The sequence below is a fragment of the Taudactylus pleione genome, unplaced genomic scaffold (assembly GCF_031769625.1).
Source record: "Taudactylus pleione unplaced genomic scaffold, aTauple2 ptg000451l, whole genome shotgun sequence".
NCBI lineage: Eukaryota > Metazoa > Chordata > Amphibia > Anura > Myobatrachidae > Taudactylus > Taudactylus pleione.
The window spans coordinates 7,834,220-7,906,308 of record NW_028284853.1 but is presented as its reverse complement, the minus strand read 5'-3'; the positions used below and the strand labels follow the sequence as shown (position 1 = coordinate 7,906,308).

General features: G+C 45.5%; 2 protein-coding genes across 4 annotated transcripts; one reads left to right on the top strand and one right to left on the bottom strand.

The window, feature by feature from the left end:
* The first annotated feature begins 3,074 nt into the window (after positions 1 to 3,074).
* PLK1 (polo like kinase 1) lies at positions 3,075 to 14,258 on the top strand. Its single transcript, XM_088448203.1, has 10 exons — positions 3,075 to 3,632; positions 4,843 to 5,011; positions 7,452 to 7,596; positions 7,714 to 7,807; positions 8,950 to 9,169; positions 9,256 to 9,420; positions 10,232 to 10,309; positions 10,387 to 10,541; positions 11,970 to 12,152; positions 13,683 to 14,258. Exons 1-10 carry the CDS (start codon positions 3,255 to 3,257, stop codon positions 13,887 to 13,889), a joined length of 1,794 nt encoding a protein of 597 aa, XP_088304329.1. The 5' UTR covers positions 3,075 to 3,254; the 3' UTR covers positions 13,890 to 14,258.
* Positions 14,259 to 21,777: 7,519 nt separating this feature from the next.
* Positions 21,778 to 61,978, bottom strand: ERN2 (endoplasmic reticulum to nucleus signaling 2). Of its 3 annotated transcripts, none has more exons than XM_088448202.1 (22): positions 61,555 to 61,978; positions 52,681 to 52,798; positions 48,324 to 48,357; positions 43,133 to 43,205; positions 42,397 to 42,469; positions 41,120 to 41,242; positions 40,898 to 40,999; positions 36,210 to 36,471; positions 32,792 to 32,870; positions 32,156 to 32,303; positions 31,629 to 31,747; positions 30,600 to 30,770; positions 30,129 to 30,363; positions 28,940 to 29,030; positions 26,990 to 27,179; positions 26,127 to 26,226; positions 25,093 to 25,292; positions 24,820 to 24,967; positions 24,599 to 24,726; positions 24,289 to 24,415; positions 23,967 to 24,034; positions 21,778 to 22,516 (listed from the first exon to the last, which is right to left on the bottom strand). In XM_088448202.1, exons 1-22 carry the CDS (start codon positions 61,606 to 61,608, stop codon positions 22,334 to 22,336), a joined length of 2,826 nt encoding a protein of 941 aa, XP_088304328.1. In that variant the 5' UTR covers positions 61,609 to 61,978; the 3' UTR covers positions 21,778 to 22,333. The 3 variants fall into 3 exon arrangements, with proteins under 3 accessions (XP_088304328.1, XP_088304326.1, XP_088304327.1); XM_088448200.1 differs by having other exon boundaries at positions 30,600 to 30,785; positions 61,555 to 61,977; XM_088448201.1 differs by having other exon boundaries at positions 24,292 to 24,415; positions 30,600 to 30,785; positions 61,555 to 61,977.
* Between the last annotated feature and the right edge of the window lie 10,111 nt (positions 61,979 to 72,089).

The following is a 72,089-nucleotide window of genomic DNA, read 5'->3' as shown; positions in this document are numbered from 1 at the left end:
ACTCTATTACGATAGATCGATAGATAGATAATGTGTGTATGTATGTACTGATTCACAGATAAAGACATGAAATAGACTGGTAGATAGATAGGAAGGCATGAGGCAGGCAGACGGTATGCAGTCGGGAAGCCGGTGGACCTAATCCCGACATCTGGCTTCCCGACTGCTTAATCCCGGCGAGGGTTAAATGACAGGCGTCTAAATCTAGACGCCTGTCATTTTACCGACGCCGGGAGACCGGCACCTGGCATCCCGATCGAAGGGATGCCAGGCGCCGATAGCCACGGGGGAGAGGGGAGTTTTCTTGGGAGGGTTAGGGGTTCCCGGGGGAGACTTAGGGTTAGACACCCCTCCAGGAGGTTAGGTTTAGGCAAGGGGATGGGTGGGTTATTCACTCCCGGGGGGAGGCTAGGGTTAGGCACCCCCCGGGGGACTTAGGTTTAGGCGGCGGGGAAGGGGGGGGTAGGTTTAGGCACTTAAAGGGTGGATTAGGGTTAGGCACTGGGGGGAAAGTTAGGGTTAGGCACCCCTAAGGGAGGGTTAGGGGGTAGAATTAGGTTAGACAATACTTACCTTGGATGATCGGGATTTCCTCCTCTGCCAGGATGCTGCTGTCGGGATTCCAACCGCCGGGCATGGGTCCAGCGGTAAATCATACCAATTCCAGGCAGACATGATAAGAAATGGTATCTTTCCATCACTGTTCAAGCATGCAGTGATCACTCCCATTTTGAAAAAACAAAATTCTGACCCGAACACTCTCTCAAATTACTGTCCTATCTCCCAGCTTCCGTGCCCCTCCAAGCTACTGGAGAGAATTGCCTACACTCGCCTCACACACTTTCTTAACACCCACAACTTATTGGATCCACTTGAGTCAGGCTTTTGTTCTCAACACTCCACTGAGACAGCACTGACTAAGGTAGTAAATGATCTGGTCACTGCCAAGGCTAAAGGCCATTATTCACTTCTCATTTTTCTAGATCTCTCAGCTGCCTTTGACACTGCTGACCACTCTCTTCTCATACAAACACTACAATCCATAGGTCTTCAAGACACAGCCCTTTCTTGGTTCTCATCCTACCTATCTAATAGCTCTTTCACTGTTCGCTTTTTTGATTCTACCTCCACTTCCCTACCTCTATCAGTTGGAGTACCGCAAGGATCTGTCTTAGGTCCTCGGCTATTCTCAATCTATACCACCTCTCTTGGCAAACTACCCAGCTCTTTTGGTTTTCAGTATCATCTGTACGTGGACGATACTCAAATTTACCTATCCTTCCCAGATTTGTCACCATGTGTGCTGGTCCGTGTCACTGAATGTCTCTCTGCCATTTCATCTTGGATGTCATCTCGCCACCTCAAACTTAATATATCCAAAACAGAATTAATTATATTTCCACCGGCCAATAACAGTTACCAACCTGATATCTCTATTACTGTCGACAACTCGACAATCAACCCCACCCCACAAGCTCACTGCCTAGGTGTCATCCTTGACTCTGAACTGTCTTTTGTTCCCCACATTCAATCTGTCTCTAAATCCTGTTACATACATCTAAAAAACATAGCCAAAATTCGACCATATCTTACGGAAGACACTGCAAAAACTCTAATACACGCACTCATAATTTCATGCATTGACTATTGCAATAGTCTCCTTATTGGTCTTCCCAAAAACAGGCTCTCCCCACTACATTCCATTTTGAATGCAGCTGCGAGGTTGATCTTTCTCACCAAAATGTTCAGTGTCTGCTGATCCATTCGGTCAGACCCTCAATTGGCTGCCGGTCTTCTACCGTATTCAATTTAAAATACTTACACTCACACATAAAGCTATTAACCAAACCACACCAACATACATCTCTTCACTTATCTCAAAATATCTTCCAACCCGACATCTCCGCTCTGCACAAGAGCTGTGTCTCTCATCCCCGCGCATTACTTGTTTCCATGCACGGTTACAGGACTTTTTTCGGGCTGCACCCACCCTGTGGAATGCCCTCCCACGCACAATAAGACTTTCCACTAGTTTCCAAACATTCAAGCGTTCTCTGAAAACTCACCTCTGCAGACAAGCTTATCAGATTCCAGGACCTCCCACCTAACCTTTTATAGTTCCCTATCTCTCTTCTTATAGTAAACACCTATCACATCTTCTCTTTCTTCAATTTAATATCCTCCTAACCCTAGGCCAACTTTTCAGTGTGATTGGATTATACAGCCCACCAAGAACATCTGCAATCGGGCTGGACCAATTTGCAATATGTAGCACCTATCCTTGTGTATCAACACCTATTTCCCTATAGATTGTAAGCTTGCTAGCAGGGCCCTCTTACCCTTATGTATGTCATGTATGTATGTATGTCTTTTACAACCCAGTATAATGTTAATGTTGATTCAAATTGTAAAGCGCAACGGAATTAGCTGCGCTATCTATGAAACTGTTAATAAATATATATATTTATATATATTTAGACCATATCCAGTAGCGGCTCCAGGCACGGGCAAGCCGGTCCGTCGCCCAGAGCGCTACTGTTTCCGGAGGGTGCAGGAAACGCCCACCTCCCTCTCAGTGCTATAGGATATATTTAAGCACAGGGGGAGGGAGCGGAGGAGGGAAGGGGTGGCAACACAGGACGGCGCTGGGCGCAGCGCTGCCTAGCGCCGGCCCTGACCATATCAACCCTTTAAACCGGGACACTCATCCTCCGCATGTAGCCATCAATGGTCCCACATAAACTTCCTCTGGCAGCGGCACTCCCAATAAAATATAACAGTAGGCAGGAGATTATGCATAATCTCCTGCCTACTGTTATATTTTATTGGGGGTGCCGCTGCCAGAGGAAGTTTATATATATATATATATATATATATATATATGTACACACAAGAGTATATAGCCTCGTTATCTGTGATAAAACGGATAACACACATTGTGCTCGCCAGCCTGGCTTTGTACGCTTCTTGTTCACTCCTGTTGCCAATAAAGCTTGTTGATCCTCCTCCAGTCCTTTAAATCGCCCGTCTCCCATGGTGCCCCGCGGCCGGCGGCTTTGGAATTTAAATCATAGCGACCAATGAGGAGCGCGCATTCTGCTTCAAAACCAACGGCGGCTGCGGGGCCGGGAGTATCAGTAGCAGAGTGAGAGCAGCAGGCGCCGGGGCAGCAGCACCACTACTAAGCAGCACCGAGCCACTGCCGCCGGGGTACCTGTTTCGTCCCGCTCCTCCAGCCTCTCACCTCATCAGCCATGGCCCAGGTAGACGCCAAGACGGCCGCCCTGCCCGCTAAGCCGCCCGGGGTCCACGGCACCACCACCACCACGGCGGCGAAGGAGATCCCGGAGATCTTGGTGGATACCCGCACCCGCCGCCGCTACCTCCGCGGCCGCTTCCTCGGCAAGGGCGGTTTCGCCAAGTGCTACGAGATCACAGACCTGGGCAGCCGGGTGGTCTTCGCCGGGAAGATCGTGCCCAAGACCATGCTGCTGAAGCCGCACCAGAAGGACAAGATGACCATGGAGATCGCCATCCAGCGCAGCCTGGCGCACCGGCATGTGGTCGGCTTCCACGGCTTTTTCGAGGACAACGACTTCGTGTACGTGGTGCTGGAGCTCTGCCGGCGGAGGGTACGTAGGCACACGGGTCCGCCACCTGGGGGAACCTTGTGCCGTTGAACTACAAGTCCCAGCGTGCCTTCCGCTCCGGGCCAGTCTCGCTGACAGTTGTGGTTCCTTAGCAGCTCAGGGGGCCGTGGGTCGATTGCTGCGGTGTAGTGTACTGGAGATGGAGTGTCAGCGCTTGGGACCAGACAGCAGCTAATGGGGGTGGAGTGTTAGCTCTTGGGGCACATACACAACAGCTATAGGAAGCCGCAGGTCCCTTATGGGGGACGTTATCTTATGTAATGGGGATGGAGTGTTAGGTCTTGGATCCATACTCCGGTGTCAGGTCGCTTACTGCGGAAGCTATGTTCATTGTATAATAGGATGGACCCAAGAGCTTGCATTCAGTCCCCTCTGATCTGCCTGGGGCAATGATTGACAGCCTTGCCCCTGGGGAAGGTGCTGCAGCAGCCGTTATCTAGTAACCTGGCAGCCAGTTATACAGAGAGTACTTGGGTGGTCATACAGTCATGTGCCTCTAGGAGGCGGTGTGCTATGTGGTGGTCAAGGAGTGTGCAGGGAGACCCCGGCATAATGTAGGATGGGTGCTCAGTTGCCGCATTGAAGGGCCCCCAGCCGCTGAGTGGGGGGATTATACTGTGGGGTGTGATAGCCCCCCCTTCCCCCTATCTCATGCTGTGGTGTATGCTTTGTACTGGGGTTATATACTGGGTAAGTGTGATAGCCCCCCTATCTCATGCTGTGGTGTATGCTTTGTGCTGAGGGTTTATATAAGTAATGTCAGTTCTAGAACTCTGTGCACTCTCCCTAAGTAGCGAGTGCAGGGTGCTGGAATGTCAGTTACCGGCTGTGTGGCCTCAGGAACGGTTCCCATAACTGCAGCCGGTTCTCTGCCCCCTGCTGGCAGCTCTCTGCCTTGCACCATTGCACCGTTTCAGTTGCTCTTTCCTGGCAGGAATTTTCTTCTGTAACCCCGGCAGCTCCTTCCCTTATGTTTTCATCCCTATAGTTCTGATAGAATGGCCTCACTGTCGACTGACTTGATTTGTCTTCACTGTACCCCGTGCTTTGTGTAGTTTGCTGTTGGTGGTAGTAGTAAATGCACATGTAACAAGAAGTTCTTGCTGTCCCTTTTATATTGTATGGCGACTACTTTGTGTGAATCTGGCTTATGATGGTATTAAACCTATAGCTTATTGCCTTTTCTCACTAGTCCTTATTGGAGCTACACAAGAGGAGGAAAGCGGTGACTGAGCCAGAAGCTCGCTATTACCTGCGACAGACTATCATGGGCTGCCAGTATCTTCACAGCAACAAGGTCATCCATAGAGACCTGAAACTTGGGAATCTGTTCCTCAATGATGACATGGAGGTCAAAATAGGTAACTTCTATTAAGTTATATTAGACGTCTACTTATTCTGCAGGATTTGCTCTGTATGATCATTACATGATGTCCTGTAGTTGTCACCATACTGTACACCAGTTTCTACATGTGCAGTTCAGAAGAACTAGATTGTGGAGGGCAGTAGTCTGCAGGCTTGAGAGCAGCGGCTTCCCATTTCATTCAGAAATGGTTATGTAATGATGTGTACCTGTTAATCTTAGCTAGGCATGGCCATTTAATAGTGGTGACTGCTGTCTAGGAATGGCCATTGGTGGGTTAACCATCAATTGTGTGTAACAATCGGGTGTAAACCATTTATTTCACCCCCAATGGTTATCCCTGCACTATTATGCAGCAGGCTTTGTGGGTCACATCAGGGGTGGTGCTAAGCACCATGGGAAAGGTAAAAGGAACACTAGTGCCATAGATGGCAGCAAACAATCTGATCTACATCATCACTAGCAAAACCATTGACCGTTGTTGCCAATTCCTACTGCGGTCACTGCAACATTTTTGTGGCATGTAGTTGGCATTCCGGCGTGTGGGATGCCGAAATGTCTGCATACCGGCAACAGAATCCCGACTGGTCGGGATCCTGACACCAGTATCCCGACCTCTGGCATCCTGAAGGTATCGCAGTGCTAGGGGGAGGTTAGGTAGTGGGGAGGGGGTCTTAGGTTTAGGGTACAGGAAGATGGAGCTTGGGCACTAGGGGAAGGGAGATTAGGCTTAGGCACTAGGCGGGTTAGGGGAATCGGTATGATTTACTGCCGGACACCTGCCTGGCGGTTGGAAGCCTGACAGCAGCATCCCGGCAGAGGAGGAACTCCCAATTGTCCTAAGGTAAGTATTGACTAACCTATTTCTACCCCCTAACCTTCCCTTAGGGGTGCCTAACCTTAACCCCCCCTTCCCTGCCACCTAAACCCAAGTACCTCCCAGGGGTGTCCAACCCCCCCACCTGCGGCTATCCGTACTCTGCATCCCTTCGATCGGGATGCCGGGTGCCCGTCTCCCGGTGTCTGTAAAATGACAGCCGCCTGTCATCTAACACTCGCCAGGATAAAGCAGTTGGGAAGCCGGCTGTTGGCATTAGGTCCGCCGGCTTCCTAACTGCATACCAGGGTAGGGTGTGGGAAAATGCTTACATACTTTTCTATGGGTGTCTGTATTCTGTCTGTTGGGATGCTGATGTTGGTATTTTGACCAGCAGCATCCCGACAGCCAGAATTTCATACCCAACCCCATTCTTGCAATGGTATGTAGCTGTGAGAAAGTAAAAATCGATGGTTGTCTGCAGTTGATTAAGTTTGCGCAAAGGTTTAGCTGACACTGATTCTGGCTGTCTGCAGCTGAATTTGAGTAATACAAGTAATTGACAAGTATCTCTGAGAAAACATTCATATCGAGCCAGAAATCATCAGTGGGTACTAACCAGTAGCCTGTGATGTGCTTCTCTAATCTTGGCAGATCCAGGTTCCAGCAGTTAACATATTGGGAGACAAAGTTTGGGAAATAATCCCTCCCCCTCCCAAACTAGATAATGTAGTGCAGTCACATATTGCTTGCCCCCCCCTACTGCAGTGGGAGCCACTAGACACATGCACTCTTCTAAATGTTGGCAGCAGTTGGTGCGGAATCGGTAAGCAATACCGCCGGCTGCATGGCCGGTAGTTCGAATCCCGGCAGAGTCAGGCCGACAGAGGAAGAGATCCCGACAGTGCTGGCATTCCTGATCATCCCCAGGTAAGTACCAACTAACCTACCCCACCAACCCTCCCTTAGGGGTGCCTAACCCAAACGTCCCCCCCTACCTAAACCTTAGTCTCCCAGAGGGTGCCTAACCCTCCCGGGGGGGGGGTGACTAACCCTAAGTCGTCCCCCCCCCCCCCCCCCCCTTTCCCCTGCGGCTGTCCACTTGCTGCACCAGGCATCCCTATGATCGGGGTGCTGGTCTCCCGGCGTTGGGGTAATGACAGGCGTCTAAAATCTAGATGCTTGTCATTTAACCCTAGCCAGGATTGAGGAGTCGGGAGCCGGCGGTCGGTATTGCAGCTGCCGGCATCCTAAACGTATACCGTTGGTGCAGCCCCTAAGACAATTCATACCCCTTCCTGTGGATATATGTAGCCATATGTGTGCCAAGATCTATAGATTGCCTCTAAGTTTGATCAACTAGACTGATCTGTGTCCAGATACAATGTCAATTCTGCGTGATGGCCACGGGGTCTGTTAGGTGAAGGTGCTTTTAGGCCAGTGCATTCCCTTATTTTTCTGCACATCACTACAGAGTGAGGCAGAATGAGTGTCTACTGAAATAGATGGTGATGTGTGCAGCTTGTCTCATGCTCCTTGGTGTCACTAGTTGCCTTACTCAAACACTGGACCTAATCTAGGAACAATGAAACATTAGCCACTTATATTTTTTTTTTTTTAGGTGATTTTGGGCTAGCGACCAAAGTGGAATTTGATGGGGAGCGGAAGAAAACCCTCTGTGGGACCCCCAACTACATTGCACCTGAGGTTTTGGGCAAGAAAGGCCACAGTTTTGAAGTAGACATCTGGTCATTAGGATGCATCATGTGAGTAGAAATGGCAGCACAAAAGTGGGGGGCTGTGAATGGCTGAGGCCTGCTGTAGTACATCTGGAAAGCTAGAGAATGGCTTGGTGGCAAATGGTATGGTCTCTTCCTCCTTAGGTACACACTACTGGTTGGTAAGCCTCCCTTTGAAACGTCATGTCTAAAGGAAACCTACATAAGGATTAAAAAGAATGAATATGCAATTCCCAAGGTAATCTAGAACAATTGGTTGGTATACTGGCTTTGTAGTAGTAGTCTTGTGTCAGAGCTGCCGAACACACTGTATCTGCCCCCAAGCTTTTCCAGTGATGTCCCAGCAGTAGAAAAACCTGATCTGCTATACCTGGCAGGCTGTAGTGGTGCAAGAATGAACAACCCCGTATTAGTTTCCCACTTTAGCAGAGTGCTGAGCTTTGCCGATGCATGGATGGTGGAACATGGCGAAGGTTTGGATCTCTTCCACTACCATATAAAAATATATGTATTAATAAAAACCTTATGCAAAGAAAGCGTTTAATGGTCTTATCTAGAGAGCAATAACCGGTATTGGAACGGTTATGTTAAATGGGCTTTAGTGTTACTGCTAAGCGGTTTCAGGAGGGGGCCCTGCCTTTAATTAAAAAGACAAAATGTGCCCTGCCATCATGGCGATGTCCCACTGAAACAGCCTGCCTTCAGCCGTCCCCACCTACAGACTGCAGTGCCCTGTGGGTGGGTTAGTTGCAGTTTAGTGATCACTGCCAGCGAATAGATGCCATGCACATGACCTCTATTCAGTGAGGGGAGAGCTTGGGGTCAGCCCACTATCAGTAAGTACTGGGCATACCACCCTAGAGTAACAAGCAAGGGGTGACATGAAGCCACACCCTCTTCCATGGTGGCCACACCTCTTTTCAGGATAGCCAGCACAGAAGTGCTCCTTCCCCGGACGGCAGCCTCCTTGCTGTTCACTCTAGAGTGAACACTAGGCTTCGTCATGCAGAGACAGAGTAGCATTTGATCAGCCTTTGAACTTGGTAGTGCCCTCTCAGAGTGTTGCCAGTACATAACATGGCAGTCACTTGCTGTCCAGTTACAGCTCTTCCCATTACACATAAACCTAAGGACCTCTCATAGGAAATGACCAGCAATTACAGGGATAGCACTGATTGACACTTGCTGTGTGGTGTTGCAAAGCTCTCCTGTGAAAACTGTAGAGATCTGCATAGTTTGAAGTCACTAAATTAAATTCTCTTTGACTGACCTTCACAGCTGCACTTAAAGTTTATGCTTTTAATGGGTTTTTTTTACTCTTGACTCAGAAGTCTGATTTTATGGTAGAAAGTTGTTTGAATGTGGCAATTTGTCTTGCAGCACATTAACCCTGTAGCTGCAGCCCTGATACAGAAAATGCTCCGTTCAGACCCTACAACTAGGCCCACTATAGATGAACTGCTCAACGATGACTTCTTCACCAATGGTTACATTCCTTCTCGACTCCCCACTACCTGCCTGACTGTGCCCCCTCGCTTCTCCATTGCACCCAGTAGTATTGAGCAGAGTTTCCGGAAACCACTTACCGCAATAAACAATGGTAAGTGCCCGATTCCTCAGCTCCTCATAAGAGGTCTTCTGAATCTATGGTATTGTCCCTTCACTCCCTCATGCTGTCGTGTACAGGCCAGGACTCTCCACAAGTAGAGAAACCAGTGGTGCCTACTAAGGATGAGGAGATGGTCCCTACGGAGATGACGGAACCTGCAGATTGTTACCTGTCTGACATGATGGAGCAGCTCACCAGTGTCAATGCTGCTAAACCGTCAGAGAAAGCTGTGATCAATCAAGGTCAGTCTGTGCCCATTTATAGATTAGATGGCCCCGGGATCTAGATACAAGTGAGCTGCCACTAGCTTCTATTAAACATAGTGCCTATCCAGTTACCTGCAAGCATTCTAGCAGCTTTGTGTGTGATGTCTAGTGGGCTTCTGCATGCAGCCTATGGGGACTACTGCAACTGTCCTTATGTGCAAATCTGTAACTGAATGTGCCAATAGACATTTGCTATTGTGTGAATCCAAAGCAAACTTGTTCAGTCAACTATTATGGAAAAACTCAAACCTACACAGGCCCAGTACCTCATAGTAACATGTTCATGTTGACATTTGGCATTAGAATTTAATTAGTGAAGTGTTCTGTGAATGTGACTGCTCAGTCTGACTTAATCACTCTGTAATAGGCCGTGCTTTAGAGACAAGGGGTCTATTTAAGCCTTGTACAGAGATAGTACCAGCCAATCTGCTCCTTTCACTTTGTCTCCGAGCTGTCATATTTCAAACACTGCCTGTGACATGTCAGTTAGGAGCTGGTTGGCTGGTACTTTATCGCCATCCAAGGCTTAGTAAATGGACCCGTAACACTGCAGTGTAACAGGTTTGTTACATGCTCTGCTTTTTGTTAAAGCACATTGAGCAAGTAGCATAGCAGTGAATGGGAATCTGGTTCTGTATCAGAATCTGGTTACTATAATGATGCACTACACTTGCTGGGGGGGGATAAAATGCTGCATAAAAGTATTACTGTTAGAGACTATATATAACCGTAATCGCATAGATTATATATAAAGGGTTTTCTCTAATGCATGTCTTTCATTTTTCAGATGAAGCTGAGGACCCTGCTTGCAATCCTATATTCTGGGTCAGCAAATGGGTGGATTATTCTGACAAGTATGGTTTGGGTAAGTGAAGCTCTGAAACAAGTCTGCATGGTGGCTTATAGCTGCAGTAGCTCATTAAGATGAATCTTGTTCCTTAGGTTACCAGCTGTGTGATAACAGCGTCGGTGTGCTGTTCAATGACTCCACTCGGCTGATAATGTACAATGATGGCGATAGTCTTCAGTATATAGAGAGGAATAACGCTGAGTCTTACCTCAATGTGCGCTCTTACCCATCGGTTCTAACGAAGAAGGTAAATCAACAATGTAGTAGTTAGGGCTTCATTCATACAGCACGTACAATGGGTCGAGTACAGTATGCGGACGCCAGCATCCTGACAGGGTTAGGATACCGACACCTGTCGGTAAGTTTCCTAAACCTAACCCTGCTAATCATTGGGATTCCAGCACTGGCATTCTGAGTGCTGACAGCCAGGATTATAAATCTACAATACGGGAGTCTCTGACCATCTAAAATATGGGATGTAGTGAAAAGGTTGACAACCAATGTTTGCCTGGTAACATAACTCATGTGGTGGTGTTAGAATGTTAACATGGTTAAGCTGCAGGGTTTGTGTAGGATTAGGCACTAGAGGGAGGGTTAGGGGAGAAATATACACACCTGAATGCAGGAATATCTGAGGTATGACAGACTGTCACGTGACCACCAGAACCCGAAAGACCCCATTGTGAGCAAGTCACTGCTGGACCACCAGGAATGATATGTCAACAATTCATTAGTCTACATCAGGGGTTCCCAACCACAATCCTCAAGGCACACTAACAGTACAGGTTTTAAGGGTAGCCATGCTTGAGCACAAGTCTTAAGTAGTACTGCAGTTATTGTTAACCACTTGTGATTAAGCATGGATTTCACTAAAACCTGGACTGATCTTTTAGTGGTACCCTGCTAAAACTGTGTCCTGCAGGTGGGAAAAGTTGCCATGCGCACAACATCTATTCACCAGGTGGTGATCTGGCATTGCATCTGTTCAAAGTAAGGGGAGAGCTTGGGGGAAGCCCAGCACCTCCATAAGTGCTGGGCAAAACCAGTGTGACAAATTGGGGGTGTTGCAAGGCCAAGCCACTCCCCAATTGGCCATGCCTTTTTCAGTAGCACGCATAAGCTCCTGGCCAGCAACCCCAGCGTCCTGTTCACTTTCTAGTGGGAACACTAGTTGGCTTATCACAGCCCCTAAAAATCACTGTGATAAGCAGCCTCAATGATTAGAACAGATAATATCCCCTCTACACAGAGCTAAAAATCCTGTGTTGATGCAGGGATCTAATTCTGGTATTTTTCAGGGTTGGCCACAGGTCGTTCCCATGCCACTCTGCAGTGTAAACTGCGTGATCCAGGTAAAGATGACCCGGATTGCGCCACATGCTGGCTGATTTGCCAGCTTCAGTTGGAGTGGACTACCTCCGTGTCCACTTCAATACCAGAGCCGGGTCACTGCTGACCTAGATCTGATGTGAACACCGCCGACTCTGGAATATCCTGGGTCTGTGCCGGAACTTGTTATAAAAGTAGTATATTACACCAGAACTATTTTTTTTTTTTTTTTTTTTTTTTTTTTTTTTTTTTTATTACATTGCAGATTGTGTTTTTCAAAAAAAATGTTAGCTTCTAGTCTGAATAACCTGCATAATTCCCTAAATCATTCTATGGTTCTCTGCAGATTACACTACTGAAATACTTCAGGAATTACATGAGTGAACATCTACTGAAGGCTGGCGCCAACATCATTCCTCGGGAAGGTGACGAGCTGGCCCGTCTTCCTTTTCTTAGAACCTGGTTCCGGACACGGAGCGCTATTATCCTGCACTTGAGCAATGGAACGGTCCAGATAAACTTTTTCCAGGTAAGGACACTACTGACCATATTCTCTTCCCCCACCCACACCCGCACATCTAGCAAATTTGCAGATGCTGTTATCTGAAAGGTTCTAATCCAGAGGCTCCCAAACATGCTCCTCAAGGCATCCCAACAGTACAGGTTTTAAGGATGGCCATGCTTGACCACAGGTGACTTAATTAGTACCTCAGTTTTTTTTTTTTTTTTTTTCTGTTTTACTTCCAATCTTCTATCTTGAAAACCTGAACTGTTGGGGTGCCTTGAGGACTGCATTTGGGACCCTCTGTTCTAATCAGATGTTTGTTGAAGCCACTCTGGAAGAAAAAAAAATAGCTTTTTGCCACAAATAACCAAATGTTATGGGTGTATGAAGTCCAGCTCACTAAAAGCTGTCTGGCAAATCTTTGCGCTCAAGGCAAGTGTCAGATGCCGTGAAATTGCTGGGTGCAGTCTTCTAGATTTAACTGGCCAGACAAAGCCGTTCAAACTCTACAGCAGTGTTTCCCAACCTCCGTCCTCAAGGCGCACTTAAAGTCCATGTGTTTAAGGATAGCTATACTTTGAGCACAGGTATCTTGATTTTCCACCTTTTCAACTCAAGGCACACTACACAAGATTTTAAAATTGCCAAGGCACACTATCCGGCTATGCAGTGTGCGTGACCAATGAAAAACATACACACTGGCTCCCACATAAAAATATACACACAAATTGGCCTCCACAGGAATGAAACAATACATTGGCCTCAGGAATAAGACACACTACATTGGCCTCCTCAATAAAACACACTACAGTACAAATGCGCTGAGCTGACCACCGCGGCACTTAACATCTGACAACCTCACTTGGATCGCAGCACACTAGTTGCCACGGCACAGTATTTGAAAAATGCTGTGCTGAAGTATGGCTAATCGTTACCTGGATTGTTATGGTTCCTTGAGGACAACAGTTGGGAACCACTATTAATGTGGCTTAAAACTTTTATGTAGTGATGCAAGGGATCCACACTCTTCAAAACGACATACACTGATCAGATCCAAGTGAGGTTCTGAAATTTCCATTCAACATAGAAAATGTAATGGTCAATTCAATTAGGAGCAAGTTTGTGTTTCATGAAACTCCCAAACATGTGCGCACACCCATGATTGTGAGATTCCAGGAGTTGCAGCAAAATTGTACAACTCTTTTCTTCCAAAAGACTTGGGAGAAGTGAAGGGAACTGTCCTGGACCCCAAAAGTGTCAACTGAGAGCAGGACCAATATAGAAGGCTGTTGGTGGCCATAAGGAAAGTACTGAAGGTTCTTGGTGTCTAAATCACTCTTAATGGTGGGGATAAAATGATGCAAGTGTCTTTCAGTATTTTCAGCATTTTGCAGCATAGGAAAATGTCTGTATAGTCATTATTCAGTGTTTGTTATAAAGTTTAAATATAAACTTTTAGCTCTACCTGAGACTACTACCCCAATGGCACCCTGCAACAGTCTTTAGAACTGTCCCATTAGTTGACTACACTTAACCTGTGCCTCTGTCTTCCAGGATCACACAAAGATTATTCTGTGTCCTCTTATGGCTGCTGTGTCCTATATTGATGAGAAACGAGAATTCCACACTTACAAGTTGAGTCTGATAGAGGAATTTGGCTGCTGCAAGGAGTTGGCAAGCAGACTGCGTTACGCCCGCACTATGGTGGAGAAACTGCAGAACTCTAAGTCTGGTGCCATACACGTAAAGGCTGCTGTGTAGCTGGACTACAAACATATGGATGCTGTCTCCCCTGTTTTGCCTCCAATGTGCAGAACTCTTGAATTCAGGTGGGAGGGTGAACGATCACGGATGCAGCACTCTGTTTTTATTCCGGAGCCGAGAATTTAAATATAAACTAGTTGTCTAATGTTCAGGACTGTACAGTTCTTATACTTGCCTTTGTCTTGCAGCGATTACTGCTGCAGGTGCCTTCTATGTAATTGGATGTTAGGTGGTATCATGAAATTCCTGAGCGAAATCCTGTCCCTGTGTCACTTCTCAATGTTGTCAGGTTTTAATGTAAAATATGAAACTTTATAACTTTTGTATATTAATATCAGATTAAAGTTCTTTGTATATGTATGAATATTCCTTGTGTCTGCATTGAGTAAGGGTTTTTTTAATAAGAGGGGAAACTAACATCTGTCTTCCAGCCATCTGGAAGACTTGGGTTTCTGTCAATGGTCACCTTAGTAAACTGCTTCTAACGGCTATAAATACACATGGAACTACTAGCAGAGAACATGATTTAGACTTTGAATTGGTAGAAAGCTATCGTGGCAACAGCCCCTTGGCCCTACTGATGTACCTGGCACTCATGCCAGTCTAAGGCCAGTAATGTCATAACTGACAACATTGCTAAACTTGTATCATGTAAGGTTTACAGTTACTACTCGGAAGCAGGGAGTGCTGATAGGGAGTTTGGGTTTTATTTGTATAATACATATAACTGTGTAAATGAAGTGACCAAAATACAATTTTGCATATTTGGATAATGTTCTGAATTTGACTAGAATGTGCCTTGTTTGCCAATACTGTAGTGTACGTGTATTTCATAGTCTGCCACATTTTTATGCATGGAGAAATGAATCCAAGCAGGACAGCTGACAAATGGATGATTGCACATAGCCTCTAACTCTGATAAGGGCATAGGTTCACTGATGGTGCATACACACAGTGGTACAATCTCCTGGGTATGTTGTATGTTTGATATCAAACATCCTGCACACCATGTACCCACCGATTGCAGGTCCCTATAGTAACCTGGTCGATATCTCAGGATGCACTTGGGTCTCCCTCTATACCCCAGGCCAGAGTCAAATCAGTTTCAGTAGGTGCCTGGCCAGAGTCAGGTCACTAACATGCGGGGGGCTGTGTAACAGCCCCTGAAGGTGTGTTTTTGTTTTATAAAATGGTGGACAGTCCAGTGCCACCTGCCGACACCAGTACGGAGTCAGGGATCTCGACAGGCCTCAAGGGTCTCTGCTAGCAGGGACCCCAGAGGATCCCTGGACTCTGGCCAGGGACTACAGGGCAGGTCAGTGGCAGGTCCTTGCGTAAGCAGTGTCCTGCTGAAATTGCAGGCTCTTGCCCCCAGGGCTTGGGGATAACTATAGTAGAGTCAGGCACTGAGTCCTGTGCTACCACAGGACCACCAGGGACACATGGTGGATAGTAAGGGCGCGAGTCCAGTGTCCCAGGGCTTTAACGCCAGCCAGGGGAGGCAGCCTTCCCTGTCTAACAGCAGGCTCCTCCCTGCTGCACAGCACACCTTTCCACTGCAGTCTGGCTGTGCTGGGGTAGCTCATCCGGATCCGCCTCTCCAGAGGTCTCATCCATTTTCTCCTGGCTGAGTCGCTGATCTCAGGCAGTGTGTAGCCCAGGTCCCCCTACGTACTTCTCCAATGTGGTCAGTATGTAGCACTATAGCCAAGCCCAACGACAAACCCTCAGCCTGACTGGACGGGCCTCCCCTTGGGGGATCCCAGGGTGGGAGGCAGACTTTCAGTTTGCCCAATACTGGTGTCAGATTACCACAGACACCTGGGTAAGAAGTGCTCACAGATACGCTCTCCTACCACAGAAGATCTCCCAATCAGTTTATCTGCACAGGCCTTCTGTCAAACAAAGACAAGGCCTTACAAATTCAGAAGGCTGTTGAATCCTTGCGTCAGGCAGGGGTCATTGTACCGGTACCATTGCCCCAAAGGGGAACGGGTTATTCCAATCTCTTCTGGTTCAGAAACCAAACTGATCCTATCGGCCTATCCTCAATCTCAAGTCCCTGAACAAATTCCTCAGGGTACCTCTGTTCAGGATGGAAACCCTATGCTCAATTATACTGGCTATGTATCATGGGGATTGTATGGTGTCTGGATATTCAGATGCATATTCTAATTGCTTCAGCTCACCAGTGATTTCTCAGGCTTGCTGTACTGCAACACTTCCAGTTTCGGGCTCTGCCGTTTGCCCTCTACTGCACCTCTGGTGTTTACCATAATTATGCCAGCCCATCTGCGGCTGCAGGAGGTCCACCTGTTACTATACCTGGACGACCTCTTATTGTTGGCAGGGTCTCCAGAGGTATTTCACCACCACCTACAGCTGAAAATATCTGCTACAGCTGCACGGGTGGCTGATCAATTGGATGAAGTCCTCCTTGACTCTGTCCCAGAGGATGCTCCACCTGGGAGCTTTGTTGGATGCACAACAGCAATGGATCTTTCTGACTGCAGAAAAGATCTCCACTTTGCCGATGCGAGTATGCAGCTGCCCAGTGTCCATTCACTCAGCAATGCAGTTACTGGGATCCATGGTGTCGACTTTCAACATGGTGGAATATGCCCAGTTTAATTCCTGGCCTCTACAGAAACTAATCCTCTCCAGGTGCGATGGATTACCCCATCTGATAAAGGCACAAACGATGGTACTCTCTCCAGAGGTGCATCTGTCTCTTGCTTGGTGGCTGCAGATGGGCCACCTCACCAGGGGGGGTGCCCATTTTGGATTCCCGACTGGGTCCTCCTAACAGGCGCCAGTCTCCGGGGTTGGGGTGCAGTGACATGTCCACACTCCTTTCAAGGATGGTGGACAGCAGAGGTGTCTGCCCTGCCAATCAACATATTGGGACTTTGGGCGGTATTCAGGGCCCTGCAACAAGCCAGACTCATACTTCACGGAAAACCTGTGCAAGTTCAGGCCGACAACGCCACGACCTTACATCAACCATCAAGGAGGAACTCTAAGTCAGGTGGCAATGACAGAGGTCACACATTTTGAGATGGGCAGAATGTCATCTTCCAGCCATATCGGCAGTGTTCATTCCAGGTGTTCTCAATTTGGAAAGCTGACTTCCTCAGCTGTCACGACGTGCATCTCGGGGAATGGTCTCTTCACCAAGAAGTGTTTCAGCTCCTAGTGGACAGGTGGGGCCTTCCGGAAGTAGGCCTCATGACACAATCAAACTGCCAGTGTACAGGTCCAGGACAGACACTAGGGCTCTCTTGGTAGATGTTATGTCAGTGAAGTGGACCTTCCAGTTTGCGTACCTGTTTCCTCCGATCTCCCTTCTTCCTCGAGTACTTCGGAAATTCAAACAAGAAGGCACTGTCCTGCTGGTGGCTCCAGTGTGGCCCAGACGTCACTAGTACTCAGATCCTCAACGTCTGGACCTGTTGTCTCAAAGTCACTTGCCTTTACCTGGACCTGGGTCATCTGTCTTTGACAGCGTGGCTCTTAAGACATCCCTCCTAAGGTCCAAGGGTTTTTCTGTCTCTGGTTTAACACCATGCTCAGAGCGTGTAAACCAGCCTCTGCTAGGATTTACCACAGGTTGTCACACCTACTTTCTTTGGCATCATCCAAAAAGTTATGACCTCCCCCCAAGGTATTTTGGATATCTAGAGTTTTGGCTTGCCTGCAGGTGGGTTTGGATCTTGGTCTCTGCCTTACCTCACGGAAGGTGCATGTCTCTGCTCTTTCAGTGTGGTTCCAGCGACTGATTGCTTCTCTTCCTGATATCTGCACTTTCCTACAGGGTGTCCTTTGCATTCAGCCTCCCTTTGTTCCTCCTGTGGTGGCTTGGGATTCGTCTGTTGTCCTTAGGGCCCTCCATTTGAACCCCTGGACTCAGTGGATCTCAAATGGCTTGCAGCAAAGACTTTTTCTTTTGGCTATTGCTTCCGCCAGAAGTGTTAGACTTGGGTGCTCTTGCCGTTCCGCATTTATGGTCTTTCACCAGGACAGGGCGGTGCTTTGGGCTCGCCCTGGGTTCCTTCCTAAGGTGGTTTCTAGTTTCCGCAAATGAGGAAATTATTGTACCGGCCTTTAATTCTCCAGACCTCTTAGTGGGTGAGGCCTCATTGGATGTGGTACGTGCCCTCAGGATTTATGTGGACCATATCAGTTCCCTTCGGAAGTCCGACTCGGTTGTCCTCTACGGCTTTCACAAGAAGGGATGGCCAGCCAGTAAACAAACTTACCATGAAACTCCATCTAGCCAATCTCTGAGGCTTGCATTCATGAGGGCCTTCCAGTGCTGCCCTCTGTTAGTGCTTATTGTACTCTGTCTGTGGGTCCTTCATGGGCAGCTTTGTAAGGTGGCCACGTGGTCTTCTGTACAGACCTTTTATGAGGTAGTATGCATTCAATACCTTTGCCTCTCAGGATGCTTCCTGCGGGCGGCAGATTCTTCTCTCTGCACAGGAGCATCTCTACCCTTGAAGGTACTGCTGTGGGACATCCCCAAGGTCACCCTATGGACCCTGAAGTTGAAAATGAGAGAGAGGGTAAGAACTTGTGTTCTCTTTCTATGAAGTTCATAGGGCACCCACCCTGATGCACCTGTTATTCAGTTGGGCTTCGCTGTGGTCACCGGTTTTCCGTCTCCTGTGTGAGAATATGATTCTTGAGTGTTCCTGACTTTCTTCTCTTTTATCCTCCGGCTTGCTATGAAACAGGTGCATCTGTCCTGAGGGTGGACACCGAGCAGCCTGGGTGGAAGGCTTACTTGAGAACGACAAGGTGAAGGTGACGATTGGCTCCTGCAACTAGCGATGTCATGACACCATGTTGGGACAGCAGTGCGGCTATTGGCTGTAACACACACTGCTTGCATGGCTGGGGCGAGGCAGGGCTCTTTTTAATTGGAGGAGTGTGAAACCACATCTTAATGTAATCAGTTGTGTAGAGACGAGTTTGTGTCCCGCGAGCGGAGGATCCCACACAGCTGCTTCCGGCTGACAGTCTCCACCGCGGCCTGAAACAAGAGCCCTGTCACACCGAGTGCCCTGTACGGTGCCAGCTGGGAGAAGTTTGTATGCCAGGTCTGCGCTGCCTGATTCCGGTGCTCTGTGCCTGGGGAGATGGAGGAGGGGATGCCCAGGGATCAGCTCTGTTATTGTCTCTTCTGATTTTTGTTTCCTGGCGCCGGCCGTGCAGGATCTGTGCCCATTATCAGCCTCTTCCATCTGAATGTTTACGGGCTGCATCCACCCAGCCCTGTGCGCTGGCCTTTCCTCCCTCAGAGCATGAGTCCCTGGTGCGGCTGTTGATACACTATCTGCTGGGCACACCGCCATCTCTGGGATCTACATGCCCAGCATTTCCAAAGCGACTTCTGTATCCGAAACTTACTTGGGGAACTTTGCTGGAAACATCAGGACAATGCACAGAGGAGCGGACACCCGGGGAGTCATTGGGTGCACTCGGGCATAGATGGGTAGGTACTGCTAGTTATATATATATATATATATATATATATATATATATATATATATGAGAGATATATACATATATACACATACACCGCCTTGCAAAAGTATTCACCCCCCCTTGGCTTTTTACCTTTTTTGTTACATTACAACCTGTAATTAATTTTTTTTTTTTTTATCTGAATTTTGTGTGAAGGCTCTGCACAAAATAGTCTAATTTGGGGAAGTGAAATGAGAAGTATATATAAAAAAAGAATCCTTCTGCACATGCCAATTTTCAGAATTTTATTTATATTTAATCACCCCCTTTGCTATGAAGACCCTCAAAAGTTCTGGTGCAACCAATTACCTTCAGAAGTCACATAATTAGTGAAATGAAGTCCACCTGTGTGAAATCTAAGTGTCACATGATCTGTCAGTATAAACACACCTTTTCTGAAAGGCCCCAGAGGCATCACACCACGAAGACCAAGGAGCTCTCCTAACAAGTCAGGGACAAAGTTGTTAAGAATTACAATTCTGGGTTGGGTTATAAAAAAAATATCCAAATCTTTGATGATCCCCCAGGGCACCATCAATTCCATCATTAAATGGAAAGAACATGGTACCACAACAAACCTGCTAAGAGAGGGCCGCCCACCAAAACTCACAGACCGGGCAAGGAGGGCATTAATCAGAGAGGCAGCACAAGCACAGAGACCGAAGGAGCTGCAGCGTGGGATGCAATTGAGAAGCCGGCTTCCCGACTGCATTATCCTGGCGAGAGTTAAATGACAGGCGTCTAAATCTAGACGCCTGTTATTTTTCCGACGCCGAGAGACCGGTGTCCCGGCATACCGATGGAAGGGATGCCGGGCGGCACCAGCGGATAGCCGTGGGGGGTAGGGTCAGGTTTAGGGCTCCCGGGGGGATTTAGGGTTAGGCATGCAGCTGTAATTGCCGCAAAAGGTGGCTCGACAAAGTACTGACTTAAGGGGGTGAATAGTTATGCACGCTGAAGTTTTCTATTATGTTGTCCTAAATGTTGTTTGATTCACAATATTAAAAAAAAAACACAGCTTCACAGTTGTAGGCATGTTCTGTTAATGAAATGATGCACACCTTCAAAACAATCCATTTTAATTCCAGGTTGTGAGGCAACAAAACATGAAAAATGCAATGGGGGTGAATACTTTTGCAAGGCACTGTATATATAAAATCCCCACAATCTCAACGGCAATACCTTCAATTGAAAAAAAAAGAGCCCTCCAATCAAGAGCATATTTTTCCATAGCAATGCTTTCAAATGAATCCAAAATAACACATTGTTATTGAAAAAATTACCTTCTAAAACACAATATAATACAGTTACTTCAAAAAGGAATCCGAGTGGGAAAAAATTATCATATATAAAGCCCAAAGTAATTTAAGAACAACTTTTTAGCAACTACTTCATTAGGGGCATTGTATCACTGCTCTTAAGAATAAGAACAACTTTTTGAGGAAACGGAAACTTCCCTCGTGTAATAAACATGAGATTAGTGCATCCACCAGAATCAGTATGAAATAGCGGCAGCTGTTTAGTTGATTCAAATCCCGACAGGAGGAGATCCCAACGCCGGCTGATAAGTTCCCTAAGCCTCCCCTCTTCCGCCCCTAAGCATTTCTTAGGGGTGCCTAACCCCCATTCCCTCACCCTAAAACTCCCAGGTGCGTGCCAAACCCTAAGTCCCCCCCGGGAGTGCCTAAACCTAACCCCTCCTTCCCTCATCCTAAACCTAACCCACCCCCGGGAATGCCTCATCCTCCACCGTAAGGGTTCCTAATCCTAACCTCCACCCCTAAAACCTTACCCTAACCCGCTACACTCCCTAAACCCCCCACGCGCGCGGCTAACGCGAAGAACGCCCCGGACTTGGTCTTATTCGGGCTGTCGTCCTTCAGCATTCCAGCGTCGGGATTAAGATAAGGTAGGCGTTGACATACCGACGCCTAAGTCCCCTGTCGGGATATAGAACCGGCGCCATTTGGTACACCGGTCTATAAACTGCATCCCCCTCCACCAATTATGCAAAAGTTTAGGAACGTCACAGCTCAGAAAATGAACGGTTTAGAGATTTCTGCACAACATTTTAATTTGACTACCCACATTTTAAGGGTAGTGGGAACATTACAAAAAAGTGTCACTTTAACCTTTCAGTAACGTAATATACCATTAAAATCAATTTCGATATTTTTAACTATTATTTGATAGTACTTTTAAAAGCTCAAAAGATTACTCACAAAGCTATTCAAATTATACTGGCACATTTAATAATGCAGTTTCGTTATCCTTTAAAAGAATAATAGTTATGTACAGAAATAATCCCCAACCAGGTAAAAAATAAATATTTTCTTTAAAAAAAAATATGATTAAGTTTTGTTTTTTTTTTCTTCTTTTCTTTTTTAACAAAACAATTTTTTTTCCCTTGAAATTTAGAAGAAAAAAACCCTCATGTAAGCGGGTGTTTTCCTTCATAGTATTGCATGCGGCAAAAACGGCAAAGATGGAATGTAAAATGGCCGTCAAAAGGATGGATAGTTACCATGGCAATATCTTTCCTATCCAACTTGGAGGCTTTATGTTGGTTATTAAAAACAGTTAATGCAAATGCTTAAAAATATACAACGGAAACATTTGCCTCCAACAAAGCACCTTCAAGGACACCGGGAGAGGCCTTATTACAGACAAAAAAATATATCCTTCTGATGCTTAAGGTCTTAACGCTGCTGCAATAAAAGCAAATACAGTGATTAAAAAAACATACTGTGCAAATATCTGAGGCAGTGCAATGTACAGAATAAAAACAGTAGAAAAGCCCCAGGCCAAGACTGAAACGACTGCGCTTATGTCCATTGAATGCTACAAGATTCAGTCCGGCTCGGCCACAGTCCCGTCTAGTAGTGCAAAAAAGGCAGGAGTAGGCCGGAGTCTCAGCCACTAGACTCCCAGTGATAATAAGGCTGGAAAGGTCTTTCCTGGGTGCACGGCTTCAAAGCCTGGTGCGTATGAAGGAGTAGATGTGGAAATCGTGAGGTAAAATAAGACACAAAATCATCGGGGATCAAGCCGAGCGTCTCCTGGACCTCAGGCGGTAGCTCGTGGTAATGATGCTTCTGTAGGGACACATTCGAAAATACGTCATTTTTCTGTGCACACCAATATACAAAGGAAGGAGCATCATAATAAATATTAAATATAATAAGCATATGCAAAATATATCCTTTAGTTGGTGAGCAGTCACATGATTTTTTTATTTTTAAAGTATTGTGTTCCGTAATGAAATATATAATGATCAGCGAAGGAAAGACATACATGAATAGCAGAGTAACAACATATATGGAACTTGGTTTGTTTAAAATTAGAATGCATATATTAGAAATATTGCATCACTCTCCTGTAAAAAAGTAATTGTTCTTTGTGGCTTATACTATGCTACTAGACATTTGCTAGGGAGCTAGCGTGTGTGGCCATCATATAGCCTTATCCTCTGTCTCTCCAGTCCCATCCTCAAAGTTCTCTACAGTCTCAAGCCCTGCCCCATTTCTCTCCAGCATCATGCCCTGCCCCATGTCTCTCCAGCCTCATGCCCTCCCCGTGTCTCTCCAGCCTCATGCACTCCCCGTGTCTCTCCAGCATCATGCCCTCCCCGTGTCTCTCATGCCCTCTCTGTGTCTCTCCAGCCTCATGCCCGCCCTGTGTCTCTCCAGCCTCATGCCTGCCCTGTGTCTCCAGCCTCATGCCCTACCCGTCTCTCCAGCCTCATGCCCACCCTGTCTCTCTCCAGCCTCATGCCCTCTCTCTGTGTCTCTCCAACCTCATGCCCTCTTCCTGTGTCTCTCCAGACTCATACCCTCCCTGTGTCTCTTATCTCTGCCCTCCCTTCGTTCCTCTATCATTTGTCACCGCTCATCTCTCACTGATCTCTGCCCCCCTCCCCCTGTTGGGAGGAGGTGGCAGAGGTATAGGGGGATTTGTGGGTGGGGCCACTAGTGGTTTTGCGATTGGGAGCTCAAGAGGGTTGATGCGTGGGTTTGCACCAGTGCCAAGTGTTGACTGGTGTCTTCCCCCATTTTCCCATCTCTGATCCCTAACCTTGTCTGTATCATACTCTTCCATCGTCTCTCTCTCTCTCATCCCCCCCCTCTTTTTTGATCCGTCTTCTTTCCCTTTAATGCTTTCATCTCTGTTCCTCCCCCCACCCTCTTTCTCACTCATCTTGGACCAGGAATCGCGGGGGGTGGGGGTGTACTGCAATTGGATTGCATGACAGAGCTGTGAGGGGAGGGGGTGGGACTCTCTAGTGAGAGTCTATGCTATATGCACACGCCATACAGCATTATATAATAGATTTCACAGTAGCGGGCGCATTATTCCCATCAAATGCATATTACATTTTATTTCCCCTAACCATACATTCACACACTGAAATGTTTTTGAAAAATTCATTATAAAATTGCAAAACTAAAAGAAATAAACAGACACAAAAAACTGCACAAATATAAATTGAAAATTTTCTTTGAGCTTATTAACTCGGAATTTAAAGCCGTCTGCGGTGTAACTTACCTTGTTCCTCATGGCTCTGAGAAGATCTCGTACAGAATTTCCTCGATAAGAGCGGAACTTCCTGAGGTCTATAAATCAGGTAGAGGAAATCAAACAATGGTGCTACAATAAAAAGCCACTAAAATCTGTGTCATTCACGTACATTAATGTCTATTTGTGTATTACTGGGCTAATTATATTTCTGAAATACCTAAAAGTATCTAAAGAAATCTGCTTGCCGTATTACCCCTCCCCATGTCTTTGCTGTCAATTTACATTTTAAGATATGGTAAGAGAGAAAAAACATTTGTATTGAAGAATGGGGAGGAGGGTTTTTGCTTACTACCTGTCTGCAGCGGCACAGATATGTGCAATCTCCAGTTGACTCGAACTACGGAACGAGCGTCTTTCTCAAGGTTAATGATAAGAGGGCTATTTTGAGGCTCCTTCTCTATGCGATCACTGACATCCTGAAAAGAACACCCACACACACATACTATTACTGATTAGCGCTGTTACGGTCAGAAATTCATGAGAATGCAGCCCATCAATTCACTAGCGACATTACTTTGTGCTTTTTGATTGGTCAAATGTGGTTTCAGCTCACAAAATGGCTTCCTCTACTGTGCTAAGGTGACCGATGATCCTCTTACCTGGAAGAACTGCAGTTGCTTTTCACGGGCCCAGAAGAACGGGTGTCTAAGGACACAAAGAGCTGAAGGCCGAAGCTGTGGGTCACTACTGATCATCCCCTCAATCAGTTTCCGTGCCACCACATTCTCTAAGGGCAAAGTTCAGAATATGGCTTATACTTGTTGGTCAAATTTACCTTCAAGAACATCATACAATCTTTGGATATTTCCATGTGTCTTACCGTGTGTCTCCTCCTGTAGCTGCGGAAGGTTGTATGACCCGCTCAATATATTTCCTTGTCTCCTCAGGCTGTCACCAAACGGGTGCTGTCCTCTTGTCAGTACATAGTAAAATACGCAGCCGGCTGAGAAGATGTCCACCGCTGACGTCTGAGAGAAAGAGGGCAACTCGTATATAGCATGGCCTTGCTTAATTATTTAACCATACGCTTCTGATAACATCTCATTAGAGAGCCCTACCCTAGAAAAGTTTCTACCACATAACGGTCACTCACTGGGTTTTGCGTTCTTCCATCACGTAGAACCTCCGGGGCGATCCAGCCCTCAGTTCCGGGGATTCCGGAGCGCAGGCTGAAACTGTTCCTCCCCACACTCAGCTTTTTGCAGAGTCCAAAGTCAGATATCACAGCTCTCTGTCTGCCCTGGGCGTTTGGCAGGGAGATTAGGATATTACACGGCTTCAGGTCTCTGTGCACTGTGACGGGGGGAACACACAAATAAATGTACAGTATTCCCCACTTCAAGACCATCAGGACTGGACAGAATACACTGCAATTGCAAAAAAAACTTCACTTCTATACCAGCAAAGTTCCAAAGTTTTGGAAGCTAAGTCCAAATATAGATTGATGGCTAATGATTGTTCAATGGGTCGACATCACCTAAATAGAGTATAAGGCAGCCATTTTGTGTGCAGAACCACCAATATTCACTTTGTCCTTTCTGAAGGGTCTAGACACATTACTCAGGTATTGCCTCGTGTCCATGTGATATCATGAGTGTCTAGTAAATGGACCAGCGTCATGGCTCAGGTTCTAAGAGCTAGCAAATTGGCAAGATAAATATTGGTCCTGCCAACAAAATTGCTGCCTTGACTGATTATAGGCGACGAGTCCCTTTGGTAATAATTTTGAGAGATTGTTTAACATTTACAAACAGCACAACAAGCATGAGTTAATGGCAAACAAACACATCTTGAAGAAGTAGACCACAGGTTCTCAAACTCGGTCCTCAGGACTCCAAACAGTGCATGTTTTCCAGGTCTCCTCACAGAATCACAAATGAAATAATTAGTTCCACCAGTGGAACTTTTAAAATGTGTCAGTGAGCAATGAATACACCTGTGCACCTGCTGGGTGACCTGGAAAACGTGACCTGTGTGTGGTCCTGAGGACCGAGATTGAGAACCACTGAAGTAGACAAAACATAAGCAGCTTGTATAAACAATGTATTAATAGCTGCCATTTGTATGGAAGATTTGCCTAAAACCTGAAGAGAGAGTGCCGCCCCAGTCCTGGCCCACCATCCTTACCGATGCTGAGAGAGTGCAAATGGGCAAGTCCAGACATGGCCTGATAGAGGAGGGTCACATGATCTAGACCGGTGCAAGGGAAGGTAGGATTCTCCACGTACTGTGGGGGAAACGGGACATCTGGTTAATAACGTTTATGTTATACGCCATACGCACACCGTCATTTATATTCCAGATTCCCCTTCATTACGTTTTATGAATGAAAATTGAAGGAGAGATGAATAATTACAAACCGTCCTGCTATCCACGGATATTACAACTATTAAATATACCTTATATCTAACACTATCAAAATTTATTATACACATGCTAAAACAATGGATGTGGAATTATCCTAATTAAAGTTAAACATTCTCCTACAAACAATAAAAAAAAAAAAAAAAGTTTATGGGCTAAACCAAAATTCAGGAGAGTACAGCCTAAATTCACTAGCAACTAGTGACATCACTGAGGCAAAGAAAAATCATTGGCTGCCGGCTGATGAATATTAATGTCTCAGTGATGTCACAGATTCCTAGTACATTGACCAGATAAGCCAAGCACGGGTTCATGCCACAAGACCGCTACCTCCATTGTGAGTAAACAACAGGGGCAACCTGCTCTCAGCTGCTGACAGTCATGTTCTTTTGCCCATTGCTTTGCTATACTGTCCTCTGTTCTACTACAACCACAATGTACAGTGAGCTTATACTGTACTTCCCGATATCAGGCAAGTGCATGTCTATATTATATCCTAGAAAGCAGATATGCAGTTTACACTCTCTATTCTATTCTACAAGATGAAGTTCCTACAAACCACCCCCTCTGCTCCATGCTGTCACTTCCCTCCTTCCCTGCTCTCTGTATCCGTCAGCCTCTCTCACCTCTTGTAATGTGGCTGTGCACAATTCTAGGGCGATGTAATAGAACAGCCGGTCGCTCTCTGTGCAGTAATAGCGGATCACGTTCGGGTGCTCGTCTGACTCCCGCAGCAATTGGACCTCTCGATCCGCCAGTGTGAAGCTTTCTGGGAGGATCCTCTTCACAGCCACGGAGCGGTCATCAAATCTGCCCCTGTACACCGGGAACCCACGTTAAAATCAAACGGTCTTCGTGGGTGCACCAGAACATGTACAACAAAAGAACACGTTGCTCCCTAAATCTAATCTCATATTAACGCAAGAGGATTTTATTTAGGACGATCACAGCATTGCTACAGCATAAACTAAACCACAGCACTAAGAATATGCTCCAGATGCAGATCTAACATACCCACAATAAGGTGGGGGCGTGTAACACCCGTGTGCAGTTGCAGCGTAGCTTATGCACAAAAAATGGAATAACTATTAATTAAAACTTTTGTCGTTAATTCTATAAACGGACAGAGCTTGTATAATATACATGTGTTCTGTACCCCTCTACTCAGCAGAACAAGCGGACTAGGGGATTGAATCAGCAAGGATTGCTACTGCGATCGCAATAGCATTAAACGCACGCAGTCTCACTGCGAAGTTCTGGTAATGACTGCGATCGCAATGCCATACGCAGACTAACAACAGGACGCCCCCTTTACCTTACACACATCCGTAATACTTCGCAAGACTGATAAACCATCGGTAACATCGGAGCCTCACGCACACTTGCACAAGGTCTGATCTTACTCAGGAATTGCTAACTTCATCGCCCAAGTTGCATATGGCATCGCAGTGGCTAATTTATGCACGCCCCTGCAACGGCGACGAAACGCACTGGCACACGTGTGTTTTTCCGACCACCCGCCGTCACCACCCACATGCGCTACTTCCTGTCAATTACTCTGCGATGGATCTGCGTAGTCCCTGCGATCGCAATGGAGTATTGGCGCATGCGCACTGCGATGCACACGCATGCTCAGAACGCAACAATCGGCCGATTGCGTGCGTAATCACAATAGCGATCCTTGCTGAATCAGGCCCTAAATCTTGTAGCACATATTGGAGTTGGCTGTATTTGCACAGTTAAAATGTAATATTCTGCAAAAGTTGCTTTTCCCACCAAAAACAAGATAAAATGCACACCAGACTATGGGGGTTATGTGATAGGTTCCGAGATGAAAGAACCAGTGTGATTAAAGAGAGTTTGCTGCTAAAATTAAAGCGACAAATCACTTATAAGGCAAAACCAGCCTTAAAGATGATTGCCGCTTTAAATTTAGTGAAAAATTCACCAAACTTACGCCGGTTCCTTAATCTCTGAGTTTATTACAGAACCCGCTATAAAGGTTACTCCCATTGAAACAGCACACCCAAAACATGAAACAGTAGCCCTTTAAATTTACTCAAAAGTACTCTGTAGAGTGGAGAGCTCAAACCAATTAGCCGCGATGTACTTGCAAGTGGGAGTAATCGTGGCTATATGGCGCACTTACGAAACCGCCAGATTTGGATATTTTTGTTCGTAGCCCTATAGGGGTGCGTGAAAAACCACCCAAGTATCTGGGGCGAGATAGGGACGCGAGGGGGTGAATTTTGATGCCGCTGACACCGTCTACATGACATTGCAATGGAAACTCGCCCCCCCCACTAGCTTGCGGGAACAAGGTAATTGGATTGAGCCAAACGTGACCAAGCTTTGCACATGATCAATATACTGTAATGGACTTTGTGAAAATTACTCCAGACAGATAAACCAATACATTTAGCAAGATTTTTAAAGCGGATGATTCAAAGTTGTATGAGATTGGAATGCCCTTTTAAATGTTTCAATATGACAATGGGAAGAATCAGAATTGGCACTTTTGCTTTATTACATTAAAGGGGGCTATATGATTAGGGGGGAGGGGGGGTGACACTTACCTGAACACAAACGTTCCGCCGGCTCCGTGACCCAAAACTTCTTTGGGGAAGAAGGAGATCTTACCCACTTCTATCTCATCCTCATTGGAAGCTGCAGATACATAAGTAGATTCATAAAATGAGGATGATGAGTATCACACAAGTAACTACACACAGACATTACCCTGCTTCCTAAGGAACCCCGGGTACCCAGAGAATTAATGGGTTTATTTTGGGTTATAATCATGTATCATGTATTCTAACATGCTAAAAGAGAACACTGGGTCTCATTCAGACCCGCTCGCGAGCGCAGGACACTCACAAGCGGGTCGATGGTACCCAGATGCGCATGCGCACGACGGAGGGAGCTCCGTCGTGCGCATGTGCCAGACCCGGCGAGCGACGGGGTAGCCGTCGCTCGGGGGTCTCGCACCAAAGGGGGTGTGCTGTCGATGGTGAGTGACAGCACGCCCCCTTTGGTGGGCGTGCCTGGGGCGTGGCTGCCAGACAGAGGTGTTCCCATGGGAATGCCTACCGTCAGGGTCCAGCCCCACTGACATCACTAGTGATGTCAGTGGGAGTGATTTCGGCTCTGATAGAGCCAAAAATCACTCCAGGGCTTGCTGCAGCGACACCCTACCGCAGGGTCTCGTCGCAAGCCCGATGGTCGCGATGGTCTTGGAGGGCCCTGATTCAGAGCGAGCGCTCTGGTCAGAGCGTCCGGCTCTGAATCAGGCCCACTGTGCCGTTAATGTGGACCAGTCACCTATGCACAATGTGGGCAGAAATTAATAGTCACAAGGTTATAGCTAATGAATTACTGAAAATTAGTGACATCCCACAAAGTGTCTCATGCATCGGTGAAGTCACTAGTGCCAAGAGAATTAATAGGCTGAATGACTGAGCAGCCAATAAAGACATATGATAAATAAAATGCAAATGTAAAAAAAAAACAAAAAAAAAACACAATTAAAATCGGACAAAAATAGCCCCGCTTTGACGAGTTACTGCCATGGGTACTTGAGTGTAGTCTTTTATGTCCTCAAACAAAAGTTCTTATGTAAGGAAATATATTGGCTCCTCCTATAAAATGTCTGCCTCCACTGCGTGACGCGGATGGGACTACTAATAGAGAGGCCAACAGGGCAGATAAAAGTAATCCAGCTTTTCCCAACACTCCGAGCAGTTATGGACCTGCTGCCTCTCTCACCTTCCGGCTCCCCGCTGTCTCGGCTCAAGCGCTTTGTGCCATTAGCCTGACCGTATTCCTGCTCCCCACTCCTCCTCTTGCCGCTTCCTTGTTGTCCGTCCGAAGCGGTGGCCTCGCTGGAAGCCGTGGATTGAAAAGACTCCATTGCCATGTTCTGCTGATGTTGGAAACGCAGGAGTTTCTCCTCTAGCTGCTGCTGTAACTCCTGTTGCTGCCGACGCTGCTGTTCCTGCATCTGTGATGGGAAAGTTCAGAAGCTGCGATCACCAGCGCAGCAAATCCCTACTCTCACTTCTCTATACAGTCAATGACACTCAGACAGGAGTAGTAGCTTCTATATTATCTGGTTGTTCATAACAGGTTTGCAAAGGTGGAGTCATTAGGAATGGTTTGGAGATTAAGCAGTCCATCTCTACAGCTTGGGGTACAGTACGTGACAGCACAGTTATACAAAGACTCCACAACTCTCACCTTGGGGTAAGTGAGTCCAAAAAGCACCCAGCCCCCGAGGAGTAGGGTGACTATACCCATGACAAGGAGATTGGTTATGGAAGAGTCCGGGAGGACAATTCGGGAATCCTCCTTGTCGGCCTCCATCTTTACACGTCCCTCTGTGTCACCCTGCGGGAACGCGCCTTCATTCTGCGGAGTCAGAAACTGTAGGTAACAGAAGACAATAAGTGGGGGGAGAAGCCCCTTACAGTAATGGAATATCTTGCCTAGACACTATATTATCTTTTTGCTGCTCTTTACTGAGTTTTACTTGCATGCGACTATCTACAAGTTATATTTATATGAAAGATCCTCTTCATTTCCTGCATTGCTGTAATACCATTGGTTGGAACAGAAGCAGGGTTTATATTTGCTGTATTACAAGACGGCAGAGAGTAACCTTCGCCCTTTATGGCAGTTCCAGGATCTGAAACTATGTTAATATTGGAAGCCACCTTTGCTCGCTTTCCACTCCCCCGTGTACGAATGTATAAATAACTAGCATACGACTATCCGGGTCTATACCTCTAGTCTTTACAGCTAAAGGTATGGAAAGGAAAATACTAACTCTATTTTAGCAATTGCAGATTACTGCCGTGTAGAAACATATGCATGTCCTATACATCCCCTTTTAAGCAGTAGCCATTGTAAATAGGTAGTGCGTAATGTTATTCTTGTTGTTCAAGAGAATATATAATTGTCTATATTAATACACTGCAGAAATAATATACTTGTATTTATTATTGATCAAGATTTTTAACATGCTGGTTTTAAAACACATAACGTGAAGCGGACCGCCACCCACCCACCAAGATAAGTACAACATGACTTAGTACCGGGTCATTTATATAAAACGAAGGTAGCCATTGGGAACTGCACCAACACGCAGCCACCCACTATACTAGGAGCTACTTGTATCATTGAGGCATTAAGCATACAGTGCCTCACGTCTCTGGAATGTCATTAGTAGCTCCCCCCTTCCTTCCTGCCCACACACAAAGTTCTTACATCATCAAAGAGGGTCCTGGGTGTTGGGCCTCGAATGATTGACTCTGTATCCCTCCGTAGGGTCTCGGGAAATGCTCTCAGCATGGTAGTGTGGACAATGTGAGGCACCTCATGGTGACCTCATGGAGATAAACAGAAGAATACAATAATTATCAGTCAAATTAATACAGCGTTTCAAATATATGGAAGAGAGCAGGAAGATGCTGGATATTAATGCAGAGACTAATGTTAGCCACAGAGTATATAGAGTAACTGGACCTAGCATAGGTGACCTGAAGGACCACCATGATTAATAATAGTCTAATTCAAACAGCCAGGATCCTGCATATCGGCTGATGACCCCTATCGCCCTGTCCAAGTGGTCATCTTACGATTAGGCATGGGACAACGAAGGAAACATTGGTAGCATGTTTTTAATATTGGGCAAAAAAACATTGTTTAGCCCTAAACACCGCTGGTTTCTGACGTTAACTGATGTTAACGGGAAACAGTTTTGAAAAGTTCAGCTCCTCCTCCCCACCTCTTACCAATCAGCAGCCACTGATCTGCAGACACCACGCTCCCTTGTGGGTACTTGACGTCGGTGCTTGGCGTAACATCAAACTCCGTGGACTCCTTCAATGTGACATCCTGAGTGGTGGGCCCCTCTATACGGGCCAATGTGATTCCACGTGGCTAGAGCAGGCGATACAATAAAGGTCACCAGTGAATTACACAATGTACTTTCTTCTTCTTGGTTTGACAAGTTACCAGTAATCTGGGGGATCTAATTAAAATGTAACCACTTCAAATCTGCAAAAACATTACAATTGTATTCATGCCTATATGGTGCCCTAGCCTAAGACATACAATGTTCCAAGATGACATGACTAAGGTGTAGTCACAATACTGTGCTCTTCCTTGGAGATGTCATACGATGTGCTATTTATTCTCACCTTGTGCTATTGTATTATTGCACTGTGATACCCTTTACCTGTATATGTAGGACATTAAATGCCACAGCGATAACAGTCAGTGCTATGAGATGGCTAGACACTGGCAAATAATGGACTGGGGAACGCAATATTCTATTTACAGCCTTCAAATCCTATACATATATTTTACTTTGGTCCACAATTATAGTGAACCTTTAGGGAGTGTAGCTGCACAATAAATATTCTCACCACAACAGAGACTCCCTCGTGAATCAGCGAGGTGGAGGCGTAGAATCCATTGGCGTGCTTCCCCACGTACAGAGACGGCCTGTGTCACAAGCCAAGAACAAATATGGAAAGGTTACATTTAAAAACATGAGATACAGCAATTCTATATATCTGTGCACTACCCTATGTGAGGTAGATGTGTACTGCACACAGAGGGCCTGACTCAGACCCGCTCGCGAGCGCTGAGCGCTCGCAAGCGGGTTAATGTTAGCCCAGTGCGCATGCGCACGACGGAGGAGGCTCCATCGTGCGCATGCGCGAGACCCGGATAGCGACGGGCAAGCCGTCACTCCAGGTCTTGCTACAAAGAGGGCGTGCTGTCGATGTTCAGTGACAGCACGCCCCCTTTGGTGGGCGGACCAGGGGCGTGGCTGCCCAGATGGAGGCGTTCCCATGGGAACACCTACCGTCTGGGGCCGGCCCCACTGACATCACAAGTGATGTCAGTGGGTGGACTTCTTGCTCTGTAAGAGCAAGAAGTCCACTGGGACTTGCGGCAACGAGACCCTACCACAAGGGTCTCGTCGTAAGTCCGATGATCTTGACCATCGCGACCATCATCCTTGTCGCTCGCACTAGCTGTGGGTGGTCACCCACAGCTATGCGAGCGGCCAGGAGGCCGCTCCAAAAATACAATAGGCGGGCACTGATTCAGAGCGAGCCCTCTGAAAGAGCGTCCGGCTCTGAATCAGGCCCAGTGTGAGATACAGCGATTCTATATATCTGTGCACTACCCTATGTGAGGTAGATGTGCACTGCACACTGAGATGCAGCGAGTCTATATATCTGTGCACTACACTATGTGAGGTAGATGTGCACTGCACACTGAGATACAGCGATTCTATATATCTTAGCACTACCCTATGTGAGGTAGATGTGCACTGCACACTGAGATACAGCGAGTCTATATATCTGTGCACTACACTATGTGAGGTAGATGTGCACTGCACACTGAGATACAGCGAGTCTATACATCTGTGCACTACCCTATGTGAGGTAGATGTGCGCTGCACACTGAGATACAGCGAGTCTATACATCTGTGCACTACCCTATGTGAGGTAGATGTGCGCTGCACACAGTGTGAGATACAGCGAGTCTACATATCTGTGCACTGCCCTATGTGAGGTAGATGTGCGCTGCACACTGAGATACAGCGATTCTATGTTTCTGTGCACTACCCTATGTGATGTAGATGTGCGCTGCACAGTGTGAGATACAGTGATTCTATATATCTGTGCACTACCCTATGTGATGTAGATGTGCGCTGCACAGTGTGAGATACAGTGATTCTATATATCTGTGCACTACCCTATGTGAGGTAGATGTGCACTGCACACAGTGTGAGATACAGCGAGTCTACATATCTGTGAACTATCCTATGTGAGGTAGATGTGCGCTGCACAGTGTGAGATACAGTGATTCTATATCTATATATCACTAATCTGATTCTACATATCTGTGCACTACCCTATGGGCCTGATTCAGACGATGTTGGCCCAGTGCGCATGCGCACGACGGACCCGGCTCCGTCGTGCGCAAGTGCGAGACCCGGATAGTGTGCTGTCGATGGTGAGTGACAGCACGCCCCCTTTGGCGGGCGTGCCGGGGGCGTGGCTGCCCAGACGGAGGTGTTCCTATGGGAACGCCTAAAGTCTGGGACCGGCACCACTGACATCACAAGTGATGTCAGTGGGAGTGCCTTTGGCTCTTATAGAGCAGAAAGCACTCCAGGGCTTGCAGCAACGAGACCCTACCACAAGACCATCGCGACCATCTTTTTGGCCGCTCGCCATAGCTGTGGGTAGTCACCCACAACTATGCGAGCGGCCAGGAGGCCGCTCTAAAATTAAGAAGGACGGCCCTGATTCAGAGGGAGCGCTCTGTCAGAGCGTCCGGCTCTGAATCAGGGCCTATGTGAGGTAGATGTGCACTGCACACAGAGATACAGCGAGTCTATATATCTGTGCACTACTCTATGTGAGGTAGATGTGCGCTGCACACTGAGATACAGCGAGTCTATATATCTGTGCACTACCCTATGTGAGGTAGATGTGCGCTGCACACAGTGTGAGATACAGCGATTCTACATATCTGTGCAGTTCTCTATGTGAGCTAGATGTGCGCTGCACACTTCTGCATTTAGGACAAGATGAACAGAGTGGGCATCATTTAGGGTTGGGAGAAAGTCCATGTAGACCTTTACACCTAGGTAAAGCCATGTTCTACTCAAGGTGAGTAAATTTAAATGTATAGACATGTTCAGAGAGTACATTCACATTTAACTCTAAATGCAGTTTAAGGTAAAGCTGCTCTGTATTTGTGCATTACATGCAAAACAGCTGGATTAGTGATAGCAAATCGATGGCACTTCCATCAATGGTCTTTAAACCAGCATCAGAAACCCAATGGTGGTTGATATATCAATGGCTGAGTGCTGCACATGCACAGACCTACAACATGTTCCTCAATATCAGACTACCACTACCGATGGTGCGGCATCAGTGCCCTACCATCGATGGCAAACACACTTGAAGTCAATCATAGACCATTGATAATTGCAAAACCAGTGATGGCCATCCCTAGGCTGGAAAGACACAGGGGGTGGGGCAGCATGAGGTTGAAGAGACACAGGGGGTGGGGCCGACATGAGGTTGGAGAGACAAGTGTGTGGGCCTACATGAGGTTGGAGAGACACGTGGGTGGGCCGACATGAGGTTGAAGAGACACGTGGGTGGGCCGACATGAGGTTGAAGAGACACGTGGCGGGCCGACATGAGGTTGGAGAGACACAGATGGGCGACATGAGGATGGAGAGACACGGATGGGCGACATGAGGATGGAGAGACACGGATGGGTGACATGAGGATGGAGAGACACGGATGGGCGACATGAGGATGGGGAGACACGGATGGGCGACATGAGGATGGGGAGACACGAGGGGCGTCATGAGGTTGGAGAGACACAGAAAAGCGGCATGAGGCTGGGGGGGGGAGGGGACATTGAAGGATGGGGCTGTAGAGACACACAGGGGATGAAGCTATACTGCAGCCACAATAGCTAGCGACCCTATGAATGGACAGGTCAAAAATATTAATATGAACATAAACGCAAGTCTAGTCTGCTTCCCTATACTCCAAAGTTAATAGAAATTATGCTTTTATAGTCAAGAAAACAAAGAATTTAATCGGGAAGAGACTGCTCCCAGCACAGAACCCCTATGAAAATGTCACATATATGCTGCTGGGTAGTTTCATCACAATTACTTATCAATCTGAATTTATTCAGAGGCAGTTCTGTAAGTAGGTGGTCTAATTGCCAATCCTGCATGCCATTCCTGAACAGGCTGGAGTGCACATGTAATGGGTGAAGTGTACTCACAATAGGTGCGTCTTGGTAGTGCTTAGTTCCTGCACAGCCTGATAGTTCCATTTGATCAGTCGGATGCCCTGAGAATTGAAGGTTAAGTAACGGAGGGTTTCCATTGCCACGTTGAGATGTGGTATTCGCCTTAGGCTGTCTTGGTGCCACAGAAACAGCCCAACAACAGGGGAGCCATAATTCTGCATCCACAACACTTCTCCGCTGCCCCGGTTGGCTGTGACCAGCATCCCATCACCAGTGGAGGCAAAGTGTGCCATCTCTGAGCAGGAAAAAGATGTTCATTTCAATAAAAATCACATATAATCCCATACCAGATACTCAGCTCACCATGGAATACAAGGAAAGAAACAAGAAGAAGAGTATATACTGGTTATATAGTTATATATGTTATATAGTTGAAGTTGCCAAAAGGATAAATGAAAAGGAGCAGACTAGATGGGCCAAGTGGTTCTTATCTGCCGACAAAATCCATGTTTCTATATACGACGGAGCACATGTAAGGTCTACATCATAATTGTTTCAATATGTTAAAATTAGATAATTCTTTATTAATCACGCTATTAAAATATTGTGTTAAGTATAAAGGCAAAATAATATTTAAAATTCAAGAAAGTATAGTTAAGTAAAGTGTCTTGGAAATTTAGAAGAGTGTTATTCAAAAATTCCTAACACTGCTGGTCATACAATTGTCCTATTATTTATTCAAAGTAACTGATTAATTATTCTCTGCATATCTGATCATTGTATTTTTGTAAGTGTGATGCCTTTTATTCCAGGTACAGCTTTTCCCTTTGTGGAACTTGGACGATTATATGCTTCAATAAATCATATATTTATTACTGCTGATTAATATCATATATAAATCATCTTCATTAGCAATATCCAGATTTCTGAGTAAATGAAGCAATTTCCTCAGTTCTCATCCCGTGAAACTCACTGTGCTCTCATCTATTAATAGTGCTGATGTTAGATATCACTTGCTGGCTGGTTTGGATACATTAATAGCAACTTTATGTTAACAATATCCCTTTTGTATATCCAATGGGTGTGCTATAAGATATAGACAGTAATTAGTTAGACAATGTCTAGATAGACACTAGATGTTAGACAGGGAAAAAAAAGTTAGACACAAAACAAAAGTCAGACACATTAAAGTTAGACATGTAAAAAGTTCGACAGGGTCAAAAGTTCAACATGAAAATGGTCGACAATTATTTTTGGGGGGTTCTAGCCCTAAACTTCACCCTAACCCTCCCCTTGGTGCCTAGCCCTAACCGTCTGGGTAAGTGCCTAACCCTAACCGTGGGGGTAAGTGCCTAACCCTAACCCTCCAGTAAGTGCCTATCCCTAACCCTAACCGTAATCCTAAAAAAATAAATAAAAAAAAATGTGTCGACCATTTTTGTGTCGATCTTTTTCATGTCAAACTTTTGCCCCTGTCGAACTTTTTACATGTCTAACTTTAGTGTGTCTGACTTTTATCCTTGTCTAACTATCTGGTGTCTATCTAGACATTTGTCTAACTAATTACTGTCTGTCTATAGTCCAGAACCCATATCCAACATCAACATTTGGATACAACATATAATAATAATAATAGTCTTCATTCATCTATTGCACACTTGTGATTGTAGTATTACAGTTTACATGATATTTAGTATCACTGTGTCCAGCGCTAGAAAGGGAATCAGCTGTAAGGTCATTTTCACGCAGCGGCTTTCACTTTGATCACCGCTATTGGTGCCTTCCTTACACTCTGCCACTCTCAATAGTATATTTCTATTAGCAATATCTCTATTATTAGTGTGTTACAATATCCCCATGTCCAGCACACTAATGAGAATCCGTTACAGGGCACTCATTAATCCTGCGGCTATTATTATCATCACCGCTGCTGGTGCCTCTTTTCCACTCTCTCAGTTACCATTCAGTTCACATTTATTATGTTTCAGACATATCTGCATATGATAATACAGTGACCGGCAGTTTCATAGGAAACGCCGACACGCATTTAGCCAGGGCAGTGCAACCTGAATGTCTCCCACCCTTATATATTAATATATTTTGAAACATGAGTGGGTCCATAAAAAGTTCAATAAAGGTTTACTCAGCTCATCATATCCACCAATGCATAAATGTCCTTGCTTGCACTAGCATGGGACATTCTGAAAACTGCTGCAAAGATACAAAGTAGCAATGAACATAGGGCCCGATTCAGACCAGCGTAGCCGTCAGCTGCCAAAGTATGCAGATCCCGCGATCGCACGGCAAGGCATTAGCACGCCCACTATGTCTTGGCGTGCGATCGTGGTGTGTATGTAGACGCCCACCAGCCTGTCTTAAGACGCCCACTGTCCCTTAGAAATACACGTCATCTCCAGGAAGTGTATGCAACAATCGGTAACATCGGACCCAGACGCAGCTCTTGTGGCTGACCATACCCTACCGCAAGCACTGCGAGTGCTGCTGTGTGCAATTCAGCCATGTGATGTGTATTATGATGCTGCGTCTTAATTATGCACGTCCCTGAAACGGCGTTAAAATGCACAGATACGCCTGCGTTCGCACCACCACACCCCCGTTTCCATCGACCAACCCGTCACCACCCACAAACGGCTCGTCCTGTCACTCATTCTAGTGAGGGCGTCTATGTACAAGGGAAGACCGATTCACGATCGCATGGACTGGTTCGCGCACTGCGACTTATACGCAGATTGCAAACATCGGCAGGCTACGAGCGAACACATCCTGGCGAGCGAGTCTGAATCGGGCCCATAGAACCAGAAATCGTTTCCAAGCTGCATTTGAAAATCTGGTCGCCGTGGCAACACCACTTTTATCCTATGCACCAGTTTTCAGAAATGTTCTCTTACTGGCTACAAAAAGAACAAGTCAGACTCCTAAATTCGTATACTCCTGTACATCCCTTTGTACCTTTTAGGGGGTATATTTACTAAAGTGCGGATTTTTAGAAGTGGAGATGTTGCCCATAGCAACCAATCAGATTTTTGCTATTATCTGCTAGAAGGTAAGTAGAATCTGAGTGGTTGCTATGGGCAACATCTCCACTTCAGAAAAACGTAACTTTAGTAAATATACCCATTAGTGTTTTGCGTCCATCTGGCTAGACTTGCATTAAGCAAGACAGATGGGACAAGCACAGGTGCGTCTGTTGACACTACTCTTTATAAGCTTCCCTTTAGCTGCATGTGACAGGGGTATGCAGCCATATATTATGATAACGTAGGGCAAAAAAAAAGTGTCCATGAAGCATAGATTACTAGAATACGTCATACTATTCATGTTGGACCAAGAGTCACAACCTCCGAGCGAGGCAATATGTCACAGTGTTATTGTTGTTAGATAACACCATGAAATAAAACCATCACCATAAATGAAAAGCTTTATATCTTAGAGAATATTAAATTAGTTAATTGCACCCAGCACAGCTAAACATATATGCCAGCTATTAGTTTCATGTTGTCCTACTTGTCCTAGCTAAGAGTTGTGCCATGGAGTTGCATCAGTCACTTCTTGGCTCCTGGAACAGTGACAATGTCCCTAAGTTAAATCATAGCCATTGCCAAGATCAGAGCCGTAACTAGACTTTTTGGTGCCCTGTGCCAGAAAGAGCATTGGCGCCCCCCTCATTTTTCAAAGGGACATAATGCACCCAAAAAAGGGCCAAGGTTTCACGGGGAAGGGCCAGGGAAGAGATAGGAGAGGCCAGGAGATGCTGGGGATGAAATAAGAGGAAGTTACAAGGGATAATGATAATAAACAGAAATTTGACAGGCCCAAACAGCGCCTCCTGACCTGTGGTGCCCTGTGCCATGCAACCGGCCGCACTACCCTAGCTACGGCCCTGGTCAAGATCTAACGCTACTCTATTGTGATTGTATTATTACAAGTGAATAGGTGATGGGATGTCTCTGGAGAAGGTAAAGAGATCATTACAGAAAGACAAAAAGGAGGACAGTCTGCTGAAGGACAAACCCTGCAAGCAGGGAACAGCAGCCACATTGTTTAATACCCACCTCTAAATATTTACAATCATGGATTACAGACTAAAAACTCAAACATAAAGACGGGGTCAGCGTGCATGTAATAGTTCCTGATACCATGGCACACTCCAGCTAGTGCCAGTCACTGCAGCATGTAACACAAGTGGGAAGAGATGGCATGAGCAGCCCTGTAACAGAGCCAATTACAGCACCGGGGACACTAACCACAAACGTTAATTCCAACAATATTATTAGCAATTTTTAATCAATTTAATAATAAAAAGAAGTTATATTGTGCATAACCTATTTGAAATGAATCCTAATTTCTGCAACCAGCGTGGAGAAACGTCAAGAACAGACCCAACGGGCTGAATGAATGATGTATAATTCCAATCTCTGTGTCTGCAGCAGTGCTTTGTTATAGTAACTTGGTGCTGAAACTAAAGGGTTAACAATTTTACTCACTGTGAAAGACATGTCCTGTTTGGTTATATGGAGCAAACCGGTAGATGGGGCAATCTGAGGGAAGGGTCCTCATTTAACCCGTCATCGTGTTTACTCCCTGTAACTAGATTGTAAAGTAACCGGTGTCCTACACTGCTACAGGCCGGGATATCCGCCCGCTGCACTATTACCGCATGCATACATATCCCCAATGCCTTCCGTTCCTGTAACACTCACTGTAATCATAGGTCTGGTCACACTGAGGGGCAGAGTAGTCGTGGAAGGTGGCGTTCCAGCGCAGCTCCCGGGATTTTGTGTCATACATTGTGATCATGTACTCTGCAAAGTAAAAATGGACAGGCATCAACCCCCAGACTGCAAGCAACAAGGACAGACGTTTAATGTCCAGTGGGTATATAGTGTACCCTCCAATACATAACATTCAGCTCTTGAACTTACGCGTGCGCCCAATGTACAGGAGAGGGGAGGACGGGCACAACCCGTCAGATGAATCCGTGGATAGTGTGGTCTGCTTCTCCCCAGTCTTTGGATCCACAACAAACCAGGAATCCTGCTTCTTCCCTATCCAAAACAGAAATACAAATAGGTGTGTCTGATTGGTTTTCATCGTCTGCCCACAAAAGATTTCTTAAATTGGGAGGGGTGCATATCTTTAAGACTGAAAAGCCAAAATTCAGGGGTGTCTGGAAGCAGAAGTCTAGTGATCATATCAGAGATCCTCCGTACCACCTGCCAGTAGCCGGCCAACACTGGACATTACCACTAAGGGGCATACTCAATCAGGTGCGAAAAGTACGGGACTTTTCGCATGCCAGACTTTTCGCCGACATCGCTGGTTTTCCATGCAAAAAAGTATTGCTCTCGTCCCCGCTTATCCCTGTATTCAATTAGAAATCAGTGAAAACGGGACCCGGCGAAACGCAAACAGGCGAAAAGTGCTGTCGGATTTGGGGAAATCAGCCTGACACCCCCCAAAAGTTGCAATGACATTGGGGATCACTATAAATACCCTCGAATAGGCCTGCTGAAGGTATTTGGGGTACTTGAATGCTCTCAATAGCTGCTAATTAGAGTCTTTGCAGAAATGGTGAAGAAAAGCATTTACAGCAGAAAATAACTACTCCCAGCTAACTTGGGGTACATGAAAATGGGTGCTAGCATATTTTAAAGTTGCTAAAGTGAAGTTTTAAAAAACGAAAAAAAATCCACCTGCCGCAAACACCTGCAAACTTAAAAACACCTGGGGCGTACTTGGGGACAACTCTCGCATCTATTTCGCTAGTTTTTTAATTTATGCCCCAACTTTGGACTTTTTTGCCCCCAAAATGAAAGTACTTTTTTGGGAGGGTTCTAAAGTATTTTTTAAAACTTTTTTTAAGCAGTTTACCTTTGAGGGACTGTCCCAAGGGTGCAGGGGGGTTTTCCAAAGTTTGCACCCCAAAAACCCAATTCTGCACTTTTTTTCGACACCTATTCATAGGCGAAACTTTTTCGTAGGTTCCATTGCATTGAGTTTCTGCACCGGTGAAAAGTCTCCGGAATTGAATACGTATGGCGAAATGACGTCACTCACGATACTTTATTGCCGAAAATGGCTTTTCGCAACTAATTGAATACGGCCCTAAATATGAAATGAAGTACCTGGTGTCTGACCAACCATTCTTTTTATTTACATAATACAATTCTATCATTCACACATATACACGTGCGATTACCTGTATATAGGATTCCATCAGAGCTACGGCAGGGAGAGGACTGTACCAATTCCTGGATAGTAAATGGCAATTTCTAGAAAATATGGAAGTACAATTAGGGGCAGCACTGAGGCACAGTGGTTAGCTTTGCTGCCTTTAGTGTAGGGGTTGATTCAGACTAGGGCCATATCTGTGTGGAGTTTGTATGTTGTCGTCGTGTAGGTTTCCACCAAGTGCACCATTTTCCTCCCACACAAAAACATACTGGTAGATTAATGGGCTACTAGCCTTAGGGGATGTGTGTGTCTTGTGGCAGGGAATATAGATTGCACACAACACCGGGTCATGGACTTAACAATAATATACTGCAAATCTGGGTGTAACTAGCACATAAACGCACAGGGATTTGGGTCATATTTTGATAAAAAAAAACCTTTATATTTGCAGCCTGTTGTCAAGGGACCCCAATGCTCTTCTTTTAGTTGCTGGATACACACAGATTTGCAGTATATTACTGTTAGCGCCGATAGCAAAAGTCTTTATGTTTTGTATACATATATGGCATTAATACTGCCAAGCAGCTGGTACCATGTACAATATGGGTATTTTCTATTATACAGGTCTCCATCTACAGATGGGTACCCACAAAAGCTTACCTAGAAAGTTAGTCTAAGACTCCAGGTCAGGTCAGTGACAAAGGTATATAACAGTAAAGTAATTTACAGATGAATAATGTCCCTTTATGCCATATACTCACCATAAGTCCCTCTTTATTCCTCCCTCCCAGTATGTACAAGCTCCCATCGCTGGGGTCTGGCAGGAAAGCTGGTCTACAACACAAGATACAAATCCCAGGGTACAATCAGGAGGCTCTGAGATATGCTACAGCCACAATAACCCAAGAGAATCATCAAACATACACAGCGAAAGCAAGAAATCATACACGCAACAGTGACTAAGGGGCCTATTTACTAAGTGTTATGAGATAAAGTAAACGGTGATAAGGTACCAGCCAATCAGCTCCTAACTGTCATGTCACAGGCTGTATTTGAAAAATGGCAGTTAGGAGCTGATTGGCTGGTACCTTATCACCGTTCACTTTATCTCCTAACAAAGCTTAGTAAATAGACCCCTAAGACTTGCTAGAACTAAGGATCACAATTTTTAGACTTATAGATCACAAACAGTCTGCTGAAGGGCACATAAGGCTAACTGGAGCCTTAAAGGGAAAATAGCTAGAACACATCAATGCTATAAGGCTAAAGTCAATGTAACTAGATGTGTACAAGCTGTGCTGCCACCTAGGGAGCAAGGCTGATAAGGCGGCACCGTGGCTGCCCTGATGCATGAGTATATGGCTTGCAGGTTGCCTAGAATGTCACACTGAAGCCTGGAGAATAGCACGAGAGATGCCCGACGTGACCTTAAGACACGGTTGTCACTCAGCTTCCTGGCCCCAACCTGCTCTACGTGGCCAGGGGTGGGGAGCAGACAGGGACGGTTATTGTCCTGCTCTAAAGATCTAAAGCAGGCATGTGGCCCACATAAACATTTTATGCGGCCCGACTGTGTGGGCCCAATACTTATATTATGCGGCCCAGCCGGTCCATGTGTGGCCGCTCTTCCCCCCCCTCCCCCCTCGCTCTGATCAGCCGGCCTGGCTGCCACAATCGAAGCTCAGCTCCGATATCGGGCAGTGTTACTGTAGTTAAAAACATGGTCGACGGGGGAGCTGCTACGCATGCCCACCTGCAGCAGCTCCACCCATAAGCCTTTGCGGAGCCGTCAGTCACCACCGACGGTTCCACCTCCAACACACAGTCACACACAGCAGAAGCCTGCACACTGACAGAAGTCAAGGGGAGGAGTCAGCGCCGTCCCACCAATTCTGACTGTGTCACAGTAGTGTGACAGTCAGTAAGTAAATTTATACTTTAATATAACTGTCTGCCTGACTAATGTAAAGGGGGATGGGGGGCGGTTTGAAGTGGAAGACATGGCTGGGGAAGCTGGGGAATAGTGAGGCTGGGAGACAGGGGCTGGGGAATGGTGAGGCTGAGACACGGGGGCATAGTCTTGTTTAGTGCACATGTGTGTGGGGAGGTGAGCAGGGGAGGGGGACTGGAGCATATAAATAATTTTGTGGGGAGGGGTCTGGAGCAGATTATTACTGGGGGAGTGGGGCTGGTGTTTGTGGAGCATATTATTAAAAGGGGGATCTGAAGCATATTATTATGTCATGTGGGGATGGGGTCTGGAGCATATTATTGAGGGGAGGGATCAGGAGCATTTTATTATGTCATGTGATCCAGTAGCGTATCTATAATGGGTGCAGTGTGTGCGGGGCACATGGGCCCCCGGGTCCAGGGGGGCCCCGCACCGCACACGCTGCACCCATGTTATTTAATACTTACCTGTCCGTGGTCCCACAGCGGGTGTCTGGGCTGCTCAGAATACCAGAAAGTGGCCGTCGCGGCCATTTTTCCGGTGTTCTGCGCATGCGCAGTTGACTCTGGGCACACTCTAGTGTCCGGAGTCTACTAAGGCTCCGGTGGCTGGCTAGCCGCGTCAGTCGGCTGCCGGCCACCAGGCAGAGAGGAGGGGGCCCCGCACAGGGAGTGCACACGGGCCCCCTCCTCTCTTGAGACGCCCCTGATGTGATAGTTATATGCACTTACTTTGCAACCTAACTTTGCCTGCAATTTTTATAATGTAATGCTGATTGAACCTTATAGCGAACCTTTCAAAATTGCATATAAGACTTTTTTTTTCTTGCAGCCCACACGCTCTTGGACCTTGAATATTTGGCCCGGTTGGGATTTTGAGTTTGACATACCTGATCTAAAGGAACGTTGAAGATCACACATCACAATATTTGCTGTGTCAAGTGATATCACTAGTTGCATGTGAGTTGATTGGCTGCTTTTTTTTTTTTTATGAACATTGGTTCTGACCACACAATGGCAGCTCCAACAGTGCTGCAAATGGTACACTTTGAGACGATCAATTTTTTAGCAATAATACTGAATTGGAAGGTAGTCTTTAAAGCAGCAATCCCATGAAAAAAATGAGGAGTGTTTAGCTGAAATCATTGTGGCAGGCTATAATAAAGAATATTATTGGCAATGACTATTTTCCCTTGGTTTTTTCCTTCAGATTGTTATAAAGGATTAAATAAAAAGTTTTTTAGATTGATAAGTCTAAGGGGGTGCTTTAAATTAGGAACACATCACATGTATATGTAAAAGCAAGTGAACAATTTATTACATTTAAATCATTTACCATAACAATACTTGCTATTTAAAGAAAAGAAACACAATATCAGATTGCTGCTTTAAGTTATTTTAATATGATTAACTATATCTCATGTTAGACAACATCCTAAAAAAATAACCAAAAAAAACCCAAAACACACAAATACTTTTACCCAGCGCTCGCATCAGTGCAGCCTTTTAACCAATAAGGAAACCATCAACCTTATATTACAGAAATAAAATAAAAAATAGTAAAAACTGCGCAGTGAGAGCCCGATTCAGAGATTTACACAAAGATCAAGTGATTGTTTGCAAATGCCGCACTGCGCACGCGCTGACATTACATTGTGATTTCCCTCGTACAGAGGAACCATTAAAGTGATTGACAGGTAGTCGGCATTTGGGGGCGGTAACATTTGGGGGGGGGGTGTTAGAAAAAGCAGGCATGTTGTACAGTTTATTTAAACGCTGTTTCATGGGCGTGCATAAATAAGCCAATGCGATCGCCCTCGCAGCATGAGAGCTCTCTGCGTGTCAGGAGAGCTGCAGTGTTTGGGGCTGCTCAGACGTGACTTACATGCTGCGTGACTGCCCGATGTGCGTCGATGGTACTAATGGTTACACTGTTGCACGTCGTCGGGTGGATATGAGAAGGCAGCAGGGGAGGGTCCCAATGCCCGGCTGTGCTTTGGAAGGCATTAGCATATTTTAGCAATTGCGATCAATGAGAGACTGCAGTTGCATTACCGCCTGTCTCTGAATCAGGCCCTAAGTCCAAAAACTAGCACCAAAGTCCAAAATTAATAGACAAATCCCAAAGTCAATCAAATCCTGTGCATGAGCGTTCTTGGCAATAACATTTTTCATGTACAGACTTCCATGACTATGATAGCGTCAAAAGAACATTTTTTAATATATATCCATATATTAATATGGATATTAATATATGGCTATGTAAATTGCATATAAGACTTTATTTTTCTTGCAGCCCATACACTCTTGGACCGGAATAATGGCCGCGACGGCCACTATTATTATATGTATATATTAAAAAATATTTTGTTATATATATATATATATATATATATATATATAAATATATAATATATATATATATATATATATATATATATCCACCGACTTCCCGCCTATATATATATTTTCAGTATGATTTACCGCAGGCAGCGGTTCAAATCCCGACAGGGCAAGCCAACAAGGAGGAAAATCCTGATCGTCCCAAGGTAAGTATTAACTAACCCTCCCTTAGGGGTGTCTAACCCTAACCCCCCCCTTCCCCGCCGCCTAAGCCTAAGTCTCCCGGGGAGGTGCCTAACCCTAACCTCCCCCCGAGGGTGCCTAACTCTAACCCCCCCTTCCCCTAGTCTAAACCTAACCTCCGGGGGGGGGGGGGGCCTAAACCTAAGTCCCCCCCGGGAACCCTAAACCTAACCCCCCCCGCGTGGCTGTCCGCGCCCGTCGCCCGGCTTACCTTCGACCAGTAAGCCGGGTGTCGGTCTCCTGGCGTAGAGAAAATGACAGGCGTCGGGATTTCAACGCCTGTCATTTAACCCTTGCCGGGATTATACAGTCGGGAAGCCGACGGTCGGGATTCTGTCCATCGACTTCCCGCCTGTTTCCCATATATATATGAAAAGGAAAATGGTAAGGGCGCCCATCACTCTGTAATTGGATCGTGACCAGCAGCTGTCCTAGGGGTCCTCCAACACCCTAATTCCAATAAAGGAATTGTGAATAAAGAAAAAAAGGGATAGCGCATGTGCGCCTATCCGGACCCAAGAAACACAACACACTCAATAAAGTGAGGTACATGTACTAAAGGTCGATTGTAATAAATTAAAAATAGATGTGAAATCGATCAACATCGATGTTGTTCTTCAGGGGGTAAACCACACATTTACTAACACTTAAAAATCGATATAAAAAAAAATCATCTGTTAGTAAATGTGTGAGTTAACCAACAGAGATATTGATCGATTTAGATTGTTTTTTCATGGAGTAAAATCGACCTTTCGTAAATGTACCCCTAGGAGTGGTGGTTCTTTTCTTTACATATTTTCATCCCCCCACCTAACATTTTTATTTCTTTGTGGAGTCCATATTTTTGGCAGTTCGGAAGTCAAGGATCTAATTAAAACACACACACATCGAGTGGCTTTGGGTCGTCCACCTTAGAACCTACCTCCTGTAGTATATGACCACCCCTGTGTATCACTCCTGTGGGAACCTTACTATTATTTGCTGCCAGACTGCACTATGCGACATAGACAAATAGCAGATACTATGGGGTTAATGTAATAGCATGCACGTTTCAAGCACCAGTCAGATTTTGACGATTTAGTCAATAAATGTAAAGCGGCAATACTTGGTCTTTTAAATTGTTGCTGCTTTAAATCTAGTGGCTAAATCACAGAAAACTTGCAGTACATTTACCCCCATCACCAGTGGATGACTACAGCGCTGCACCATGTGACTGGATAGTCAAGACTCCTACCCAATCAAGTTCAGAAATCAGTGCACACCTCCTGTCCACAGAAGTTTGACTCTCCTGCCCCACCCAACTTCAATCCCAAATGCTCCCAGCTCCTCCTCCCGATCAAGCAGCACGAGTCAGTCATCAAAGGGGGACAGAGAACCCCTTTTAACTACTACACAACTAAAAAACGTTGGACTTACTCAGACACATAAAGTGGAACTTGAATAACAGGATCTGGAAGAGAAGATGAACAACAAAACATTAAAAACTTTCATGACAGATAACCAATTTCATATAAATGATGTTAAGGCAGAGGTTCCCAAACGTGGTCCTCAAGGCTCCCCAACAGTTCAGGTTTTAGAGATATCCATGGTTGAGCACAGGTGGTTAAATCAAATTGACTGTGGTACTAATTAAGTCATCTGTGCTCAACCATGGATATGTCTAAAACCTGGACTGTTGGGGAGTCTTGAGGACATGGTGGAAGCTGGCTGGCACTCCTCGCACAGTGACTTCCGCAAACATTTTCATGGAGTTTGTGTTTGGTTATCAAAATTACACTAATGAAAGTCATAACAACAGTACAAGTAGGGGTTTGGTATAAGCTATATACCGTATTTAGCATGATATATTACTAATTCCTTATAAAACAAATTACCATTGTTTTCCTATTCTATTAAGAAACCAGAAGAAGCTTTTAGCTCTACATGCACCTGACTGAATATAATGCAGGAGCTGGTCTTGCACCAATGCAGATGGCAAAGGGGGATTGAGGCACACTAGGTCACTGGTACTTGCATTGCCCACTGTCACATTTCTTCCTATGGTCAGAGACTAAAGACAGGAAGTGGATGGAGAAATGATATTTTAGAACTGGTTTCTGAGGTAATTCTAAGTGTACCTGTCATTTACACCCAATGGATGCTGCCATTTTGTGGACTGTAGAAATATTGTGCATCACTGATGTCATTGGTTCCTGCTCAACAGATAAACCCAGTACAACTAAATATAAATCTCATAGCCCACATACAGTGGATGTAGCCTGATGGCACAAGTGATTAGTGAATTGACATTCTCAGAAACTTAATGAACAGACCCATTTCACCCAGGAGATATCCAGATGAAAAGTGGCCGATGTGTATGCAAAATGGCCGCATCCACTGTGTGTAGGCAACAGGGAGGAGTGAGATGATAGGCACGTATCTGCAATGCTCAGGCCAACTCTACATGTGCATTGTGCAAATAGGTTTAACAGTTAATTGAAGCTGTGTACATCAGGGTATATGGCTACTTGCATTAGCTGTAATTAGGCCTGAGGGCCTGATTCAGTGGTGCACGCCAACGCTGCCGCAGTTGCGATTTTCGGAGCTGTGGATGTGAAAAAAATATGCTAATGCAACAGCGGCCGGAACTTGTAACGGAGACGCCCGCCTGGGCGATCACAGCTGTCCGCAACTGCGTGCACATACGCAGCATCAGACGCAGATCAGGCAAACATCGACTCCTCGAGTAAGTTTACAGTCACTCAGGAAGGCCGCCGTAACGAAGACGTCAGAGCCCTGTTTCTTGTGTACAGGATCGCAGCTGCAGGATGTAAAATGCCCCCAAAAAGGTTGAGACACGCCTGTGTTTTTAGCCGACATTCCCCGTTGCCTCCCCCAAATGCTCCCTGCCTGTTAATCACACTGCAAATAAATACATGCAGTGTGCGACTACGGTAATGTACCTCAACACATGCACAGTCCAAATCGGATGCATGAGCAGTGAAGAAAAAGAAAATTGCTCCATTTGCGAAAATAACGGCATAGCGCCCAGAGCCATGTAAGGATTACCATTATACACAGCAAGGTGTGGGAGAAACGCATGAAATTGATTTTTGTTGCCGCTGTGGTCACCAGGCAACGTGATGAGGTAATGTAAGAGTCTGGCTGTGTGAAAGCAGCAACTGAATTAACACAGATGTGTGTCGGTATCCGGATGGAAGATCTACAGCAGGCCTTGCCAACCTGTGGCTCTCCAGCTGTTGTGAAACTACAAGTCCCAGTATGCCCTGCCACAGTTTTAACATTTCCTAATAGCAAAGCCGTGGCAGGGCATGCTGGGACTTGTAGTTTCACAACAGCTGGAGAGCCTCAGGTTGGCCAGGCCTGATCTACAGTATCTAGATAGCCAATAGGTTGACATGCAATAGGTTGACATGGACTAAGGTCGACAGGGTCAAATAGGGTGGGGATTAGGGTAAAACAAACCCCAAACATTGTGTCTACCTTAGCCCGTGCCAACCTTTTTTTCTGTCGACCATCTGGTTTTGACCTATTGACTGTCTATCTAGACACTGTCATTGTTTTTATACCACACCCCCTGTGTCATATACAAATGTGACCATCATATCAACATTAAATCCTTGCAAAGTCTGACTCTGTGAGGAGGGATCTCTCACCTGATGAATGATGGACTCCATCGCAGAGCTGGAAAACAAGGACACATGGGGCCAAATGTAATAGGGTGAGAGTTTAGAAAATATGCGTAGCAGTAAACTCTCACACTTTATAAACTCGCCCTCTCACACATTATAAACTTGGCCAATGTAACAGAGGGTCTCATTCAGACCCGCTCGCGAGCGCAGGACGCTCGCAAGCGGGTCGATGGTACCCAAATGCGCATGACGGAGGGAGCTCCGTCGTGCGCATGCGCGAGACCCGGCGAGCGACGGGGTAGCCGTCGCTCGGGGTCTCGCACCAAAGGGGGCGTGCTGTCGATGGTGAGTGACAGCACGCCCCCTTTGGTGGGTGTGCCGGGGGCGTGGCTGCCAGACGGAGGCGTTCCCATGGGAACGCCTACCGTCTGGGTCCGGCCCCACTGACATCACTAGTGATGTCAGTGGGAGTGATTTTGGCTCTGATAGAGCCAAAATCACTCCAGGGCTTGCGGCAGCGAGACCCTACTGCAGGGTCTCGTTGCAAGTCCGATGGTCGCGATGGTCTTGACCATCGCGACCATCATCATGAACGCTCGCTATAGCTGTGGGTGGTAACCCACAGCTATGCGAGCGTCCAAGAGGCCACTCCAATTTGAGGTAGGAGGGCCCTGATTCAGAGCGAGCGCTCTGGTCAGATCGTCCGGCTCTGAATCAGGCCCAGAGTCCGAGAACATGCAAACCCCCGTGTTTTTCAGACTCAAAAAACAAACTCTCATCTAGATGTTTTCCCATTTTGAAAATACAACTTGACCGATGTAACAGTGTGAGAGATTACTGCTAAACGCTCAGCTTATTACATTTGACTCATTGTCAATCAGCTTTCTATTTTTTGCTTTTGTGCAAATAGATTTTGAATGAAAAGGAATGGTATTTATGTTATGAATTACTGGGAAGTCATGCTGATATAGCACAATGGCTCTGACAGCTACGTACGTACCAGCTACCAGGCCGAAAGGCGATTCGGAGATCTGACCGGTCAGATTTGGCAAGATCTCTAAAAGTGTGGTCGAAATATCACACAACATGCCAGAGAAGTGCTAGGGAATTAGGGAATTCTTGTGATGTCGGCACTACAGTAAATGGGGGATAAGCGCGCGGCTAGGCATCGCGGCACTTCCCGCTGAACTGAATTCCCCCAATTCATTGCATAGCATTCGAGGTCACCTCAAATCACTATTTTTGTAATGTATATTTCATATGGTTTTGCCAAAGATTCACATTTCACAAATGAATGAATAATATTTTAGTGCCCAAGCGTTAGGGCCAGTTTTATATTTGGGCAGACTTGGCGCCTGCTTGAGGACAGCAGGGTCTGTGAGGTGGTTCATTCTTCAAATAACACGTACACCAAATAATTATTCATAATAACTACATTGATCTATTTTGATGATCTGCTGAACATGAAGCCAACGTAAAAACTGGTGGCTTTCAGGGTACAGGGAGCTGGGATACGGCCACACACCTTACAGCCGTATCCTATTCCTATCGTCGGGCTACTTACCATAAGGCTCAACAAATCCCGGGCGCCAGGTCGCCATGGCGACTAAGATTTTAGTCCTGGCGACCGGGATTTACAAGCCCCCACCCCCGCAGGGAGACTCCATTTGACGGGCGCCCCTCTGAAATTTTACCAGCGGACGCCTGACTCCCCGCAGCGGCAGCCAGAGCTCACTCCTGAGCTCCGGCTCCCCCCGCAGGCACTATGGGAGAGACGTCATGACGTCTCTCCCATAGTTCCGAAGAGCGGCAGATGGCAGCAGACGCAGGATCGTGGCCTAAGGTAAGTATTCTGGGGAGGGGGGGGGGGGTTTCATGTGTGTGTGCGCGGCACACTTAGAGGGGGCTTAGTAACGGGGGGCACTATTAGAGGGGGTTTAGTACTGGGGGGCACTATTAGAGGGGGCTTAGTATGGGGGGCACTATTGCAGGGGGCTTACTACTAGGTTGAGGGGCGCTGAAAGGGCATGTGTGGTGGTCTATACAAGCTTTCATATATTTTGGTAGTGGATGATGGTCTGGCTCCTAAACTTTTAAGATGGCTCCTAGATTTTACAAAAATTTGTCGAGCCCTGACTTACCATCACTTAAAGTCCACAGGATGTCTCCATTCTTCTTGCTGACGGCGTGGAATTTCCCATCCAGTGTAGACACAAAGAGAAGGGATTCCGGGAGAGAGACTGACGCCCCTGCATCACACTGCAACACAAAATCACAGGGAGATTGTAGAAGATGATAAATACCTACACATTCTGCTGTACCCGGATTTTCAAGTCCAATTGGGGTGAATGAGCCCAACCTCTACGGCAGCTCTCCACACCCATACCTTGCATTAGGCTGGTCTCGCTCCAGTTTCTGCTAATTTCCCAATTGTCCCCTTAAACTGTTCTGGCGCCAATCCACACACTGAACATTTGGAAAAAGACTGCTGTCAAAAGGCATATACACAGTCTGGTGCATATTCAGAGAAGAAAGCCCCCCCCCCTCTTCCATCTACACATTTTGGTTTCATAGCAGTCATCAACAACGCACATAGGATCCACCACATTCAGTCTGCCTGTATCTTTAGGTCTGGTGTAGTATACAACGTGACTAACATTAAAATTAATTAAAAAGAAAAAAAGAGCTTTGCTGAATAAGTATTACAAGTTTGGCTTTGTCTCTATGGACATCTGGAATAGTCAAAGGGGGAACAAATAGCATGACGGCAGAATGGTAAGTTGAACTCATCGTCGATTAAATTGTGGCAATCTTATGGAAACTCCATCAGATGCGAGGGATAAAGTGCCCTCTAGTTCTTCGCAACACCTTTTCCAGAGGATAAATACCACCTCTATATGAGATCTCCTTTATCCAAACACATGTGGAGCTTTTTGATGAAATAGTTTGTACTTATTTGAGTCCACTACTCAGGGTCAATGGTCATCCACCAATCTGGACGTGGTGATATTTCAAAATCTGGTTGCATTGTATAAGTAAATAACTTGTGAAGATGAGCTTCTTAGAAAGCGGCCAGGTGCAGGCCAAGAGCTTCTAGGGTAGATGTTGGGAGTCGGAGCAGCAAAAATTGATAGAAATTTGGTATTAGGGAGAGTTAGAAACACTTCACAGAAAGTCAGGAAGTGCTTGAGAGGAACAATATATTGTTGTGCTTGGAACTGAGGGCAAAAAAAAAAAAAATATATGGCTGATGGCGGGAGGGAAAGGTGGGTTGTTCAAAAGAGGTGTCATCCTGGAGATTAATTTGTACGTATACATGCACTGAACCCAGAAAAAAGAAGAATCTAGGCAGCCAATAGTGTGTAATGGGGGGGGGGATGTCTCCAGGTCTAAGCTAAAGCAACATATATGGGTCAACCAGGTTTGCTTTGATATAAGCCTATATTTTGTAAAATAAAAAATTATTTATTGAGATGACACCTGTTAGGTATGTCCAATTTTGTTTTTTTCCATACATTTTGATTGTATGGGATCATACAGATACTCTTGGATCCTTGTAATCTTACCCCTAAATGAAACATATACTAATGAGAAATTGTTAAGACGTTCCCAATATAGTCATTGTATACAACGGTTACTGCATTTTTGGGAGATATGCACTGTTGGAGGATCTAGGTATAGCAGAATAAGGGCGTGCACCACACCGAGACTGTGGCCATTGTCATTCACCGGGTCAGCTAGAGTTAGGGGCCCAGGTTTGCATGGTTAGTCAGGTTGTTGTGGGTGGCACACGCGAGGGAAATGAGGTCAGGTTATCGCAGCCGTGGGGGTAGAGGCTGTTGCCGTGTGCTCCGTTGCAAGTGCCTAGATCAGGACCCTCCGCCCAACAAGGGGACAAGAGTACACTCAGTGAGTGTAATCTGTGTGTTGTGTGTTGTCCCTTCGTTCTTTTTCGGGCATTTTAGTTCGGGTTGCACCAGAGCCATAACTAGACTTTTTGGTGCCCTGGGACAGAAAGAGCATTGGCGCCCCCTCCTCCCATTTTCAAATAGGGACATAAGATGCTCGCCTGTGGTCTCATTGGGACAGATCATGACAAATCTGGTTTGTTCCATGTGATAATGAAGGGGTACCAATCTAGTTGTACCACTGTTATCCAGGTGTCACTGCTAAACCGTGTGAATCCAATGGCTGCAGTGATGATACAATAATTATTTATTTATTAGCAGTTATTTATATAGCGCACACATATTCCGCAGCGCTTTACAGAGAGTATTTGGCCATTCACATCAGTCCCTGCCCCAGTGGAGCTTACAATCTATATTCCCTATCACATGCTCACACACACACACACACATACACACCAGGGTTAATTTGTGTTGGGAGCCAATAAACCTACCAGTATATTTTTGGAGTGTGGGAGGAAACCGGAGTACCCGGAGGAAACCCACGCAAGCACAGGGAGAATATACAAACTCCACACAGGTAGGACGCGAACCCATGACCTCAGTGCTGTGAGGCAGTAATGCTACCCATTACACCGTCTGTAATTATGCAGTATAACTAACCATCTCTGGATGTAGGAGAGCACTGGTGAAGCTGCAGCTGGATCTGTCCATCAGAACAGCCATGCACAAGCCTGGAACCGGCAGTGTAGATCACCGACTTAAGGTATAGAAAGAGTGCTACTTGTAGTGTATATGCAGCAAATATCAGCGGCGAGGAGATCCGTATATGTACCCTGCGCTGGGCAGCTGAACTCATTGGCAAAGGTAGTCAAGGTGTGATGTTAACACCCAACTGCCATCTAAGAAGTCATAGGTTTGAGTCCCAGGTATGACAGTATTTTGAAATTGGTGTGTTAAATAAAAGAGGATATGACTGAATGTGCTTGGGGAGGTGGCCAGATGGAGGGGGAGTTGGCCAGGGAGGAGATACGGGTGGCCAGGAGATGCAGAGGATAAAAAAAAAAAAAGGAAGCTACAAGTGAGAATGATTATAAACAGAAAATGTTAAATTGACAGACATAAGTAGCACCCCCTGCCCCTGCAGTGCCCTGTGCGTTGGCACGTCGCACCACCCTAGTTACGGCCTTGGGTTGCACCACTGTGCCTGGCACGTGGGTGTAACCAGTCTGAGGCCAAGAGTGCCAATGATGACAATCCACTGGTCCCAGTGAAGGTCTTGCAGTCTTGCGGCGTCCAGGTCCCTCCCAGAGGCTCAGCAGCAGCATCCAACTGGAATCCCAGGACCATCGGTGGGAGTGTCATCGGCGGCCTGACTGTGAGAGTCACGGAGTGCAGGAGGTAAGTGCCACACTACACCTGCAAGGCAGCAAGGACACATGCCCCGGCACCCAATGCTTACAGAAGTATAAGGGAAAACCTGCGATGCCAGCACTACCGAAAGTGCGCAGTTGCATATCGTGCTGAATTTAAACCCCCCTCGATTAGATTTGCATTTCTCTGCTGGTGCTTCAAAGAGTAGTTGTGTGTGCCTACTGATGAACTTCAGCTTTGTCCGTCACTATGAGTATTCTGCTTTCTTCAACCCATCCAACTCACCTTTGTCCCCCAGGAGTCGTCTGCTCATGGATAAACAGCTTGCCCGGACATGGTGTGTCTCTGAAAGCTACCCCAGCCAAGCGGACCTTCTCTATAGAAGCAAGCTTTATCATGTGCATCTTGTGTGTGGCCTCCTGCGGGAAGACAGCCTGGAGAATAGATTTTGGCCTTGTGGATCACTAAATATTGGCTTTATTAGGTCTCTCTTAGGGGTATATTTATCCAAAAATATTTGCGTGATATCCCCCCAGAAAACTGAGCATCAGGGGCTACCCTCAAATATTAAGCATTCCCATGATGTATATACAGGGGTCCGCAGCAGATATCAAAGATGCTTTGGTGTCTACCGCTACCTTTCCATATCCTCCGTGCTTCCCTGTGCTGCATAGTAGAAATATACACCTAGTGCCTCGTGACTCTCTGTGCTACATCGTGCTAAACACACTTCCTGAAGCCTCATGCAGCCATCCTATCAGATCCCTAACCTTACAGACTGAGTTGCACTATTTTAATCACCACTTCCAGACCTCCCCGCACCTCAGACCTATTATATAGACCTTCTATGCCACTTAGTACTGTATCCATCTCCTCGCTCCCAGTCCTGGTCGTGTCTCAAGCCATCTTTCTTCCTTTTAATACCTGCTGGTTACTCTGGGGCCATGACGTGCAGGGTAGCAGGAGTCTTTGGAGATGCAGTGCTAAACTGGATTTAGTCAGGATCCTGGCAGTGACCATCTCAACAATACCGGCAGCAGAATTACAACAGTCAAAATACAGAGGGTGAGTATTAGGGTTAGGTTTAGGCACGAGGGGGAGAGTTAGGGCAAGGCTGCCAACGGAGACGGTTAAGGCTAGGCTTAAAATTCGTTGGGATTTTGCCATCGGTATTACGCTGCCGGTATTGTCACCGTCGGGATATTGTATCCAACACGCACTAAAGTAATGCTAACCAAATCGCAACCAAAACATCCCTGTGTGTAGTAATAGGTTTTAATGAAGGCCCTCCTTTTTTTGGGAGCAATAATCCCCAAATATTTGTATTATAGGCCCTGATACCAAGAGGCATTGGGTACATGTTTTAAAGGCTCTCAGGGTGATGCATTTGTCTTTAAAGTCCAGTCAATTTAGCACAACAACTGGCCAAGGTCTGTTATCAGCCTTTTGTCTGAATGGGCCTACACTCTGTGGGCATTTTCCACCATGCCACCAGCTCCAAGCCTCAGAACCAACAAAGCTTTAGGCTTTAAAGATCTGAGTAAAAGTAGTTTTATTAAAGTCTGTCTGGCTATAATTTATAGGTAGCCAGGAGCCATGTGCCATGTGACTAACTTCAGGGCCAGTTATTATAGTCTAAGTAAGTGTAACCCAGGCGTATCATCCTCTACAAACCCAGTGTTCTCCCCAGGCTGTTTTTTGCGGGTGCAACACCTGGCAAGAAACAGCCTACCAAAAAACAGCCTACCACCCGGCACTTTGGGAACCTGCAAGTGGGGACAGTATCTGGGAGCTGTATAAAAATGGACCAGATCCTACAGACTTTGCAGCTTTTTCATAATCAGAATACTGGGCCTCTAATAAGACGAGAAGAATGAATACAGGTTGAGTCTCCCATATCCAAAATGCTTGGGACCAGGGGGTATTTTGGATAATTCAATATTCCGTATTTTGGAATATTTGCATATCATAATGAAATATCTTGGGAATGGGAACCAACAGAATGCATTTATGTGTTATATACACCTTATACACACAGCCTGCAGGTCATTTTATACAATATTTTCAATAATTTTGTGGCTCAAGCAAAGTTAGTGTACATACATGAAATTCATTTATGTATTGTATACACCTTATACACACAGCCTGAAGGTCACTTTATACAATAATTTAATAATTTGTGCCTTAGACAAAGTTTGTGTACACTGAACCATCAAAAATCAAAGGTTTCATTATCTTAGGTCATGTTAAAATAATTCCGTATTTCTGAATATTTGGATATGGGAGACTCAACTTGTTGATAAAATGTTATTTCAAGTTTAAAATATTGTAAGGTAAGGGTTTTAAACATTTTATTATTGCAAAGGCTCCCACCCGGCTACTTCTTGATGCCACCCGGCTGGAAAAAAATTCTGGGGAGAATGCTAAGTTAAGTGCCACTATAATACATCTACCCCAATAAGTTGCACTGTACTGACGTTTCTATATGAAACATCAGTGCAACGTGACTTTCTCCTGGGTCACAGTGCCAGGCGGCAGGGGATTTTTGACGGGCATACCGTCCGAGAGATAAAGCTTGGGGAGAACACTGTCCACGTTATCAGGTGGCAATTACCTTCAAGCGCAGTTTTTTTTATGACCAGGGCTCATGTTTTCAGGTGGCCACATTTGTGTATGCAATACTGATGCTGCCTCTACGCCCGTACGTACAATTTCAATAGTTCCAGGTGAGACGTGACACATAGCACACAACATAACATGATACTGAGCACCATAGCTCCAAGAACGCCCGGATTAGATGTCATTGTAAGAAAATAATAATTAAGCGTTTGTTTTTAACGCTAACTGGTGCTGGTATGCCAGCTCCCAACAGAGCAACCAATTAACCATATGCTGTAAATACTCATTATATATATTGTTTAATACTTGTTCTTATCAGGTATGTTGTTGCCTAAAGTAATCGACTCCAAACCAATATACTTAAGAATTTGTAATTTATTAATTCATTAAATAGATGAAGCCCTGACTGGGAACTTGCAATTCTCCCAGTGTTAGAATGCAGTAACTAACAAGTTGTCATATCTATAACATAGTTTTTATGCCTTTCATTACAATCTCCTTTACCACCCCCACTGACATCATACTTACTACATTATATAAGCATTTAATGACATTTGGCATATTCATATATAACATTCATCAGTTTTGACAAGGTTTATTCTTGTTGGCCTTTCTTTGGCAATACAATAGGAATAGTCTCCTTCATGAGATGTTTATCGTCTCCAGTTTAATCATATTTGGTTTGAATCTATATTTATATAAACATTGTAATAAAAAGTAAAAACACATAAATATTTACTTATTTTTAATGGTATATAAACCTAACTAACTCTTATCGCCTAAAACTAACATTAGAAGTCACAATAAGCGTGAGAAACAAGGGAACAAATTTAAGGTAATATTTCTAGGGGAGCCCTAACTACATAATCATGGAAGTGCATTTTTTTATTTTGCCACTTTTGTATAACAATAATAATAATAATAATAATAATAATAATATTATTATTATTAACAACAATTAATAATTATTGTTATTAAAATGAATTCTGATATAAAACAGCACACAGCAACAATACTAAAATGTGTTTGTCCACGAGGCCAAAATGTACACTAGCCATTATGGAGTTAATTGACGAGGGGGAAGATACAGTTTGGAGAACTAAACTTAGCTGGTATATAACAAAGGCTCACACACCTAGCTGCGGCAATGTTTGCACAAAGGGTGGATTAATCCAGTCACCTGGAACAATGCATTCACATGACACAGTAGGACAGACGTTTGTGAGAACCAATGCAGCACACATGACTTGTATAGCACATGGTAATACATGCAAGCATGTCTGCATCCTGAAAATTCCCTCTTTCCCCCATGGGATACCCAGCTGCTGTAGCCGTGACCCGGCTATTATGACGACCTGGAGGATAGTGACTGACACCAGATCCAGCAGATTCCCGCACTGCAGGCAGAGGTGGCTGAGAACTGTATGTGTTGGAAAGATCATGTGCAATTATTACAGTCTAGCAACCACCCTAAAGCATAAAGGCTGCAGAAAAATGGTTAAACAATTACAAATAAATAAATAATAGTCAGAAAGTACAGGAGAACCTGTTCAATATGCAGCTATCCAACTGTTCTGGTACTACATGTCCCAGCAATCTCCGACAATCACACAATGTCATGTGATATCTTAAAGCAGTCGGAAATAGAATTTAGGGGTCTATTTACTAAGCAGTGTTAGGAGACAGAGTGAAAAGTGACAAGGTGCCAGCCAATCAGCTCCCAACTGTCATTTTTCAAACACAGCCTGTGAGATGACAGTTAGGAGCTGATTGGCTGGCACCTTATCACTTTTCACTCTGTCTCCTAGCACTGCTTAGTAAACACTCATAAAAAATAAAAGAATGAACTTTCTATGGCCACATGGTGATTATGATCACTATCACTGTGAATTCCTTTGAACAATTACAGACATTTCATGCCTCTGGTACAGAAAGATGATCATTGCCTCTAATATACCTGTAACTGATCATAAACAAATATTGACTCATGCAGGAGCGTTTCAATGGAAGAAACAGGATATGGTTTGTTTTCCACAGCCTGCCAGAAATGACCTACAGTACAAGCAAAGCATGATGCAGTTATCTTATTCTTTTACAGGAAGAATATCCCGATCGCAGTGGCCGGTTCGCGCATACGCATTCACAGTACGCAACAATCGGCCGATTGCGTGCGTAATCGCAGTTGCGATCGATAGTGAATCAGGCCCAGTGTTTTATAAATACAATAATTAAAACCTTACTGTACCTTCTGCTGCAAAACAATGGATCCTAGGGACCCGCAGGACAAGACTTGAATAAATCGAAATCCTCAAAATGAAATGGCGCTCCGTACTTTTTACTTTTTATTTATTAATAATTGTTAATATGTAAAAACCCATCACTGCGCTTTTGTACAAAAGAAAAATGGAAACAGAACAGTATAACAATACAGAAAGACGTATTAACAATCGCCACCGGCTGACACCATTTCCGTTTTTCAGACAGAATAACGATAGCGTTCGCCCGTCTCATAAATGATAGGAGGAGTGGAAGGGGTTATAACACCAGCAGTTCCCTTTATTGGACAATATCTATTGATCTGTGTGATGCTGGCAGGAGCCCAACATTAACCACTTCCCTGCCAGAGCAGTGTGCATAGTGCCCAGGCTGGTATAACACACAGGAACCACAGGACTATGTTTAGGTTAATTTAAAATAAAAAAAGATTAGGAGACACCGCATCGCATTTCTTTGCATTTACATATATATTTATTAATTAATGTTAGAAGACTGGCACAGGAAAAATGCTGTAAATAGCATTACACCCATGCCAGGATCCTGCTGTCGGCATTCTGAGGTCAAAATATTCAATGTATACATAGAACATAGTAAGTGTTAACCCCATTTAAGATAGATAGATAGATAGATGATTTATTTTTTTAATGTTACTTTTTTTCTTTTACTGGCAGTAAATAGCTCATTAAGAGGAAGTTGTGAACTAAACAAACTTTTATCAAGAACAGCAACCGGAGGAAGTGTCCTGCTAGTGTAGCATCCGGCAGGCTGTGGAACTACAAATCCCAGCATGACCTCAGTGAGTAAAGCAGGTGTAATGACTGAGACACAGCAGCTACTTACAGGCAGCACCTGTGTGAGGCACAGGCCGATGGTCAGACACAGGGAGAGGTGCATAGTGCTGCACCCAGGGCTCTTCTCATCCTCCCCGGCAGGCAGAGCAGAGGCAGGGGGGTGTCAGTGAGCATCCATGGCGGCCGGTGCAGGGTGAGGGATTTGAGGATATCCGGGTCCCATCGGCTAGGAGGAGAGCTGTCTGTACACACACTGTACACTGCTAAGGGCCCGGCAGCAGCACCTGTACTGGCAGTGCGCTGTATGTACTATGCTGTATGTACTATGCTGTATGTATGTACTATGCTGTATGCAGCTTCCGGGTGTCAGCAGCGGGTCTCTCCCTCCCCCCTATGTACAGTAACGGCACCGCTCTTCCACCTGGCCGAGTCCAGAGGTTTCCCACAGCACGTCACTCACTGTTGGGGCCAATCACCGAGCGCAGATCCGGGAGAGGGGGCGTGGCCGGATCCCACCAGGAAACATGAGAGTGTTGTTGCTGGACACGTGGAAGTGATGAAAGTGCAGCAGCTACATTACCTCACTGTCACACTGACAGGGGTCACAGAGCACTGATACCATCACTTTCCTGTCACACAGGGGGCGCCACAGAGCACTGATACCATTACCTCACTGTCACACTGACAGGCGCCACATAGCACTGATACCATTACTTCCCTGTCACAGGGGGCGCCACAGAGCACTGATACCATTACTTTCCTGTCACAGGGGGCACCACAGAGCACGGATGCCATTACTTCCCTGTCACAGGGGGCGCCACAGAGCACTGATACCATTACTTTCCTGTCACAGGGGGCACCACAGAGCACGGATGCCATTACTTCCCTGTCACAGTGGGCACCACAGAGCACGGATGCCATTACTTCCCTGTCACAGGGGGCACCACAGAGCATTGATGCCATTACTTCCCTGTCACAGGGGGCACCACAGAGCACGGATGCCATTACTTCCCTGTCACAGTGGGCACCACAGAGCACGGATGCCATTACTTCCCTGTCACAGGGGGCACCACAGAGCATTGATGCCATTACTTCCCTGTCACAGGTGGCACCACAGAGCACTGATGCCATTACTTCCCTGTCACAGGGGGCGCCATAGAGCACTGATACCATTACTTCCCTGTCACAGGGGGCGCCATAGAGCACTGATACCATTACTTTCCTGTCACAGTGGGCACCACAGAGCACTGATGCCATTACTTCCCTGTCACAGGGGGCGCCACAGGGTACTAATACCATTACTTCCCCGTCACACAGTGGGCGCCGCGCCACAGAGCACTGATACCATTACTTCCCCGTCACACAGTGGGCGCCGCACCACAGAGCACTGATGCCATTACTTCCCTGTCACGGGGCGCCATAGAGCACTGATACCATTACTTCCCTGTCACAGGGGGCGCCATAGAGCACTGATACCATTACTTCCCTGTCACAGGGGGCGCCACAGGGTACTAATACCATTACTTCCCCGTCACACAGTGGGCGCCGCGCCACAGAGCACTGATACCATTACTTTCCTGTCACAGGGGGCGCCACAGAGCACTGATACCATTACTTCCCTGTCACGGGGGGCGCCATAGAGCACTGATACCATTAACTCACTGTCCAGGGAGGAGGTACTGATAATGATGTCAGAGGCACGGGTAACTAGTACTGATAATGTCAGAGGCACGGGTAACTACTACTAAAAATGATGTCAGAGGCACGGGTAACTAGTACTGATAATGATGTCAGAGGCACGGGTAACTAGTACTGATAATGATGACAGAGGCAAGGGTAACTAGTACTGATGTCAGAGGTATGGGTAACTAGTACTGATAATGATGTCAGAGGCACGGGTAACTAGTACTGATAATGATGACAGAGGCAAGGGTAACTAGTACTGATGATGTCAGAGGCACGGGTAACTAGTACTGATGATGATGTCAGAGGCACGGGTAACTAGTACTGATGATGTCAGAGGCACGGGTAACTAGTACTGATAATGATGTCAGAAGCAGATAACTAGTACTGATAATGATGTCAGAGGCACGGGTAACTAGTACTGATGATGTCAGAGGTATGGGTAACTAGTACTGATGATGTCAGAGGCACGGGTAACTAGTACTGATGATGTCAGAGGTATGGGTAACTAGTACTGATTATGATGTCAGAGGCACGGGTAACTAGTACTGATGATGATGTCAGAGGTATGGGTAACTAGTACTGATTATGTCAGAGGCACGGATAACTAGTACTGATGATGATGTCCGAGGCACGTGTAACTAGTACTGATAATGATGTCAGAGGCACGGGTAACTAGTAGTGATTATGTCAGAGGCACGGGTAACTAGTACTGTTGATGATGTCAGAGGCACGGGTAACTAGTACTGATAATGATGTCAGAGGCACGGGTAACTAGTACTGATAATGATGTCAGAGGCACGGATAACTTGTACTGATAATGATGTCAGAGGCACGGGTAACTAGTACTGATGATGATGTCAGAGGCACGGGTAACTAGTACTGATGATGTCAGAGGCACGGGTAACTAGTACTGATATGATGTCAGAGGCACAGGTAACTAGTACTGTTGATGTCAGAGGTAGGGTAACTAGTACTGATGATGATGTCAGAGGTATGGGTATCTAGTGCTGATGTCAGAGGCACAGATAACTAGTACTGATACTGATGTCAGAGGCACAGATAACTAGGACTGACCATGATGTCAGAGGCACGGGTAACTAGTACTGATGATGAGGTCAGAGGCACAGATAACTAGTACATATGATGTCAGAGAAACAGATAACGAGTACTGATTATGTCAGAGACACGGATAACTAGTACTGATGATGTCAGAGCCACGGGTAACTAGTACTGATAATGATGTCAGAGGCACGGGTAACTAGTACTGATTATGTCAGAGGCACGGGTAACTAGTACTGATAATGATGTCAGAGGCATGGGTAACTAGTACTGGTAATGATGTCAGAGGCACGGGTAACTAGTACTGATAATGATGTCAGAGGCACGGGTAACTTGTACTGATAATGATGTCAGAGGCACAGGTAACTAGTACTGATGTCAGAGGCACAGATAACTAGTACTGATTATGACGTCAGAGGCATGGGTAACTAGTACTGATGATAATGTCAGAGGCATGATTAACTAGTACTGATGTCAGAGGCACAGATAACTAGTACTGATAATGATGTGAGAGGCACAGGTAACTAGTACTGATAATGTCAGAGGCACAGATAACTAGTACTGATAATGATGTCATATCAGAGGCACGGGTAGCTAGTACTGATAATGATGTCATGTCAGAGGCACAGATAACTAGAACTGATATGAACACACACGCACACTTGTAAATTATGTTTATGCCAGTGAGCGCTCTTGGAAGTCTGCACAAACTAATCTGCAGACATTTCATGTTAATTGGGATCTTCTGTGAGCAACAGAAGAATGGTAACAGGATGCAATTAATCACATCCTGGTTGAACAAAACGAGTTGGCTTAAAGAATCACATTGAACTACCGTTTTCTGCATTCTGAATGTACAAAGACCACATGAACATTTGTACCTATGGAGTAATGAGTGGCCTATTGGCTGATGTCCCCTACGGGATCCAGTCAAGATGCCGGCGGACGGGATGCCAGACGTCAGGATACCAACAGAAACACGACGCCCGTCAGAATGCCGGTATCCCACAGGGATCAAGATTCCGACGGCAGCATCCCAAAGATAAGTATGCGGGTTAGGGTTAGGCCGGGGATGGGTGGGGGGGGGGATTAGGTTTAGGGACCTGCCGGGGTGGATTAGGGTTAGGCACCACCAGGGGGAGGTTTAGGGTTAAGGGGGGAACGGGGATGGGTTAAGCTACTTACCGGCCCCTGTCGGGATTTTCAATACCCGGATGCCGCTGTCGGTCTTCTGACCGCTGTCATCCCATCTGCCGGTAAATCATACCAATTCCCCCCCCATCACCTTCAATAACGATACATAACGCATGCCCAATAAGACCCTGAATAAAACATCAGGGATATAGAGAGGCCGTATGAAATAATGGTCATCTCGGAGAATTAGTAGTAGCTGGTGTGCAGCTCTGTATACAAGATTGTAGATCCCAAATAACTAAGACCTATCCTGCTCCTGTACTGTATGATGGTACATTCCTAAACCAAAACTGCAATATGTAAAGTACAGAACAACTTCAGCATTGCTCCCCAGATAGGTTCCGGAGGACGTGGTGCCCATGGACAGACCATCTGAGGCCGAACCTCCACAGCCTACAAAACAGTGACTCCTTCCTGCTTCCCCTTGTTATAACGATGTGTTTCCCCTGTATGTTAATAATCCCATCCTCATATCTTCTCAGTCTCTGTTATCTGCATTATTGAAAACCCAGTAAAAATTATATTTTAAGAAACAAAAAAGGAAGATGGAGCATCTGAAACCAGAGCGAGTGAGGCTCAGCATGGAGATTGGGGCAGTTGTGAAGGGCATTAGTGTGGGTAATATAGGTGAAAGAAGGGTAAACTCTAATAGAGTACTTAAACACTTGGCAGTATATTTACTAAAAAGCGGGTTTAAGAAGTGGAGTTGTTGCCCATAGCAACCAATCAGATTCTACTTATTTATCTAGCACCTTCTAGAACATACTAGCTAGAATCTGATTGGTTGCTATTAGCAACATCTCCACTTCTAAAACCTCGCACTTTAGTGAATATACACCTTGAAGTCTGAGGAAGTCTAATCGGGTGTGATAGGGGCAGGGGCATCTTTAGAGAGGAGGGGGTCCATGTGCATCCCCCATCACAGGCCCCCTCCACTCACCCCGTCGGCCGACAGCCGACTGACGTGTCTGGCCAGCCACCACAGAGTCAGTAGACTCTGGGCACTAGAGTGTGCGCAGAGTCTACTGCACATGTGCAGATCGCCTTGGGGAATAGCGCAGCCGCTATTTTCCCGGTGATTTCCTCACAGCGCATGCGAAACACGCCGGAAAAAATGGCCGCGGCGGCCATTTTCCAGCATTTTGAGCAGCGCTAAGAGACCCGACGCTGGACCGTGGAGAGGTAAGTTTTAGATAATATGGGTGCAGGGTGAGCGATGCGGGTCCCCCCTGGACCCGGGGGCCCATGTGCACCACACACCCATTATAGATACGCCCCTGGATACGGGATTCCATGAGTAGGTATCAGAATGACAAAAATCTCGTACACAGGAGAGATTTAGGGCCTGAATCACAGATGCACGCCTTTGCACATCCACTGCGTCTTTGTACACGGCGGCTGCGTGAAATGATGCTAATGCCGCGGGAGGCGTCTACTGTAAAAAGACGCCTACTATGCCCATCAGCAGATCCAAGGGCTGCGTCCGAACACGCAGCATCAGTCATCAGAGTACCCCATAGGCTCAGGATGATCGGTGTTTTCACACTGCCGGGGCCAGTGAGGCTGCGCCAAAATACGCATGCACAGGCCTTGGCACGCCTCGAAAATGGGGTAGACGCACCAGTTTTTGCCAATACTGTCTGTTGCCGCTCCCAAAATATCAATCATGCTGTGGCTTAGGGGGCACTGCGAGCGATCTCGCAGAACGAGTTCTGCACATTCCCAGTGCGAGCACAGATCTTACACCATCGGAGATGTACGTAAACCATCAGGTTGGCGTCCATCTCCGAATAAAGCCCTTAGTGCAGGACTGAACAGATTAAATTCATATGACCAATGCGGGGAAAACTCACTCACACTTCCACGCAAGTCAAACAAATGCATCAAACAAGAAGATGCAACGTTTCTGTTTAAAGCTCCAAACAAAAAAAAAATCTCCAACGACTCAAAGCAGATTTCAAAAGGTTTAACATAATGGAACCAGACTATAAGAACACACCAATGATTTGGTGACTGTTCTCTGCATTATTAAATAATAATAATTATAATTTCTTATCGACACATATTGCAGCAATAAGAAATTCTATTTCGGGGGCAAACTTATCAATATTTTCAATGTCTGGAAAGTTAAGTAATCACTTATACAATCTCTTTACTTCCAGGATTAGATCCGGCTGAGCCAGTGGGCTGCGTTTGAGATAGTTAAAATAAAACAAAATGCAAAACTTGTGGCCCATAGGCTACAATAGACTAAAGCTAGGTACACATTAGACGACTTGCAAACAGTGCAATGTCATCAACGGATTCCCCTGAACTCCCAGGAAACGATCTAGTGCATACACACTGTGCAATCTAACAAACGACCAAATTATATATCTTGCATCGTTTGGTGGTTAGATCATTAACAATATAATGTAACCATATCGCCTGGTCATTCGGTAGAGCGTCCTGCATGTACAAAAGATCTGAAGATGCAAAGGCGCTGCTGCGGGAGCGCGCATAGTGCGTACACACGTGACGATTTGTCATTCTGATGCGTCGGAATCGGCCAAATCATTCGAAGTATCATCTAGTGTGTAGGGATCTTAGGGCAATCTAAAGAAATAAGCATTTCAGAGCTTTTCATAGAAAGCTATGGGAACTGCTGTTGCAATCGTCAAGAGGGGGAAAAGAGGAGATATCTCCAATATCTGCTGCGTTACCCTCTTGTTAAATACTACCAATACTCAAAAATGCAACAATCCTCTGCTGTTTGCAGAGAACTGACCGCACTTTTGGGCTTGATAAATAGGCCCTAGTGTAAGAGGGCATGCAGTAACAACCTGCAGTCTTTATTTGTCCAAAGCACTCCCAGGGAAATAGAGAGAGAAACCGCTCAGTAGATTAAAACCCAGCATATTAAAAAGATCGATAATTCTGTCAAAGTATGGAATATTTTACACATAGATTTGTGAGCGTTACAGTAACCTGTTTACGCTTCGTTCAGGGTTTGGCCTAACATAACATAAGAAGGAACATTGCTGAACTGGGGCTCATAGGCCTATAGGTTGGTAAAATTAGCGGTGCAACAATTAACAGTGCATTACTGGCCAATCATAAGAACGGATGGAATATATAAAAAATACATTATTAGACAATAAATAGACTAATATATAATAATAAAAACTAGTAAATGAATGACAAAGTTGCTAACCTAATAATGTTGGCAATCATCAGTAGTGTAAATACAGTACTGTGTATATAGGGTACCTTGCCTTCAGAATGTCCCACCGATATTAGACATAAGGGTAAGTTATTATTATTAGCATTTATTTATACGGCGCCACAAGTGTTCCGCAGCGCCTTATAAAATATATAAGCAAATACGTGACTAAAGACTTACAGTACAATACAATAGAAACAGGACAAGGACATGGATAATATACATTGCTACATTAGCGACCACAACACCCACATAAGCAGCAGAGCATAAGCAGCCAAGTGTTAGGTGCCCTAGTGGGGAGTAAGGAGTGGATGAAAGTAGAGAAGAAGCACAAGAGGGTAGAGGGTCCTGCTCGTAAGAGCTCACATTCTAAAGGGGAAGGCCAGACATACGGGTGAGACACAGACTGGGAGGAAGGCGCATATAATAATAATTTTATTTATATAGCGCTTTTCTCCCTCAAAGTCGCTTTAAAGACATCAGAAAACATGGTACATTGTTTAAAGATTTGGTGTTGCAAAAAATAGAAAACCACACAGAGATCATTAAAATCAACTGAAACCTAGATTGCAATAAGAATATTGGAGGGTTAGTGCAGACATTTTGGGAAATAACTTCCATGAGTTATATATTCCACCCACAAAGGTACCAAATGAGGCAGCCGTCTTGGGCGCACTAGGTAGGATTACCCTGGGTGGAATAGGTTATGCCTAGAAGAGATGACACAAAATGGGTGGTTACAGTGTCCTGATGCTAGGAGTAGGGTGCCACCATAATAGTCAGGTCCATGTATGTTTCATCCCATCCACGAGTGTACCAGGTAAGGCAGCAATGATGGGCACACTACTAAGGTTGCACTGTGGGTGATGAACCATGCAAGGACCCAAGGCATATATGGGAAAAGCGACACGTGTGGCAGTATGATATACCCTGTGTGAATAGATCCACATGAAGTACATCCTGCCAATGGAGGATGCACTTCAGTGGAGGTGTAGCACACCAGTATAGCATACGGTGGGGGTATAGCACACCAGTATAGCATACAGTGGAGGTATAGCACACCAGTATAGCATACGGTGGGGGTATAGCACACCAGTATAGCATACGGTGGGGGTATAGCACACCAGTATAGCATACAGTGGCGGTGTAGCACACCAATATAGCATACAGTGGAGGTATAGCACACCAGTATAGCATACAGTGGAGGTATAGCACACCAGTATAGCATACAGTGGAGGTATAGCACACCAGTATAACATACAGTGGGGTGGAAGTACATGTTAAAAAACAGGGAATAGTAAATACAGCAAACAGTGCTGCAGTTCGGGCATGACATATATACGGGTGACTGAAACATTGTAAATAGGAAATGCACTGAATGAATTTCAGTGCATGTTTGTTCATCCTGCCCAAGAAAGATCCACCTGAGGCAGCCATCTGGGGCGCACTGTGTAGGTTACATCTGGCAGGGTGTGCAAGTAGCAGAAGTATAACGTCCAGGTGAAGAAAAGCGAAAGAAAAAAAGAAAAAAAAAAGGTGACCGTATTATAAGTTGAAAACCATGTTACGCTTAATCAGATATTAAGTTATACAAGAATATAGCCCTTTAAGGGCCGTATTCAATTAGCGGCAAAAAGCAGTTTTCTGCAAAAAATTATCGCGGGTGACGTCATTTCGCCAGTCTGAAAGTTTCCTCCATATTCAATTCCAAATAGTTTTCGCGTACGCGAAAACGCGATGCAATGTAATAGGGGGAAAAGTTTCGCCTATGAATAGGTGTCGAAAAAAGGTGCAGAAGTGGGGTTTTAGGGCGCAAACTTCGGAAACAAACCCTGCACCCTTGGGACAGTCCCCCAAAGGTAAACTGCGTAAAAAAAAGTTTAAAAAAAATAGTTTAGATCACCCCAAAAAGTACTTTCATTTTGGGGGTGAAAAAGTCCAAAGTTGGTGGACAAACTTCAAAACTAGCGAAATAGACTCCAGGGGGGCCCCCAAGTATGCCCCAGGTGTTTTTAAGTTTGTAGGTGGTTGCGGCAGTTTTTTTTTTTTAAGTTTTTAAAAACTTCAGTTTAGCAACTTTAAAATATGCTACCCCCATTTTCATGTACCCCAAATTTGCTGGGACTACTTATTTTCACCAAAAAAACCTGCTAAATGCCATTCTTCACCACTTATGCAAAGACGCTAAATAGCAGTTATTGAGATCATTTAGGTACCCCAAATACCTTCAGCAGGCCTATTCGGGGGTATCTATAGTGATCCCCAATGTCAGTGCATCTTTTGGGGGGTGTCAGGCTGATTTCCCCAAATCTGACAGTACTTTTCGCATGTTACAGTTTCGTCGGGTCCCGATTTCGCTGATTTCTAAATTGAATACGGGGATAAGCGGGGACGCGCGCGATACTTTTTTGTATGGAAAACCAGCGATGTCGGCGAAAAGTACGGGACTTTTCGCGTCTAATTGAATATGCCCCTAAGTGTCACAACGAATCCAGCTAAGGTAGATATTACCAGTTCCATATGGGCAATGTCAGAGTTATTAGCGAAGAAAGCACAACGCTTTGGAATTGGTCCCCCTTTGTGTATGGCATAAATGCTGAAAATGTCCAAATCAAAGATTCCACAAAGATATTTTAAAATATAATACTGACGCGTTTCGCCGTTGTGAACTCACAGCTTGGAGATCAACTCTCGCCCCCTTAAAAGAGCTGCTTTTTGGATCAATCACCCTAGGAAGCGCCTGATTGGGTTTATACTTGGCATATCAACCATTCTCAATTGCTCCTAACATAACCCACACAAGAAAAATAAGTATAGCCAGCCTATATAGGATTGTGAAACTATTTATTTTTTTTGTTAATTTGTTATTTCTGCAAGAATTAACACAATTAAAAAGGTATACAAAAAGAGATTTCACAAAACATCTCCATTGATTTAAAAATATTAATCTAAAACCACTGAAATGTAGATCATTTAAAAATATAAATACACAATTATAGACTATTGCATTGGGGAAACAACAGTGCAATTATTGAATCAGACAACATGGCTATCCCACAGAATAAACAAAAAAAAAAAAAAACCCATATAAACATGGTCATAAACTAACAACGGTCTCTAATCTGGGGACACGTTATCGGATTTACTCAGACACAATAAAATTATCTATGGGATCAGACACAGAGTAACAAGGACCCAAGCAGGTAACACAGGGCATGTAAATTACAGCACTGATCAATTATGATGAGGAACACAAAATAAACATAACCCATTTACATGGAAAGGATCCTTTCTAAATTGTATAATGGCCCTTTTCTTGCGCTGTAGTCTGACACTGAGGTATAAATGTATGTATCCTTCCCTTAGCCTGGAATATGTTATTTCTCTGGGAGCCCAACACATTGCATAGCTAACAATCGGGGGACCCCCAAAAACACTTAGGT

Excerpts from the sequence above, each read along its gene's own strand:
- PLK1 (XM_088448203.1), top strand. The coding sequence starts at position 3,255 with ATGGCCCAGGTAGACGCCAAGACGGCCGCCCTGCCCGCTAAGCCGCCC. Across the intron at positions 7,597-7,713 it reads TGGTCATTAGGATGCATCAT|GTACACACTACTGGTTGGTA; the intron begins GTGAGTAGAAAT and ends CTTCCTCCTTAG. Across the intron at positions 9,421-10,231 it reads GAAAGCTGTGATCAATCAAG|ATGAAGCTGAGGACCCTGCT; the intron begins GTCAGTCTGTGC and ends TTCATTTTTCAG.
- ERN2 (XM_088448200.1), bottom strand. The coding sequence starts at position 61,608 with ATGCACCTCTCCCTGTGTCTGACCATCGGCCTGTGCCTCACACAGGTG. Across the intron at positions 48,358-52,680 it reads CCTGTGGACTTTAAGTGATG|ATCCTGTTATTCAAGTTCCA; the intron begins GTAAGTCAGGGC and ends CTTCTCTTCCAG. Across the intron at positions 22,517-23,966 it reads TCAGAGCCATGAGGAACAAG|AAGCATCATTACCACGAGCT; the intron begins GTAAGTTACACC and ends GTGTCCCTACAG.